Genomic DNA, 72,089 nt, shown 5'->3' with positions numbered 1-72,089 from the left:
CCAAAAATTCATAATGACCCTCATGAGTTCTAAATGCTATTTTCGGAATGTCTTCAATCTTCATTCTGATTTGATGATATCTTGAACGAAGATCCAACTTGGTGAAGTAAATTGATCCATGCAATTCATCCAGTAATTCATCAATGACAAGAATGGGAAACTTATCTTTAATAGTGAGCTTGCTGAGATCCCTATAATCCGGACACATGTGCCATGATCCATCCTTCTTGTGCACCAATACCACTGGAGCAGAGAAAGAACTTTGACTAGGTTGAATTATACCAGCCTCTAGCATTTCTGCAACCATACGTTCAATTTCACTCTTTTGGGCATAGGGATATCTGTACGGCCTGATGTTTGGAGGAACACTTCTTGGAATCAGATGAATAGCATGATCATGATCACGAATAGGTGAGAGACCTTTGGGAGTCTCAAATACCTTAGAATGATTGTCCAAGACTTTTTGGAGATCTGGAGAAATAGATGATTTTGATGTGGAAACATCTAGCGAACATAATTGTGCAATTACACCTCTTTGTTCCTTTTTTAGAAGATTTGTCATACTGTTAGAGTTGATTATATTTCTCGGTTTCCCTACAATACCCCTTAATTCAACTTCCTTTCCTTCCGCAGAAAATTTCATGAAAAGTTCTTGAAAATTAAAAGCTATTGTACCCAAGGATTGTAGCCATTGGACTCGTAGTACAACATCAACACCTCCCTATCACCCAGGGGAGGAAGCAATGACTTTTGGCCTTAAACCCCAAAACTCATAGAACAGAGGAATTTGCGAGGGAGACGAAGGTCCAGGAACAATGGTTTCGCTGAAGCTTCAGAAGCTGCTAGCGGCGAGCGTTCTGAAATGCGGGAAGGGAAAAGTTTGGCTCGACCCCAATAAAGTCAACGAGATTTCCATGGCCAATTCCAGGCAAAACATTCGGAAGTTGGTCAAAGATGGATTTGTTATTCGGAAGCCAATGAAAATTCACTCTCGTGCTCGTCGTGCTTTGAAAGCAAAAAGAAAGGGTCGTCATTCTGGATATGGTAAGCGCAAAGGTACTAGAGAGGCTAGGTTGCCTACAAAGATTTTATGGATGAGACGGATGAGGGTTTTGCGTCGATTGTTACGTGAGTACAGAGAATCTAAGAAAATTGACAAACACATGTATCATGATATGTACATGAAAGTCAAGGGTAATGTGTTCAAAAATAAGCGTGTCTTGATGGAAAGTATTCGCAAATCCAAGGCTGAGAAAGCCAGAGAGAAGACCTTATCTGATCAATTTGAGGCAAAACGTGCAAAGAACTATTCCTTTTGGCTTGCAATTAAATGAAATCTTTTATTAATCAAATAAATTCGCATGCCCAGAAAAAAGACCGATGCCTTCTGCTTAAATAGATTTTCATTGATTCGAGTTTGTATATTATTAGTTATCATTTTAATTAAGGATTGATTTGTTTTGATTCGAGTTTGTATATTATTAGGTACCATTTTTAACATATATATTTGTTGTGATTTGTTATGTATATATTTAGTTATAATTGGTTAATAATGGATTTGTTTTGATTTACATATTTAATCTATATTAATTATGATTCTATTAATTTATTAATATGATTAACTATATTAATATATTAATACATTAATATATTATGATTATATTAATATATTAATTATATTAATATATTAATACAATTGTATTAATTATATTAACCGTATTAATATATTATTATATTATGATTGTATTAATATATTAATAAATTAATAGGATTGTATTCTAGAAAAATTCTTATTTTTATTGTTTTTTTTTTTTTTTTAAAGAAAAAAGAGCTAACTTTAATTTAGTAATAGTTTTTTTATTAGGTTTTAACAAATAAAATTTTGTTGTTTTTCATTTAAAAATATAAAAAATATAAAAAAATTTCACTTAAATAATAAATTAAAAATCTATGTTTTTAATTTATTGTTTAATGAAACATCTAAAAAAATTATGTTATCATTTAAAAAAAATCTAAAAAATTTTCACAAAATTCACACAGATTCGAAAAATAGGATACTTGGAAATAAATTTTAAAAATCAATTGGAGGATTCAATTCTCGATAGCATCAAGATGGCATAAACTCATCACATGATTCTTGTATGCTTTACAGAACAGAATTGCGAAGCACATTCATGAGTTATCTGACAGGGAGTAGTATTTTACATGGTTATTTTGAAGAATGGATTGAAATTGATATCATGAATTGAGTTACATTCAACGCTTTGATTTTCTTTGATCTTTTTATTTGGTACGAAATTTTTGCGTAAGAATCATGAAGGATATGCGCAATTCTTCTTGAGCACACTTATGTTTTCTTTGTACCAAGTTTTTTACAGGTTACAGGATAATCAAAGTGATCATTCAGGAGATTACATTATGTGCACAATTGGTCTTCCAAAGACTAATTCATGAAAAAAAATCTCAAGACAAATCCATCTCCACAACCACTACCTTCCACCTCCCTTTCTGAAAAGATTTTGAATCACACCAATTGTACATCCATAAAGCATGACATTTCCATATCCATTTTTCATAGCAAGAGTTCTTATTCATCCACCATGCATTTTCTTTACATCCATCCATTTTCCTTGTCATTATCATTCCTCTTCATTTCCGCCAATAAAACCCTGCTTGAGTCTAAGTCCTAGAGTCTAAAGTGTCATTGAAAAACACCTAGAGGCTTGCATGCCCTAATGGCAAGTACTCTTGCCAATGAACAATGGGAGTACATTAATATCCCTTGTTCGTTGGATCTTGTAGGTGACTCGACTACGACAAATTTATTCGTACCTACAAAGATGTGTTAGGCATCCTGACTCCCATTGGAATCAATGGTGGGAGCTCTTGTGTTGGCTAGGGGCATTCATTAACGGCCACTAAGTCAACAACTTCTTGCTATGTTCGACATCGACACATTTAATCACATAGTAAGATTTGTGCCATCGAGCGTTGAAGACTTGAAGACCCATATTTTGTAGCAGATGAAGCCAATTTCCATTCATTTTATTTCCATTCATTGTATACATTGTATTTCACTTGAGGACAAGTGAATAAATAAGGCTGGGAGGAAAATGTAACTTCTATATTTTGTATACCTTCCAAGCCTTATATGTTTTCAACCATATTCAGCAAGACTCATCAGATTCATCATCCAGCAGCAGATACAACTTTCAGCCATGATCAGCAGACTCCTCAGATTTTTCATCTAGTAGCAGAGGATCCAACAGCTGATACGACAATACAAATCCATCTTTCATCCACAGCTTGAAGAAGCAGATTCAGAGCAGAATTGTGGCAGTTGCACATGCATGATTCATGCATGATTTTTCCAACCAAGTAAAGAAGACCATGAACAAAATTTCTTGCAGCCACACGTGCACAGCTCTCATCCATTTTGGAAGGGTAAGTTAAGGTATGATATTTTCTAACTTTTAACCATTAAATTCCTTGAAAAGTTAGAATAATAATTTTTGGAAAAACTTCACTTCCTTTTTCCTTGCTTTCCCCATTTCACATAATTTCCCAAATCATCCGTTTAAGGGGAAGGATACATCCACATTCATATATCACATTCATATAACATCCACATTCATATATCACATTCTTAACCCCACTTACCTTCAAGCTATATTCACTATTACATGAGCATACAAATAGCTTTGTCAAAAGTATTTAAAAGTTAATTGGATGCTAACAGAATCATGGTTGTTACACAAGAACGAACCATGGTGCATTCCAACAAAATGCCAACACAAGCATGGTTGTTACACAAGAACCAACCATGATGCATTCCAACAAAAATACTCTGCAATAAAAAGCACATTATCATTATGCAAAGGTCATACATTGAATGCAACAAACAAAATATGGTTGAAACACAAGAACCAACCAAGTTGTAATTCATCAAAAATGCTTTGCAAAAGTTAAGTAAATGATATCATGCAGAGTTCGAGCCAAAGCTCAAGTACCAAAACGTAATGTAATAGATTGCATGAGGACATGCAATATCTTGAGTTTGGGGGAGATGTTGGGCCTCAAAATAGTCCCTATTTTCACTCCATTATTCACCAATATTTTCACATTTTACCTTCATGTCACCTCCATTCCACCTCCATATCATTACATTTACCTCATTATTGGGTTCTAACAATACTTTTCCAAAGTTTATTAATTCTTAACATTTCTAAGTGAATTTATGGCTAAAACTTAGAAAATAATATGCTTAAACTTATACCTAACAATTAGCATGAGTTTGTTGACATGTGTAGGCACAAAGGAAGCTTCCAAGACACCTTTATGTGGCCTTGAATGATCAAATTCGAATTTTATAAGATAAACCTCATGGAAAAGATCATGGAGAAGATCATGGACCTCATGGAGGAAATCATGGAGGATAGGGTTATGTGTCTAGATGGTTGAGAAATGTATGGAACTAAAGAGAGATTAGTGGATCATCATTATGAGTTTGTTATCTCCTCTCATTGTATAAATAGGAGTACCTCCTCCATTCCAAAGAGAGGACTCTTAGAGCATTGTATCCAATTGATGATGGAATAGAATAAGGCTTCATTTTTCATATATTTCCATTATGTAGATAGGAATTTATGTAGTTTTTAGATATGTTTTCTTAATGTAGTATATGGAATAATTTGTCTTGTTCTTAGGAGAATTGAGCTCACTCTAAAAGGATGAGAGAAACATGTTATTTCATATTAGATCTTATTTCATTTAGTTGCTTAGATGTTTGAGAATTTGTTTGTAGTTGATGAATGAGTTTTAAATTAGAATCTAATCAGCATATGAGAGGACAACTAAGGGTCTAAGTTAGGCTCTCTCTCTCCATTTGATTTGCATGATAATTAAAATTCATTCTTTTGCTTTTATGTTTCAAGTATCATATGAGGAGATACCAAGAGTCTAAGTTAGGCTCTCTCTCCAATGATTTATATGGTAATTGAAATTCATTCTTTTGCGCTTTTATTTCATTTCTTCTGCTTATGAATGAATCTTAGTTTAGTTTGGATTAGTGCATGAGAGGACAATCAAGAGACTAAGTTAGTCTCTCTCTCTACTTGAATCTAAACAATAATTAAGTTCATTCTTTTGTCTTCATTTTAAGTTTTTAGTTTCATGTAATTAATGATTTCTCTATGATATTGTAGGGAAGGACAACCAGGACCTCCTTAGTTAGGAGCCTCTTCCCTTGCATATTGTATTGAATCTTAAATAATCTAGTTAAACATAGAGTTAGTTGCCTACTCCTGCATATATTGTGCTAGCATCATCACAAGCTTACGAGTTTCCCTGGTCGATAATTTATGCAGCAATTTAAGTCCAATAAATTGCCCAACATTGTGTATGAGTCAAGGGCTCGCGTTGTCATTATTTCTTTCTGTAATTCATTATACAAGATACCAGAGGTAGCCCCACCTACTGCCAGCTCTTTTATCACTACTAAGAAAGGCAACAAGCTCATCTCCCAGACTAGGAAATTCATTTTCTGTCTGGTTCGCTTCGAAAGTAAGGGGAAGATCATAGCCACATCCATGACCCCTACGAAGGGTTCCTCCACGCAACAACAATAGCCGAGGGATACGGTCATGATAGAACACAGGAATAACTTCTCCTCACCCACAGGGGTATCACACAAGCTTTAGGTGGGCAACAAAATCTGGTTGCATATGTAGAAAGAACGCCTTACAAGAGCCCATCAGAAGCTCCAACCACATCGACATGGTCCTTAAACCATTACCAAGGTTGTGGGAAATAATGCTTTGGAGCACAACATCCCTCCATTCCTTCGCTTGCACCGAGTGTTCAATGTCGACCGTCGCCGACCATGCTTCCCACCATTACTGGACACATCAGAGATTGTAGAACAGCTCACCAAAGACCCAGCTCAGTAGAAGCTTCCTCATCTCAGGGAGAAACTCAACGCAATGGGGACCATTGATTCCTAAGGGGGTTGGAATGATCCACATGGATGTTGGTGGCCACCCACCTATCCCACTTGAACCCCCACAAATGTCTCTTTCAGTTTTTCAATTCCGTAATTGTAGCAAAATTTACTATTTTTAGTAGTTTTTCATGTCCTGAACTTGCGGAGCCGTTTTGAGGCCCTAAACGACGTTTTTTGGGAAATCTCGGGGCAACATGGGTCCAATGATCAATTTTTCACTTCCCAAAGTTATAGTTCTTGTATAGATTTTTCTAACGAGCTATTGTACGCATCAAATGGAGATCAGGTGCCAAAGTTACAACCCCGGAAATTGATGTACCAATTTACCCAAACGGGGCCCACCATTTGGTGTTTCATCTTCTAGGGTTAGGTTTTGGGATGTTAAGGGTTTTCCATTGTTTCTCAACAATAAATAGGCCTTCGAGCCTCATTGTAATACAATTCAGAGGCATGTAGCCGCCACATCTCTTCTCAGAGATAAGGTACCATCACCCTAGCTGATTTATTTCCATTTCTGTTTGTAAGCATATTTCAGTATTTTACAGTAATGAAACGAAGTATTATTTCCACTGCATCTCTTTATTTATGGTTATCCCTGTAATTTGTTGTGTTCCTGTTTAAATCTGAATCAGTGACACAAGGAGGCAATTCTCAAAGCGTGCGTCCAGCATTGGATTGACTAGGCCTTCACCATCACGGAAGACATCGAAGGCAAGCTCGCGAATATACAGGGGATGCACACATTAATGTAGAGAAGCACCCTAGACATAGAGGTCTCGGAACAACGTATGCAGCAGATCCAGCAAGCAACAACTTAGTGAGTTGCTAATCTCTGTACAGTTCAAGAACAATTGGAGGGACTCCGTGAAAAGATCATCGTGCCGACCGAGTGACTCGAGGGTGAGTCATGATGTTTGTGTTGGGGGCCTGTTGGGCATGGAATCCCCCAAAGGCATGTTTTTGGGCTCAAAGCCCAAGTTTTGACTGAATTGTGTTTTAAAGCTCTGCGAATTGCGGGCACGAAAGTAGGATAGAGTCACAGGGTTGTCCGACCTAGTTTTGTAATGTAATGTCGGCCTACCCATGGTCCGCGGACCATGGGATTGTATAAATAGAGCGAGGCTCTAAGTGTAAAAGATGGAGAAGAAAAAGTAGAGAAGCAAGAGTCTAAGTGACTAAGTGTAAGGTGTGTCTTTGAGTCGTAGGGTAGGAGAAGGCCCTGCAGTTGAGTGTGCAGGGGCCTAGTAGTCCGCAACTGAGTGCACAGGGCGGAGTCAAGTTTGTAATCTAGGAAGGGATTAATAAAGATAAGTTTTATCATAATTCTGTGTATTTGTTCTTGGGTTAATGCATGTTTGATATAATTTGGAAATATACTATTTATTCACTGCGCGCACATGTATGAATGGTTTAAATTGTTAAGTATAACTTAAAGCATGCAAGTAGGCTAAGATAATGAACTAACATTGGAATATCAGTAAATTCTTGCGTAATAATGCAGAAGCGCAACATTCAACCCTTGATTAGAGCTGTGTGAAGGCAGTACCTTAGGCTGCGAGGGACAGGAAAGTGCGTGAAGAGACTTGCGTGCAGGGTTGAACCATGGACCACTTGAACTCATCAAACATCTCCAGGGTGCGGAAACTTGGTTCTAGCACCCTCCCATACTACTTTGGGTGAGACCTCAGTTCGCGGTCCATGAACTGTTACCGAAATGGCCAGTAGTACTGGGATTTGTTTGGCTAAATCAGCTTTGAACTTGGGTTAGGCCCCAACAAGCCAACAAATAAAAATTGTAATATTCTTGTTGCCACATTTCAACAACCTTCTCGATTGCCCTTTCTGCAGCCATAACCTGATATTTGGTACCTAGCATACACCAACCTCAGTCAACTTTTTGAGCTTACTTAAGAGTGTTATTCTTTGAAAGAGGGAAATCTCGGGAATCTAGTGGAGTGGGTCACTCAAAGTCGCGTCGGGAAAAAAATTGGGACTGTTGGAAAATTGGGGGCTTACAAGTGAATGGTACCACTGTGACCAACTCATCATCCTGAAGCTTATGGGATAACTCTCTTGCAAGTGTCTCCATATGGCCATTGACTTTTACTTTTATGTATATATTCGAAAGGATTTTTACTCCCAGCTGATCAATATTGCAGTGGTAAAATTCCAGAAATATTGATACTGCCAAATATCTTGCGAAAATTAGGCCTAAACTATAGTAACAAAAACGCCAAGGCCTTGGTTATGCAAAAAATTTTGCGACAATCTGATCCAGATTTAAACAGGAATGCAACAAAATACAGAGATAACTATATACACAAAGATGCAGTGGAAATAATACTTCATTTAATTAATGTAAATACTGAAATATGCTTATAAACAGAAATGGAAATAAACCAGCTAAGGCGATTTATTTGAAAGCTATAACTTTGGGAAGAGCAACATGGGTATTTCCCAAAAAACGTCGTTTATGGCCTCAAAACGGCTCCGGAAGTTCAGGACCCAAAAACTGCTAAAAATAGTAAATTTTTCTACAATTACGGAAACTGAAAAACTGAAAGGGATAGTTGTGGGAGTCCAAGTGGGATAGGTGGGTGGCCAACAACATCCACCTAGATCATTCCTCCCCCCTTAGGAAGCAATGGTCCCCATTGCGTTGAGTTCCTCCCTGAGATGAGGAAGATTCTGCTGAGCTGGGTCTCTGCTGAGTTGTTCTGAAAACTCTGATGTGTCCAGAAATGGTGGGAAGTATGGTCAACGACGGTCCACATTGAACACTCGGTGCAAATGAAGGAATGGAAGAATTTTGTGCTCCAAAGCATTGTTTTCCGTAGCCTTGGTAATGCTATAAGGACCATGTTGGAGTGGTCGGAGCTTCCGGTGGGCTCTTGTAAGGCGTTCTTTCTGCAGATGCAACCAGACTTTCTTGCCCACCTGAAGCTTGTGTGGTAGCCCTGTGGGTGAGGAGAAGTTGTTCCTATGTTATATCATGACCGTATCCCTTTATTGCTGCTACTGCATGAAGGAACCCTTCGCGGGGGTCATGGATTTGGTGACGATTTTCCCCTTACTTTGGGAGTGAACTAGACATAAAATGGATTTCCTAGTCTGGGAGATGAGCTTCCTACCTTTCTTGGCAGTGATCGAAGAGGTGGCAGCAGGTGGGGCTACCTCTAGTATCCTGTATAATGAATTACAAAAAGAAATAATGACAGCACGAGGCCTTGACTCATACACAACATGTCGCCTCCACAAGTATGGATAGCCTAATAATACATCACAAACATCCAGAGGTGTAACATCACACAATACCTCATTGGTGAAGGGCTTGATGCTGTAGGGAAGGCAAAACTACTGGCGAACTTTGAGATCTCGTCCTTCATGAAGCCACCCGATACTATATGATTGCGGGTGTGGTGTAGTCGGTAGGCCCAACCGCTTCATGATTTCTACTGAAATGAGGTTCTTTTGGCTGCCACTGTCGATAATGAATTGCAGTGGTGAACCCTTCACCCACATCTGTGAGTGGAAAAGACACTCCCCTTCCTCTGGGTCTTCGGGCTCCTTCTTCTGGATCTTGGTGGTGGCAACAGTGACGTTGGGCTCATCTTTCTTTTCATTCACCATGGGAGGCCATCGGGATTTTCGAGGCTGGTCTTGCCAAGGTTCAACCAATTTAAGCCCTAACTCCTTATATCCCGACCTCGTTGGGGACATGCAAAGAAAAACAGAGAAAAAAACAGACCGCTCTGATACCACTGATCCAAATTTAAATAGGAACGCAACAAAATATAGAGATAACCATATACATAAAGATGCAGCATAAAAAATACTTCATTTCATTAATGTAAAATACTGAAATATGCTTATAAATAGAAATGGAAATAAACCAGCTAGGACGATGGTAGCTTATCTCTGAGAAGAGATGTGGTGGCTACATGCCTCTGAACTGTGTTACAACGAGGCTCAAAGGCCTATTTATTGTTGAGAAACAATGGAAAAACCTTAACATCCCAAAACCTAACCCTAGAAGATGAAACGCCAAATTGTGGGCCCTGTTTGGGTAAATTGGTACATCAATTTCTTGGGGTCGTAACTTTGGCACCCAATCTCCATTTGACACGTACAATAGCTCGTTAGAAAGATCTATTTGAGAAATATAACCTTGGGAAGAGAAATTTCGGTCCATGGACCCATGTTGCTCCCAAATTTCCCAAAAAACTTTGTTTATGGCCTCAAAACGGCTTCGGAAGTTCAGGACCCAAAAAACTGTTAAAAATAGTAAATTGTGCTACAATTACGGAAAATGAAAAACTAAAAGGGATAGTTGTGGGGGTCCAAGTGGGATAGGTGGGTGGCCACCAACATCCACCTGGATCACAATCTGATCTAGACTATGGCAACCAAAACCCTCACTGCACAAAGAGTCTAATCTGTGTTGTGAAAATCGTAACTATTGAATCTAATCTATACGACAAAGGTAGAACCCCAACTGTTGGATCTAATCTAGATGGCAGTAGTCGAACCCCAATAACTAGATTTGATCTGGAAGAGAAGGTAAAGGGAGATATTTAGATAACTGAGGGAACTATGGTCACAAAGGAGTGCTAGGTGCTAAAAATCGCAATATACAGAGGGGTCCAACAATAGTACTCATCCCAATATTTCAGGGTGCTATCTAAGGAGGATCAGCCATACCCTTAGTCGTACTACCCAACTACCCTATTGTACATGTGAGTAATCTCCCCGAGTGTTGTTATTAGTGTACTGTAGTAGCAAGATGAATGACAAATTATTTAAGGTTAGGTTTTAGGTTATTCTAGGGGGCTTCTAATATGCCCAAGGATACATGGAAGTGCAGTATGTGTGCGGTCTAATGCACTACTACTTGAAGGGGTACCCACATGGGTTACAAGGGAGTCCAACAAGAGTGACCACCTCATGTAGTTCCTACGTGCATGCCTCCCCAAATTCGTAGGTTTATGCACTCAATGACAGATCCCATGGTTTAAAGATGTTGGAACATGTCTCTAGCCTAAAAATCATTGTGTGAAAATTGGAGGTACAATTGGCTTGGAAAGTGCTCTAATACCACTTGTTATACTCTTGATCTACAAGAAATCTATAATATCGAAAATATGAAGACTTATAGCCCAAAACACTAAATTATCATATGAAATGAGACAAACTGCAATAAATTTTATTAATCATAAGAAGATCACAATGTCCACTTGCTTCTTTGAGGGGGAAACCTCCAACAGAGTAGAGCTTAATTACAATAAGACTTGATGATCTTACCCTTACTAGCTAAGACTAATTTTAGCTTAATGACATCCAAAACCCTAAATACTAGTGGTCCCTTTCATAACATGGGTTATCCACTTTAGTTATTAACTGTGGCCCACTTAAAACTAATTATGGTTCATTTTATATAATGTGGGTCAACCACTTACAATTATTATTAATGTGGGTTTTATTGACTCTTTAACTAACTATGACTGTAACTCGACCCCTTGGGCTTATTACATAAATGAAGGGGTTAGGGTTGGATCCTAACAAATATCTTTCTCATACTACGTGGGCTAGTCGTGGAAAGAATATAACACAACCCAACATTCTCCCACTTGTTGTTTTCTTTCCATAGGTGGCCACAAGAGAGCTTAGTCATTTATCCAACCCTGTAATGCCCATTATTTCTCTACACCAAGAGAACTTCTCAGAGAGTTCGGATTTTATGAGGTCTGAGACTGCTCTGCGTCGGCTGCAGGCGATACCCTTCCTGCGTCCGTCTGGTCGCGTCCCCCAGGCTCTGCCTGGCAGATTCCGGCTTGCTGCCTCCCTCCTGCGCGCTGCGCTCTTTACCTCGGGCCTCCTGCCCGGCTCCACGCTGGGGCCCATCCCTGATCTCGCCCTCTTGAAGCTGGCTTCTCAGTCTTGAATGGCTGGGAATGCCCCCCCCCCCCCCCCCCCCCCTGACCCTGAGAACCATGCAGAGCTCTTCGCCTCCCTGATCCCCGATTCTGCCTCTGCAAAGCCTCGTCCCTCTGTCTCTAAATTTATCAAGAAACTGGATGAAATCCCCGAGGTATCTCTTCCTCCCTCTTTTCCAAGGAAATCTGCAATCGCCCTAGCTGAAAGAGGCCTTGTAGGTCAGTTCACTGGCCTCTGGCCTTCCCCAAGATCTGTCCAAAAATGGGTGGAGCGCAACTGGGCTGCAATGACACAAGGGAAAATAGCTATCAGGTTTTGCGGAAGGGGATATTATACATTCATCTTCGAAACAAAAGAGGACAGGAACCTCATATTCAGAAACGGCCCCTACTTCATGGACTCCAGAGGCCTCTATCTGAACAGATGGACTCCAGACTTTGATCCGGAGATGGACATCCCAAACGCAGTCCCGGTCTGGGTCCGCCTACCTCACCTGCCGCTCCACTGTTGGGGAGATGAATCAGTAAAGGCAATAGGGAACGCGGTCGGCAAATACATTGACAGATCTGAGCCAAGGGAGAACATGCATGCGTGCGCCAGGATCTGTGTAGAAGTAGATCTCGGGAAAGGCCTGCCAGAAGCAATCAAGATCAAGGTCGACCAATGGACGCACATCCAACAGCTGGACTACGAGCAACTGCCCTTCAAATGCAAGGTATGTCACGAATACGGACACTTTGCAAATAGATGTAGCAAATCAAAATCAAATGAACCCATTGAAAGCGAAGAACCTTCGGATGGCCAATGGGAACAAGTTAAAAAAAAAAAAATCCTCTGCCTCTCAAGGGCCTAGCTCTAAGCCCCCCCTGGAAATTCCCCCCCCCCCCTCCCCCCCCTCCCCCTCCCATCTCAGCTCCTTCTTTCCCCTCTTCCTCCAACCCCTTTGAATCCTTGGAAGTTGAAGACCCCTCCTCTCCTCCTCCTTCCCCTCGCACCATCTCTCTTGCTGTCATCTCATCACCTTCAATCCCTCTGCCCTCCCCTCCCCCAACAATAGAGAGAATACTCACCAGAAATAAACTGAAAGAATCCAGCCTCCCCTTAGATCCCCCAAAAAAGGCAGGAAGAAAGTCAAACAAGGAACTTAGGGACGAGGCGGCAGCAAAAGAAATGGCTACTGGAGCACAACAACCAATGGACTCCTATCTAGACAAGCAAAAAGGGAGTGGAGATAAAGCCAAGGAAAGAAACGGGACTCACCCAAAAAATGGTAAATGATGAATCTGGTCTCTTGGAATTGTAGGGGGATGGGCTCCTCCTTAAAAATAAATTCAGTCCGGGACTTAATAAACCAGGAGCAGCCAGACATTGTCCTCATCCAAGAGACCAAAATCTCAGAGCCAAATTTCCAAAAGCAAGTAAAAAGATTCAAAAATTTTGAAGGTCACTCAATAGGATCAGAAGGAGCATCAGGAGGTATAGGAACACTCTGGAACAAGAATAAATGGACGCACACCAACCTTCAAGCCTGCAATTGGTGGATTAAAACAGATCTCAGAAACAAAGCCTCCCAAGAAGTCTACAGCATATACAACATCTATGCTCCAAACCATTACAGGGACAAATCAACGTGCTGGGATTCTCTATCTTCAGAATTACAGTCCTCCCACGACAGCAACATAATTCTGGGAGGAGATCTGAATCTCATTAGAAATGTGGATGAAAAGCTAGGAGGGAATTTTCATCCGGACCCCTCAAGAGAAGCGCTGGAGGCGATAATCCAGTCTCATAATCTGCTTGATATACCTCCCTTCAACGGGAAATACACATGGAGTAACAAAAGGACAGGCTGCCACAACATCAAGGAAAGGTTAGACAGATTTCTGGTGCAGGAAAGAATCGCAGCAAGCTTCTCTACCATCAAGAGCAAAATCATTCAAGTCTCGGCCTCTGATCACAAACCGGTGGTGATGAGTATGGAGAAAGGGAGAAATCTGGGGCCCCTCCCCTTCAAATACAACAAAGTTTGGGATTACAAAGAAGAATTTCGCTCTCTCGTTCAAAGTCAGTGGGCAAAGGAAGTGTGGGGATCGCCTCACTACGTTTGGGAAACCAAATTAAAATCTCTGAGATCAGTCATTAAACAATGGGCCAAGGAATATGCAACAAAGGAGAAGAGGAACAAAATGGATTTGCAACATCAAATGGAACAGTGGAACAAAGACAAGGAGAACAGCCAATCCACAAACGAAGATATAATACATGAAAATCAAATGTACAGGGAGCTATATAGACAAAACCGAGTCGAGGAAGAAGAACAAAGGCAAAAATCAAGGTGCCTATGGCTGAGGGCGGGCGATAAAAATACCTCTTTCTTCCACAACAGCATTAAGCTTAGGCGGGCAGGGAATCAGATAGATAAAATTGAGGCAGAAGGGCAGGTTTACAGTGACCAAGAAGAAATTAAGGAGGCGGCTTTCAACCACTTTAAATCTCTTCTAGCAGCAGCCCCGCAGCAGTCGGACAGCTCTGACTTTCTGAGCGCAGTCGAGAGCAAAGTCTCAGACCATCAAAACAGAGAGCTAGATCAGGAGGTCACAGAAGAGGAAATTAGGGAGGCAGTATTTAGTATGCAACAGGACAAGGCTCCGGGCCCTGATGGTTTCACGGTGGCTTTTTACCGAAATCACTGGGACTCCATCAAAAAAGACTTTGTGCGGATGGTCAAAAATATCTTCAAAAATCACAAGATGGGAGACAACACAAAATCCTCTCACTTAGCTCTCATCCCTAAGGAAGTCAACCCTCGCTCTTTCGATCGCTTCCGGCCCATATCCCTCTGCAATGTCTCCTATAAGATAGTAACCAAAATTCTAGCCAATAGGCTCAAAAAGCTCCTCCCCTATTTAATATCAGAGAACCAAGGGGGATTTGTCCCACAAAGGCAAATCACAGATAATGTCATACTCATCCAAGAGGCAATTCACAGCAGCATCAGCAGGAAGGAACGAGGAATGATAATCAAACTTGATATGGCAAACGCTTTCAACAGAGTCGACCACCACTTCTTAACTGCAGTTCTCAAAAAGTTCGGGATCTCAAACAACTTCATAAGCACTATCTTCGATTGCATCTCCAACCCTTGGACTGCCCCTCTGATCAATGGTCGACCAAGCAGGTATTTTAGAAGCACTAGGGGATTGAGGCAAGGTTTCCCTCTCTCCCCTTTCCTATACATCATAATAGCTGAAACTCTGAGTATACACTTAGAAAAACTCCGCAAACAAAAAGAGATCACTGGAATTGGTATAGGAAGAGGAACTAAAGAGATCAATCATTCGCTTTTCGCGGATGATACCCTCCTCATTGGGGGAGCTTCAAGCCTCATGGCAAAAAGATTCAAGAAAGTTTTGGATGCCTTCCTAGCTGCCTCTGGAGGGATGCTGAACAATAAAAAATGCAAGATCTATACCTGGAATGTCCCTGAACAAATAAGGCAAAGAATCTCTCTGATCCTGGATATTCCAATGCAGAGGAACTGGAGTTATTTCTCTTACCTTGGTCTGCCTTTAGCCAAAGAAACAGTTAAGGCTGAGATATGGGCAAAACACATAGAAAAGATGAGAGGTCTTCTCCAAAGTTGGGGAGTTTCTTGGCTAAATCTGGCTGGCAGATCGACCCTTATAAAGGCTGTTCTCTCTGCTCTCCCTATCTACCAATATGCGGTCACATTGGCTCCCGCCGGCATACATAAGCACATGGAATTATTAATGAGAAGCTTTCTCTGGCAGGGGGGAAAGCAAGAAACCAAGAAATTCAGCCTTGTCAAATGGGAACAAGTCATCCTTCCCTATGACAAAGGCGGGCTCGCCATCAAAATTCCGAGCTTAGCCAACAGGGCTATGGGCTTTAAACTAATTTGGAGAATTCTCACTGGCAAAGGCTCCTGGTGGGTGGAAGTTTTAAAGAGGAAATATTTGAACGGACCAAATTTTAACATTCTTTCCGAAACAATAGCTGAAAGACCTTGCACCCCTGTCTGGAAGCTAATTAAAAAAGTTCTTCCTCAGTTCAGAGAGAACATCTCCAAAGTGCCTGGAAGCGGCCAGGAGGTAAGCATCTGGAATGACAGAATCATGGGCACCAGACCAAGAATTCACATCCAAAATCTCAGGCCTCTGCACATATGGATGGAAGCTAAAAAATTAACCTCCTTGTATGACATTTCAACTTGGGACCGGAACACATGGCAAGGCTGGAAGGACCTGCAAATTCCCAATGAACTCAGAGAACAATGGCACAATCTCAAGGTCTCCCTCACAGGCGCAGCACCCACCATTAGAGGGGCTGAAGACAGGTATATATGGGACCCAAGTGGTGGGAAATTCACTGTCAGAGATGGTTACAAATTCCTCCAAGCATCCACTACGACAGCCAAATGGAACCTCTTCACAACAGTCTGGAAATCTGAATGCATCCCAAAGGTCAAACACTTTAATTGGACCCTACTCAAAGGAAAGGTGCTTACCGCTGAAAACCTAAGGAAAAGAGGGATCTTGGGGCCATCTATTTGCTGCCTTTGTCGCGCAGAGGAGGAGAGCAGCCATCATCTATTCTACCATTGCCCCATCGCTCAAAGTTGTTGGACTCAGATTGTCAGCCCAATGAAAATTGATGAGACCTTTGAACAGCTATCCTCCCTTCAAAAAAACTGGGCAAAGTGTTACCCCTATCCTAAGAAAGGCAAAAACATTATTACCCGTTTGTGGAAATGCATCCCAGCTACCCTCAGTTGGCAAATATGGTTAGCTAGGAACAACTGTATCTTTAACGACAAGAAGCCCAACCTTGTCCGCATATTGGCAAAAACAATAGCGCTCATATCTGAAACAGTAAGTGCAAATTGGGTAGCTCCTCCAGACCAATCAAGCTGGCACAAAGAAGAGGTGGAATGGTATAACAAATTCAGCATCAATCATAGCAACAACCAACCAGCACACCCCAAAGTTAGCAAGAGGAGTATAAACTGGAAGCTCAGAGGCACAAGGGAAGAAGTAAGTCAATGGATCCTTGATCAGAATCGCCCTACTTTGCACTTCGACGGGGCCTCCAAAAATAATCCGGGAGAAGCTGGAGCAGGGGGCATCATAAAGGACAGCCATGGCAAAACTCTGGTCTGCTACGAATGGGGTTTGGGCCAAATGTCCAATAACCTGGCCGAAGCTTACAGCCTCTACCTTGGCACCCTCATTCTGAACCGGCTGAGAATCAGGAACCCAATAATAGTGGGAGACTCAGCCATCGTCATTGCAGCCATGGTGGCGGGAACAAATTTTAAAAAAGAGGCACTAAATAACGTAAAGCTCAGGATCGAGGAAAATGTCAAAGAAATGGGAGACACGACTTTCAAACATGTATTAAGAGACAACAACACTGAAGCGGACCAATTCGCCACCAAGGCAGCCAACAGACAGATTGGCCAAGTCAAAGAAAATGATCACATTTATGAAAATCTCGTCCCGTGACTGGCTTAGCTGCCTCTCAAAATCTCCGATCAGTTGTCCCAGCATCCTTTCGACCTCCTGTCATATCACTTCCCACTCTCATTCTTGTGATCCCTGGCCTCAACCAGTCCCGCCGCACGCTGCTCGTCAGGCATGGAACTTCGATCCTCCCTCCCTTACTCCCACCACTCATTCTTCTTGGTCAGATCTCAGGATCTTGAATTCCCAGTTATCCCGTGACTATCACATGCAGTTTATAGGTAGAAGTCTTATCATGATCCCCTTAGACTGCTGCAAAGATCTCAAGCTGGTGGCTAATCCCAGCCAAACCACAGTGCCTATGTCGCACCCTCGGTTCGCTCAGCCTCCCTCCGCGCTATATATAATCACCTGCCCTCCTCCTTCCGGGCACATCAGAAACTTGTTTCTTTTTTCGCAGGAGAGTATTGGATCTTTACCAGGCAACCAGCTAAGGAAGGTTGGCATCAAGAGAGGCCGTCATCAGTGCAGATCGGCTGTAAGATCTCTCTCGAATGCCCCCAGGGACATCAGCAATCCTAAAGAACGGAACTACGCCTTCAGTTCAGCTGCTCCTTTCCTCCCCGACCGTCTGGTATCTCTCTGTGCCTGGCTCTTTGCTTTAACAGTGTTCTCCTCCCTGCTCTGTTTCTTCTTCATGGCTCTTTTCCTCAGGCGCGCTGGTCTCCTTCCTCTTCACCCCAGCCCCTTTTCCCTGTCCCCGCTCAGCACCCAAATCAGCTCCCTGGAAATGGCAGAGATCCCTGAAAACAGAGAACAAACTGAGGCCCAGGAAAACCGTGAGCTGCCCGAGAATCCCCTGGACAGAGTGCTGGGAAACGCCAACTGCACGTTGTGCAAAGCTCATTGCTTTATGATTGCAAGGTTTGTTAAACATTTTAATGAGCTCAAAGAGGACTTCCAGGCGGACAGCAGATCAAAGAGAAAGAAACTGGAAAAACACAAGGCTGAGATAGAAAGCCTAAAGGAGAAATGCAAACACATGGAGGAGGCAGTCGCCCACATCAAAGCCATCACTCAAAGTATGCAAGCCGAGACTTCAACCAGAGCAAGCATCAAGAAAGAACCCCAGATTGATGATTCTGTCAACCAGCTCTAGTTAACTTTCTAATGACTAGCAAATTTTGTCTTCTCGCAGGTCTGTTTGTAAGGCTATACAGCCGTTTTCTTTTCCAATCTGCACTACTCAAGTTTGTCTATAAGAAGTCAGGGTCTGCGAACCCATTTTGGACTTCTCCTCACCTATTTCCATCCACTTATGTAACTGGATTTGGCTCCAAGCTGTTTTATAATATATAAGTATCCGATCATGTTAAAAAAAAAAAAAAGAACTTCTCAGAGCTCACAGATTTTGTCAATGCATCTACAGTATTCTTCAAAGTGTCCACCTTTACCAGCAACACCTTTTTGCCTTCTATCATATCCCTCACAAAGTGATACTGAACATCAATTTGCTTTGTCTTTGAATGATAAGCAGGGTTCTTTGCCAAGAAAATTGCACTTTGGCTATCACAGTCTATCCTTATAGCTCCCTGTACTAACCCCATACTTGAACACAACCTCTACAACCAAACTGCTTCCTTGCTTGCATAAGTGTCTGCCATGTATTCTGCCTCTGTAGTTGATAGTGCCACTACAGATTGTTTCTTACTCATCCAACTGACTGCACTTTCAAATAGGTTAAACACATACCCACTTGTAGATATTCATTGATCCAGATCTCCAGCCCAGTTTGCATCAACAAAGCCATGAATATCCAACACTCTGTCCAATCCTAGCCTTCCTTGGTAGCATAAACCATAATCACTAGTGCCACGCAAATACCTGAAAACTGCTTCACTGCTGTCCAATGCTCCTTTCATGGTTTTGACATAAACCTTCTTAATGCTCCCACTGCATGTGCAATGTCTGGTCTAGTACAGACCATTGCATACATCAAGCTACCAACTACACTTGCATATGGAACATAGGACATGTCCTCTTCCTCTTCTTGTGTCTTGGGACACTATTCAGCAGATAAATTTACACCTACACGAATAGGAACCTTCACCGGTTTACTATCTTGCATATTAAATCTCTGCAATATTGTCTCGACATACTTCCTTTGGTTTAACTAGAGCTTCCTCTTTGCCCGATCTATTTTAATTTCCATGCCCAAAATATAGTTTGCAGCACCAAGATCTTTCATGTCGAATTTGGAGGACGATTGGGTCTTCAAATCCTAAATAATTTCTTTGTCATTTCAAACCAGCAACACATCATCCACATACAAGACCAAATAAATAACATTGTCACCAATTAATTTAAAATACACGCAGTGATCTGCTTTGCTTCTGGTGAAGCCAAGTCCCCGTATAAATGTATCAAATTTCTGATACCACATCCTTGGTGACTGTTTTAACCCATACAGAGACTTCTTTAACTTGCATACCAGTTCTTTCTTACCCTTCACCGCAAAGCCTTCAGGTTGCTTCATGTAGATTTCCTCTTCTAGATCCTCGTGAAGAAATGTTGTCTTCACATCCATCTGTTCTACCTCAAAATCAAAAGCAGCAGCAACAAATAAAAGTAATCTAATAGAAGTTACCTTGGCAACAAGAGAAAAGAATATCACCAAAATCAATTCCCAGCACCTGGGAATAACCTTTTGCTGCCAACCGAGCTTTGTATTTATCCACCTTTCCTTCTGAATTTGTCTTCTTCTTGAACACCCATTTGCTGCCAATGGGTTTTCTTCCAGCCGGCAACTCCACCAGATCCCAAGCCTCATTTTTGTGCAAATATGCCATTTCATCAACCATGGCTTCTTTCTAGAGTTTTCCATCCTCTGAATCTACTGCTTCCTTCACAGTTCTAGGATCATCATTAGTAATAGATAAAGAAAAATTTGAACAGAAAGTAGATGGACTATACCTTTCTGGCTGCCTTCTTTCTCGAACCGATCTTCTCACACCCGGAGTTTGTGGCTCTTCATCTTCTGATTCCTCCTCTAATGTAGAGTCTGATTCTTCCTCCTTTAGCTCAAACTCTATCTTCTCAGGTTCCTTTCGTTGGACTTCATGTTTAATAACATCTTTCACCTCTCTAAACACCACATCTTGGTTGTACACAACCTTCCTTGTTACTGGGTTCCAAATCTTATAACCCTTTAAACCATCCTTATACCCAATAAAGATGCACTTTTTCAGATTTACTATCCAACTTGGTTTGTTTCTCCTTTGGAACATGTACATATGCATCACATCTAAATACCCTTAGATGTGAAAGAGAGGGTTTCTTACCAGTCCATACCTCTTGTGGAGTTTTATCCTCCAACGCTGATGAAGGTGATCTGTTGACTAGGTAACATGTTGTCTCCACCGCCTCTGCCCAGAATTCCTGTCTTCACCCGACACCACTGAGCATGCTTCTTGCCTTTCCATCAACATCTTGTTCATTCTTTCTGCAACTCCATTTTGTTAAGGTGTATATGGAGTAGTCTTCTGCCATGATATACCACACTTCTTACAGAATTCTTCAAATTCCTTAGCACAAAACTCTCCACTGTTATCTGTTCTCAGCACCTTTATCTTCTTCTTTGTCTGATTTTCCACCAGAGCCTTGAATTCTTTAAACCTGTCAAAGACTTCAGATTTCTTCTTAAGGAAATATATCCATGTATTCCTTGAGAAATCATCGATAAATGATACATAGTACATAGACTTACCTAGTGATGGAACCTTCACAGTTCCAAACACATCACTATGCACAAGCTCTAGTATATGTTTCGCCCTCTTACCACCGGAGGGGACACTCACCTGATTTTGCTTCCCATATACACAATTTTCACAGAAATCAAAATCTAGAGAGCTATTACTCATACCTTCTACCATTCCTTTACCATGAAGTATTTGAAGGCCCTTCTCTCAAATATGTCCAAGCCTTTGATGCCACAGCATGGTCTTCTCTCCAGAGACCACTATATTTTCTGCTCCACTTTCAGGAACCACAGAACTATTGCACCCATCAACAACCATGCTACCTTGCAGCTTGTACAGAGTTCTGATCCGAACTCCATGCATCAATACCAGTGCTCCCCGAACCATCTTGCAGGTATCCTTCTCGAACACTATTTTTACACCTACATCGTCCAAATTGCTTACAGAAATCAGATTTCTGGCCAATGCAGGAATATGCAGAACACCTGGAAGTGTTATAACCCTTCCACCTTGCAACTTCAACTTTACTTTTCGGCGACCAACAATTCTTGCCTTCCTATCATCCCCTAAGAAGACATCACCACCATCATATTTCTCATACTCGCAGAACCACTCTCTATGGGGAGTGAAGTGAAAGGATGCACCTGAGTCAATCAACCATGCCTCATGATCTACATGTGTACTTGAAGAAGCCAAGTACACATCCCCACCTTCATCTGAGGTAGTTTTCGCCTCTGCAGAAGGAGCATCATCAGATCCCTTTCCTTTATCAGGAGATTTTGATTTACAATCCCTTTTGTAGTGCCCTTCCTTTCCGCATTTCCAGCACACCACCTTTACGGGTTTTCTTGGAGATTTAGATCTCCCTCTAGATTTAGATCTCCCACTCAATGACTTATTTTTGTTTCTGTTCTGGGACCGTCCTTGTATATACAAGGCATCACCATTCTGGCTCTCCATATTTTTCCGTCTCATCTCCTTCGTTAGCAAGGATGAGACTATTTCATCAAACTGCAAGGAAGTTGCATTGCTACCTATTGCAATAACTAGACTATCCCACGAATCTGGTAGAGAACACAACAAACTGATGCACTTATCTTCATCTGAAATTTTAATATCAACATATTCTAACTGACTTACCATAGTATTAAATGCGTTCAGATGCTCTGTCACTGAGTCTCCATCTTTCATCCTTAGGTTATACAGCTTTTTCTATAGGAACAGTTTATTCACCAGAGACTTAGAATGGTACAAAGTCCCTAACTTGTCCCACAAAGCCTTCACCGTAGCTTCCCTTGATACATTCAGCAATACTGAATCTGAGACACACAATCGTATTGTGCTCTTTTCCTTCCGATCCAACTTCTTCCATTCTTCATCGGACACTCTCGTTGGTTTAGTACCTGGATCTACCATGATCCACGAATATTTATCCACCAACAGATCCTCCATATTGAGTTTCCACAAATCAAAACTCTGACCATTAAATTTCTTGATCTCTATCTTTCCACTGCTTGCCATCTTCTTTCACCACCAGAATCAATCTCACAGATCTCCCACTGAACAGGGTCTACCACAGGCCTGAGCGAAACCCCTCAACAACAAAGGCATCCCTTGAAGCCAAAAATTGCTCTGATACCAAATGTAGGTTTTAACCCCATACAGAAATTACCTGCATACGAATTCTAAAACACATAAAATAAACAATGTGAGAGCATAACACATAAAACACATATACACAGAGATTTTCCCTTGGATCCCAAAACCGGGACTACCAGCTTGATTTTTTTGTTATGTTCCTTTCAATGTTATAATACATATTTAACATGCTGAAGCATCCAATACCATGGACCGAAAACCATCGCGTCCAAAACCATGGATTGAAAACCATCGCATCCAAAAACATATGCGAAAATCATGCACAAAACCATAGGTGGGTCTCCCCAACCTAACATAGGTTCCAAAACCAAAATTTTCTGGGGTGCTACCCCAGACCCCATAGAGTGGGGTTACTAGCACCCCTCAAACCCCTTGTGACCCCCCCGCTATGCAATCGACGCGACGAAAGGGGGGCTCCACCCCCCCTCTAACCCCCTGGTTAACTACATGGGCTAGTCGATGAAAGAATATAACACAACCCAACACAATTTAAACACTTATCTGTCACTTAGTGAACTCGCCTTTCGACATTTATTTCTTTGGTCATTAAGATTAGGAAAATTATAAACATTTCCTCCATCTGGGAGATGAGGACAATCAAGAATTTTAAGTTTGCATTTGTTTGAGATTTGAAACTCTGTTAATATAATACTTTGTTCCAGACTTAAGTTATAAATGCATTGGTGATTAGTTTAATTTGAGTTCATACACACCTTGCTCTCAATAGGAGGCCCCCCTGAAGATTCGTAAGACAACTTAGTTATTCAATTTCATTCCTTTTTAGAAGTCGTTTCCATTTGATTTGTAATTTTCCTGTTAATGTTTTGCTTTCAATCATTAGTTTACTTCTATTGGTTTGTTTGTACAAGTAGAGAGCTCACAATCAAAATTAAAAACACAAAAACATTTTGTTAATCAGGTTTATTGTCTTGTGAGGCTTATTCTCATATTTAAGATAATGTTCAGATTGACTCTAATCATAGCAAGTGCACATTAGTTATATACAAGATTTGAGTCATTGTTTTCAATTTAATTTCAATTCTGCTCTTTAGTTACATTTCTTCATTATATTCCTAGAATAGAGTTGATTCCAAAAGAACTTAGAATAATTTCACTTCCAGTCAAGAATAGAATAGATTTATTGCAAGTCAAGTAGCATAGAATTTTGATTTGGTTTACTAGAATTATTCTTCAATTCTTTCAATTAAATAACCTTTCAATTCAGTTCAGTAGCATAATCTTTTCATTCTGCAAGATAGAAAAGATTTACAATTCTTGTTCCTAGATTAAAATTTTAGTTCATTTCCTTTTGATTTAAACAAGTATTATATAAAGAACATGTGCATATAATTGATGAGGGGGAAATATTCAATGTATCATATTTACAGTTTGCATTTGAATTTGATAGATAAGAATTTAATTTCTTGATAAAAAATAAACCTCCTATCATATATTGTGCACATACATTTCCCAAGAATATGAACCCTAAGTTTAACAATTTAATGACATAATTTAACTATCAATTAAATTACTGATCATTTCTAGTGTCGTTGTTGGGGAAGTGTATATAGGATTTTATTTTTTATTTACATATCATACTAGATGAATTAATTTTCTATATGCATAATTAAAATCATTTAGGATGCACGTAAAGAGAACGGGATCCTAGGGATAGATTTGTAAGTAGAGTTAGGGGATGCAGTTCAATACCAACATCACCAACCACCCTCGTTAGACCACATAGTGCCACACCATCCATCGTAATTCCCATTCCATCCATATCATGTAGGCATAGACTCCCAGAAGTACATAGGTCTGAAATTTAGCCTTGGGACTCACCAACCTCGTCCACATAATTTGCAGGTGAAGAACCTATATCCCCTACTGAAGGAGTCATATTTATCTCTTCAATAAGTGAACAAATCTTAAGGAAGGAGTTAGAAGTACCTAGTGAAGAAGAGGAGGAAATTTTATCTGACATACCATTAGTAGAAGAAATAGAGGAAGAAGTAGACAACCCTATTGTTGAATGTTGGGTCCCTATAATACTAGTTATTACCTCATTACTAATGTAGTTGTACCCCTTATTAATATTGTTGTGCCCCTATTATCCCCACATTGTTATTACTGTGCCCCATAGAATCCCTCTATTGTTATTTTTGTGGCTTTATATTATTATTGTTAGGTCGGCTGGGTTATATTGTGACTCCTTAGACTCCTATATATAGAAAGGAGGTTTTGTCATTTGAATCATCCAAGAATTGTTCATTTATGTAATGTAAAGGAGGTTGCCCCCTTGAAGAGGCTGAATTCTAAGGCGTTGATCAATCTTTTCTATCTTTTTCTTGAGCTGGTTTCATAACATTTGGTATCAGAGCTTCGGATTCTAGGGTTTTGCTACTCCAAACAGGTCATCGTGGCATTTTCGCTCTAACTTTTTTCTGCGAAGTTTCAGAAGTTGCAAGAAAAACAGATTTGAGAAGAAATTGCACTGAACCTCGGGTCCGAATTTCAGAGCTTTTCGCGCTATATTTGCGGAGATATGATCTGAGGAAGTTGGTCTTTTTGCAAACACCTGAATTACATTCCAAACAGGTGAGCTGGGGAAAATAGTCATAACTTTTTCTCTGGGGATCGGATTGAAATTTCATAAGAAGGTATAGAAAGAGGATGGACTGTAGTTTCTTGTATGCATTTTTTAGATCCAAAGGTCGAAACAGTGACTTGTGGCACGTCATACAATTTTGCTCTACTGAAATAGTCTATAATCAAGTCACTGTGGGAGATTTCGCATAACTCTTCCTTTGAAAATCCAATTTGGGTCAGACTTGTGGCATTGGAAAGAGGACACAAATGGCTACTTCATGTCACAAATTTAGAACTAGATGATCAGAAAGTACAAAGATACATCAAAGGCAATATCGAGCTCCTACAAAGTGAAAAAAGGTGTGTAGATTTTCTTAACTTTTTGCTTAAGCTTGGTTTGAAAATTTATTTTGAAGGAATTCAAAGGGCATATTAGAGCATTATTATCAGTAAATGATGCCCCGAGGAAAGAAAATGCAAACACCTAGTAAGGAACCTGAAAGCTCTAGCATGACTCATGAAGAAGAGGAAGAAATGCAACATGATATATCAAAATTACAAGACCAAGTGCAACAACTGTCCCTTGCACAAAAAGGAATAGAATCTAAGATGGATGGTTTAAAGAAACGTAGAAGCTAAGATGGATTGTTTAAAGAAAGGTGTAGAAGCTAAGATGAATGACGTGGATGCTAAGATGGATGATTTGAAGATAGATTTGAAGACAGACATGGAAGAATTGAAGATAAATATGAATAAGTTGCTACAAGAAAGGGTCACTAATGGTGAAAGGGTAGTAAAGGAAACTCATGATGAGAACAAAAGAATGTTAATCATGATTCCATAGACTCTAATGTTGGATCAAAGACCCACAATATTCCAAAGATCGATATGAGGAAGTTTGATGGCAAGGATCCCGCAACATGGATATTACAGATGGAGCAATTTTTCGATCTCAATAATGTGCAAAACACACAAAAGGTACGTATTGCAACTTTATATTTGGAACCAAATCAGTTTGTATGGTATCAATGGATTTGCTCTCATAAACAATTTATCACTTGGGCATTTTTTACGGAAGAATCGATAGCACATTATGAGGATACAAAAAGCAACACTTTTTTTAGCCAATTGATAAGTCTCAAACAAAAGGGTTCAATAATGGAGCACATTGAGGAGTTCCAAAAATTGAACATAAGGGTAAAAGATATTCCAGAGGAGCATAGGATTGATGTGTTCATAGGGTCTTTAAAGGATAATATCCAACATGATGTTTGCCTTTGGGAACCTGATTCATTAGAGAAGGCATTCAGGTTAGCAAGAAAAATGGAAAGCAAAATTATGGCAACTAGGAAGCATACCACTCACAACTATAAAGACGGAAGTGTTGCTGTCGCTAGTCTTCCACAACCTATAAGGTTGACGCCACAACAATTGCAAGAAAAAAGAGCAAAAGGGCTTTGTTATAGTTGTGATAGAAAATACACTAAAGGTCATAAGTGTGCTGAGAAGAAATTATTCTACATAGATTGTGAAGAGGAAGAAGAAAAGGAGCAAGAAAGGTCAAAAGAAGAGGATATACTCCAGGAACAAAGCCTAGATAAAGAAGAAATGAATCCGACCATATCTTGTAATGCATTGGCGGGAATTACCACTCCTCAAACCATCAAGATAGAAGGACAAATCAAGAAGAAAAAGGTAATAGTGTTGATTGATTCAGGAAGTACCCACAATTTTATTCATTTTAAGGTAGCAAGAGAATTGAATTGCTTCTTATATCCAGCACCAGAGTGTCAAGTGATGGTTGCAAATGGAGGAATAATAAATTTCTCGGGAAAGTGCCATAATATCAAGCTATCCATGGGAGAATATGTATTGACTAGCCCAATGCTTTCCATTCCAATGGGAGGTGCTGATGTTGTACTAGGATTCCAATGGCTACCGTCCTTGGGTACAATAGCTTTTAATTTTCAAGAACTTTTCATGAAATTTTTTGTGGAAGGAAAGGAAGTTGAATTAAGGGGTATTGCAGGGAAGCCGGGAAAGATAATCAGCTCTAACGGTATGACAAAGCTTCTAAAAAAGGAACAAAGAGGTGTAATTGCACAATTATGTTCGCTAGATGTGTCCACGGTGGAATCATCTATTTCTCCATATCTCCAAAAAGTCTTGGACAATCATTCCGAGGTATTTGAGACTCCCAAAGGTCTCCCAACTATTTTTGATCATGATCATGCTATTCATCTGATTCCAGGAAGTGTTCCTCCAAACATCAAGCCGTACAAATATCCCTATGCCCAAAAGAGTGAAATTGAATGTATGGTTGCAGAAATGCTAGAGGCTGGTATAATTCAACCAAGTCAAAGTTCTTTCTCTGCTCCAGTGGTATTGGTGCACAAGAAGGATGGATCATGGCGCATGTGTCCAGATTATAGGGAGCTCAACAAGCTCACTATTAAAGATAAGTTTCCCATTCCTGTCATTGATGAATTACTGGATGAATTGCATGGATCAATTTACTTCACCAAGTTGGATCTTCGTTCAGGATATCATCAAATCAGAATGAAGAATGAAGACATTCCAAAAACAACATTTAGAACTCATGAGGGTCATTATGAATTTTTGGTCATGCCTTTTGGCCTTACCAATGCACCTTCAAAATTTCAAGGTTTAATGAATTCAATTTTCAAACCATTCCTTAGAAAATTTGTGTTAGTATTTTTTGATGATATACTAATCTACAGCAAGTCTTGGAAGGACATGTTGAACATGTTGACAGGGTGCTACAACTATTGGAGGAGAAACAATTATATGCAAAAAGATCCAAATATTTCTTTGGAGTACAAGAGGTGGAATATCTGGGTCATATTGTATCTCATGAAGGAGTTAAGGTAGACCCTAGCAAAATTAAATCCATTAAGGAATGGAAAATTCCCACATCCATAAAGCATCTGCGAGGATTTCTCGGGTTGACAGGGTATTATCGCAATTTTGTTAAGAATTATGGGAGAATAGCAGCACCTCTAACAACATTATTGAAGAAAGATGCATTTTCATGGACTCCAGAAGCAACAAAGGCATTTGAACATCTTAAAGAGGCAATGTGCCAAGCACTGGTCTTAGCTACACCAGACTTCACAAAATCCTTTATTGTGGAATGTGATGCTTCAGGAAATGGAATTGGTGCAGTTTTAATGCAAGATGAAAGACCCATTACTTTTGAAAGTCGTCCAATCAAGGGAAAGTTTTTACACAAAGCTATTTATGAGAAGGAAATGTTGGCAATACTCCATGCACTTAAGAAATGGCGACCCTACCTAATGGGAAGACACTTCAAGGTAAAAACGGATCATGATAGCCTTAAATATTTTTTAGAACAAAGATTATCCTTTAAAGAGCAACAAAAGTGGGTCACAAAGATGTTGGGTTATGACTTTGAAATCATCTACAAAAAAGGGAAGCAAAATGTGGTGGCAGATGCACTCTCAAGAAAGGATGAGGATGTGGAAGCATTGTTGTGTGCCATTTCTATTATCCAACCAGGTTGGATAAACAAAGCAAGGGAGGAATGGAAGAATGACGAAGAAGTGTGGGCACTTATTCAAAAGTTACAACAAGATTCTAGTATGTCTGATACATTTAGCTGGAAAAATGATTCGTTATGGTACAAAGATCGCTTATGCCTCTGTAAGAATTCCCAGCTAAAACAAAAGATTCTTATGGAATTGCACACTTCCCCTTAGGAGGGCACTCAGGATTTTTAAAAACTTACCACAGGGTTAAGAAGGAATTTTTTTGGGATGGCCTTAAATCAGATATTCAAAAGTTTGTGGCGGAATGTTTGGTTTGCCAACAAAATAAAGTTGAAACAATTAAGACACCGGGTCTATTACAACCTTTATCCATTCCAAGCCAACATTGGGAGGAGGTTTCAATGGATTTTATCACAGGTTTACCCAAGTCTGAGGGAAAGAGTTTCATCATGGTGGTAGTTGATAGACTTACCAAGTATGCACACTTTTGTGCATTATCACATCCATTTAAAGCCAGTAGAGTTTCTACTGCATTTATGGAAACAATTCAAAAGCTACATGGAAACCCAAAGATTATTGTAAGTGATAGAGATCCCATTTTCACTGGAAATTTTTGGACAGGATTATTTTCTTGTCTTGGTACCCAGTTAGCTCATAGCTCATCTTATCATCCTCAATCTGATGGGAAAACTGAGATAGTAAACAAATGTTTGGAAGGATATCTTCGTTGCTTTGTATCTGATAAACAGACACAATGGGTCAAATGGTTGCCTCTGGCTGAATGGTGGTAGAACACTTCCTTCCATACAGCAACAAAAATGACCCCATTTATGGCACTTTATGGGTATCAGCCACCATCCATCACATCATATTTAAGAGAAAATTCTAAGGTTCAAGCAGTGGAACATCACATTGAACATCAACTAACAAGTCCTCCAACTCTTAAAGGATAACCTCGTGTTGGCACAGAATAGAATGAAACAACAGGCAGATCAACATCGTAGTGAAAGAAGTTTTGATGTAGGTGATTGGGTATTCCTACGGCTACAAACATATAAGAAAATGTCCCTCAAGCAAGCTAAGAAGGATAATAAATTATCACCAAAGTATTATGGTCCATACAAGGTGTTGCAAAAGATTAGTACTATGGCGTACAAATTGGAGCTTCCTGCAGCTTCTCGATTGCACCCAGTTTTCCATGTTTCATGTTTAAAGAAGGTTATAGGCGACAAACTCCCAGTTCAAACAATATTGCGAGAACTTGACGAGGAAGGAAAAATTATATTGGAACCGGAAGCAGTCACAGAAACAAGAACTCGACAGCTACGAAATCGATCAATTTCGAAGTATCTTATCAAGTGGAAGAACTTATCGCTGAAGATTCCACATGGGAGGATGAGAATTTTATACAGAAGCATCCAGAACTTCTCAAGCATTGAGGACAACACTTTTTTGAAGGAGAGGGGCATGTTGGGTCCCTATAATACTAGTGATTACCCCATTACTATTGTAGTTGTACCCCTTATTAATATTGTTGTGCCCCTATTATCCCCATATTGTTATTACTGTGCCCCATAGAATCCCTCTATTGTTATTTTTGTGGCTTTATATTATTATTGTTAGGTCGGCTGGGCTATATTGTGACTCCTTAGACTCCTATATATAGAAAGGAGGTTTTGTCATTTGAATCATCCAAGAATTGTTCATTTATGTAATGTAAAGGTGGTTGCCCCCTCGAAGAGGCTGAATTCTAAGGCGTTGATCAATCTTTTCTATCTTTTTCTTGAGCTGGTTTCATAACATTGAACCTTATATAATCTCTGAGGAATCTATAATGGTAGGATAAGGGGAAGGAGAAGTAAAAAATGGAGATGATGGACTAAGGATTGGTGGAAGAAGAGGTTGAATAGAAAATAGAGGAGCTCGAGGGGGTAGAGGTGGAAGGGGAGATGATGGATACCTTCAGGAAGAAGATCCTTATGGGTTTCCAATCTTATATACAGATACTGCTGCTACCATGAAAAATATATCACCTTCTATCCTTGCTAATTGTAGGTTTTAAACTTGTACAAAAATTACCTACGCACGAATTCTAAAAACAAAAAACAACCAATGGCGAGAAAATAAAACATAAAATAGATATACACATAGATTTTCCCCTGGATCCCAAAACTAGGACTACCAGATTTATTTTTCATTATGTTCCTTTCATTGTTACTATACATATATATACATGCCAAAGAGTTCATAAACCCCAATACGTTAACCCTGGATTAGAACATAATTGTAGTTCCCTTGGACAGATCTACAAAAAACCATGGGCAGAAAAACATCATGCCCAAAACCATGTATGAAATCCATGCACAAAACCATAGGTGGGTCCACCCACCTAATATGGGGTCCAAAAAAAATTTCCCAGGGCATTGCCCCATACCCCGTACAGGGGGTCTACCGCCACTCTAAACCCCCCAACATTCTCCCACTTGTTGTTTTCTTTTCGACATAGGGGGTCACAAGAGAGCTTAGTCATTGGTCCAACCCTGCAACACCCATTGTTTCTCTACACCAAGAAAACTTCTCAATGCTCACAGACTTCGTCAATGCATCTACAACATTTTTCAAAATGTCCACCTTTACCAACAAAACATTTTTTTCCTCGACCATATCCCTCACAAAGTTGTCACAATCTATCCTTATAGCTCATTGTACTAACCCCATACTTGAACACAATCTCTGTAACCAAATTGCTTCCTTTCTTGCATGAGTGGATTCCATTTATTCTATGTCTATAGTTGAAAGTGCCAATATAGACAATTTCTTGCTCATCCAATTTATTTCACCTCCAAATAGGTTAAACACATGCCCATTTGTAGATCTTCTTTGATCCAGATCTCAAGCCTAGTCTGCATAAACAAAGCCACATATGTCCAAAAATCTATCTAATCATGGTCTTCCTTGGTAGCACATATCATAGTCACTAGTGCCAAAAAAATCCCTGAAAACCCACTTCATTGTTTTCTAATGCTCCTTCACTAGTTTTAACATAAACCTTCTCAATACTCCCACTGCATGTGCAATGTCTGGTTTAGTACAGACCATTGCATACATCAGGCTACTGACTGCACTTGCGTATGGAACACGAGACATGTCCTCCTCCTCTTCTTGTGCCTTGGGACATTGTTCAACAGATAGCTTTACACCTACAGGAATAGGAACCTTAACTAGTCATTTCCAATCAACAACATATCATCCACATATAAGACCAGATAAATAACATGGTTATCAATTAATTTAAAATAAACATAGTGGTCTACTTTGCTTCTAGTGAAGCCAAGTCCTCGTATAAATGTATCAAATTTCTTATACCACATCCTTGGTGACTATTTTAACCTACACAGAGACTTTTTTAACTCGCATACCAGTTATTTCTTTCCCTTCATTGTAAAGCCTTCAAGTTGCTTCATGTAGATATCTTCTTCTAGATCCCCGTAAAGAAATGTTGTCTTCACATTCATCTGTTATACCTAAAAAATAAAAACAAAAAAAATAGATAAAAGTAATATAATAGAAGATACCTTGGCAACAAGAGAAAATATCACCAAAATCAATTCTCGACACTTGGGAATAACCTTTTGCTACGAACTGAGCTTTGTATTTCTCCACCTTTCCTTCTGCATTCATCTTCTTCATATACAACCATTTTATTGCAATGGGTTTCCTTCCAGCCGACAACTTGATCCAGGTGGATATTGGTAGCCACCCGGCAATTCCACTTGGACCCCTACCATTGCTTCTTTCACTTTTTCAATTTCCTTAATTGTAGCACAATTTACTATTTTTAGCAGTTTTTCGGGTCCTAAACTTCCATCGCCGTTTTAAGGCTGTAAACGAAGTTTTTTTGGTAGGACGACGTTTTTTTGGAAATCTACTGCCACCGATTTTCTGTCTAAAATCATATTTTCCATCATATTCCTCAGAGAGATCTTTCCAATGGGTTATCATGCATGTCAAATGGAGATAATATGAACAAGTCGCGGCCATGAGAAGTTGGCTGTCCAACTCACCCCAACGGGGCCCATAAACTCTTAGTGCTACATCTCCTCGGGTTATGGTTTTGGTTGTTTAGGGTTTACTCTTATTGTTCAATAGTAGAAAGGCCCTTGAGCCTCATTGTAAGGTAGCTCAAAGGCATGTAGTTGCCACATCTCTTCTTAGAGATAACCTACCATCGTCCTAGCTGATTTATTTCCATTTCTGTTTGTAAGCATATTTCAGTATTTTACATTAATGAAATGAAGTATTATTTCCACTACATCTCTATGTTTATGGTTATCTGTGTAATTTGTTGCATTCTTGTTTAAATCCAGATTAGTGGTATCAGAGCGGTCTGTTTTTTTTTCTCTATTTTTCTTTTCATGTCCCCAGTGAGGTCTGGATATAAAGAGTAGGGATTGAACTGGTCGAACTTTTGCAAGACCAGCCTCGCAAATCCCAATGGCCTCCCATGGCGGATGAAAAGAAAGACGAGGGGGTAGGAGACCCTATCAAAATCTTGCTCGAAGAAGCCCTCGAGTGACAAAGGAACGTGAAGATGGATAACTTTGCCCAGATCCTTCAGCGGCTACCCAGCGGCGACGCATCGGCTTCCAACAACCACTCTGGAAATGCCACACCGTTTAAGGTACAAGTTAATTTTGAAATCCCCATATTCAAGGGTCAGATAGACGCAGATGTCATCGATAAATGGTTAAATCTTTTAGAGGGTTATTTTTCTGTTCATAATTTTTCCAGTTAGGAAAAGATTATTTTTGCTCTTCTCAAAGTAACCCCCCACGTCAAGGACTTATGGGAAACCTACTGCGAGAAAAAGGATGAAAGTAAAGGCTCACTATTTTTAGCCACACCCACTTGGAATTCGTTCCAGGATGCCATCAAGGAGCAATACTACCGTGTTAGAAGCTATGAGGATCAATACATAAAGTGGACCACGCTGCGGCAGGGAAGGGACCAAGACATGTCGTAGTTTACCAATATTTTCCATACCCTTCGCACAAAGTTGGGTATCGAGGATTCGGAGCAACATTTGGTACTCAAATACCGTGGCTACCTGCACAAGTACATCCATGAAGAAATAGAATTCCTGAACATCTCCTCGCTTGGCATGACATACTGATATGCCGTCAAGGTTGAGTAAAGGTTTAAACAAAAGAAGCGAGACTTTGGATCTGCGAATCTGTAGCAAGGGAAAGGTGCCCCCAAATCGCAAAACAAAGGACAAATCCAAGGTGGGGTGGCCCAATAAAACCTACCAAAGCTGTAAGCAAAGAACAGTGTCGTGAAGTAGAAAAAGGACATGGGAAAGTGGTGTGAGTTCCATAAGAACTCCATTCACAACACAAGTGAGTTTCAGGCCAAGCAGTCACTGGTGGCCAAGCTAAAGGTTTCAGGATCAGATGCATGTTCTGACTCTGAGTCAGAACCTGGCAAGGGGAATGACAAAGGGAAGCATATTATCGATATGGATCCCAATGCCACCATTTCCACCACAAATATCAAGAAGGAGGAACCCAAAGATCCAGACGAGGAGGAGCATCTCTTCCGCTCCTAGATGTGGGTAAAGGGCTCCCCGCCACAGTTCATTGTCAACAATGGGAGCCAAAAGAACCTGATTTTGGCAGAGATCATGAAGAGGATGGGCTTACTGACCATAACACATCCACAATTGTACACCATTAGGTGGCTTCACCAAGGATGGGATCTTCACATGAGCCAGTAGTGTTGCATTCCATACAACATCAAGCCCTTCACGGATGAGGTATTGTGTGACATTGCTCCCCTTGAAGTTTTTGATGTATTATTAGGACAACCATACTTGTGGAAGTGACATGCTGTGTATGAATCAAGGCCCCATGTTGTTATTGTTACTTTGGGAAATAAGTTGTACAGGATACCAGAGGTAGCACCGCCTACTGCCATCTCTTTGGTTACTGCAAAACAATGTAGTAAGCTCATTTCCAAAACCGGGAAATTTGTTTTCCTGATGATATGCCCTCAAGGAAAGAAGAAGATGGTGGCCATGACCTCCAGACAGGTCCCCTCCGCACGACAACTACAGACGGACAAGGTTGTGGAGGAGTACAGGGACATCTTCACCTCCCCCGTAGGAGTTCCTCTACACTGTCAGGTCAAGCACTCCATCGATATGACCCCAGGTGTGTCGCTGCCCAATGGACCAATCTATCAGTGCTCTGTTCTAGAGAATGATGAAATCAAGAGGCAGATTCAGGAGCTTCTGCAGAAAGGCCACATTCGTCTGAGTTCATCGCCCCGTGGGAGCCCGATCGTGTTGGTACAGAAGAAGGATGGGACTTGGAGACTCTATATTGACTATCGGGCACTGAACAAGATCATTGTTCGTAATAGGTACCCGATCCCATGGATTGATGACCACTTAGACCACCTAAAGGGGGGAAAATATTTTAGCAAGATTGATTTAAAGTCAGGATATCACCAGGTATCAATCGAACCCTCCGATGTGTGGAAGACTACCTTCAAAACTAAGGAGGGCCTTTTCGAATGGTTGGTTATGCCTTTCGGATTGACGAATGCTCCTGCAACCTTCATGAGGCTAATGGATGACATCTTGCGGCCATTCACCAACTCATTTGTAGTGGTATACTTGGATGACATCCTGATATTCAGCCAGTGTTGGGAAGAGCACCTCCACCACATCCGACAAGTTCTCCAAACACTGTGGCAACACAAATTATGTGCTAATTTGGAGAAATGCACTTTTGGCATGACCTAGGTTCAGTATCTGGGATACATTATTGATGAACAGGGGGTGCATGTGGATCCAACCAAGATCCAAGTCATTAGGGATTGGCCATCTCCAACCACTCTGACAGAGCTTTGAAACTTTCTAGGTCTTGCCAACTTCTACCACAGGTTCATGTTGGGATTTTCTCATATCACTTGGCCCTTGAGTCAAGCCACCAAGGGAGGAGAAAAAGAAAAATTCTTTTGGTCTGAATTTCAACAGAAGGCATTCAAAGAGTTGAAATATCACCTCTGCTCAGCACCAGTGCTCGCATTACCAGACTTGCAACAACCATTTGAGGTTGAGACAGATGCCTCTGACTACGCTATTGGGACAGTCCTTACTCAACATGGGAATCCAATGGCATATCACAACGAGACACTTTTAGACATAGTTCAGAAGTATCCCACTTATGACAAAGAGATTTATTCCATTGTGTAGGCCCGTCGATAATGGAAGCATTACATTTTGGGGAAGGAAACCGTCATCCACACAGACAACTGACCCCTGCAGTTCATACAGACCCAAGGGAAATTGCAGAACGATCACCATTAGAAGTGGTCCACATACCTGCAATAGTTCCATTTGAATATCAAATATAAGAAGGGTAGCACCAATAATGTTGTAGATTGCCTCAGTCGACCACCGATCATGGCATTAACCACCATGCTCAACTCTTGTTGGCATGAGACTTCTGATTGGCCACTTCTTGTTAAGTTATGGTATGTTCTATGCTTATAAAAGTTTACTTCTTTTTCTTATTATATTCCACAGATTAGAAATCACATGTACATAAAGTAAAGTGCAGATAGAACATTAAACGATTGACAGAAAACAAGCCAAGACAAGAGACACAAGATGTGGCAACTAGCCAGGGACAAACCCCACAATGTGTGGGGAAAGCCTTTGATCAAATCTTATTTTATCTTCAATAATTCAGTAGTGAGAAATAGTACAATAAAATGATTCATATCAGCAGTAGCAAACCCTATATCAGTAGCATCAGCATTAGCGGCTTCATTATCAAACTAGGGCAGACGATATCTCACAAATCAACCTTCGGATTGACTTCATTCCACCACGAAAAGTTGCGGCTTCTAGAGGAGGTTCAGATGAACCTACAGTGCAGTTTAGATGAGGATATATTCTAGGCCACGTAGGTCAATCTTTACTTCTGCAGTTGCAGCTTCAGTTTCAGCAGTTTCCGGCTTCAAACTAGGGCAGTCGATATCTTGCAAATTGTTCATCAGATTGACTTCATTCCACCACCAAAAGTTGTGGCTTTAAGAGGAGGTTCAGATGAACCTACAACGCAGTTCCAAAGAGGAGATATTCTAGGCCATGCAGGTCAATCTTTGGATCTTTAGTTGCAGCTTCAGGTTCAACAGCGTCCGGCTTCACATGTGTGAGAGAGAGACCCATTTCTGCGCATTAGAGAAGAGACTCATTTATGCGCAGTAGAGAGATAGATGTGATGAGAAGAGTGAGTGAAAATGAGGAAAATTTTTCTTATATTTATACACAACGTTGGTGTTTGAATAGATGCAACTGTTGGGCTTCTGAGCCTACATGAGTTGTAGGTCGGCTTGATAATAATTCCATAATCAAAATAAATTCATATCTCCATGAATACTTATCGGAATCGGATGATCTTTATATCAATCCTACACCTCTCGACAAGAGGAATCTAATAAAAATATTATTAGCCATGAATAAGATGACCCACATGAAGTTTTTCCCTGGTTTCCAATTTTAACACTCCCTCTCAACCAGGGAGAACTTCATCTGCAATCTGTCTATCGGTCGTTACTATTCATCCATCAAATGCACTGCCCTATACATCTTGACCCTTGCCCTGCTCTGCTCTATTATACCTGTTCTGATTTGTCTTGTTCTGCCCTATACTGATCGATACTATTTTGCTCTGTTCTGCTCTGCTCTTGCATTGTTCTGTTCTGCTCTGCTTTTGTCTGAATTATGAAGAAGAAGAAATGATCGAGGATGTATCATACTAACTCAAAGTTAGTCTCGGAGTATGTACCACTGGTCCCAGACCAGTCTCAACCAACCCAAAGTCAACGTCATAGTGAGTACAACTCCACTAGTCCTAGACCAGTATCACCCTCCACTGACTCAAAGTCAGTCTCAGAGTGCATACCACTGGTCTCAGACCAGTCTCAGCCAACCCGAAGTTAGCTTCATAGTAAGTACCACTCCTACCACTGGTCCTAGACCAGTATCGCAGTCTCAGAGAGTGTACCACTGGTCCTAGACCAGTCTCAACCGACCCGAAGTCAGCGTCACAGTATGTACCACTCTCACTGGTCCCAGACCAGTATTGCACTGACACGAAGTCAGTCTCGGAGTATGTACCACTAGTCCCAGACCAGTCTCAACCGACCCAAAGTCAGTGTCATAGTATGGTACAACTCTCCTACCACTGGTCCTAGACCAGTATCGCAGTCTCAGAGAGTGTACCACTAGTCCCAGACCAGTCTCAACCGACCCGAAGTCAGCGTCATAGTATGTACCACTCTCACTGGTCCCAAACCAGTACTCCACTAACACGAAGTCAGTCTCAGAGTATGTACCACTGGTCCCAGACTAGTCTCAACCAACCTGAAGTCAGCGTCATAGTATGGTACAACTCCTACCACTGGTTCCAGACCAGTATCATTGATCTCAGATCAATGGAGGTCATCCTAGCATAGGGAGTACGGTAGATACAACGATGCGTCCATCGGTACTACTATGGTCCTTAACTTCATTTCCCTGCTCATTGATCAGATGAGAGGTACTTCCCATGAGTCCCAAACTGCATGGGTAGGATGCCTCAACAGGAGAACTAATCAATCCTATCCTCACAAGAGAACACATCAATCCTGCTACAATCTCCATGGAGAACACATCAATCTAGGCCGCCATGGAGAACACATAAATCCAGGCCTCACAGGAGAACTAATCATCCTGCTACATAGGAGAGCGAATCATCCTGTTCCACAAGAGAGCGAATCATCTTGTCCCACAAGAGAGTGAATCATCTCGTTCCAGTGTGCACCACCAGGGGAGGGTGAGTCACCATGTGGTCTTATGTTGTTCTAGTAAGAACCGCAAGCCCTCAGAGCTCCTAGAGCTCAATGTATGCAACATGCAGGACCCTTGTACAAGGGTTTCTTGACGACTCCAAGTCGTTTGGGAAAATCATAGATTAGATCTTTCCTCAGGGCTTTGACAAGGTGTATCGACCTGTACATCATCTCAATGTGATGGAGCCTCCTTGCTCATCGACTTACCATATCCCAGATGATGTCTATCTACTGGAGCAATTGACGAATACGAGATTCCTCAATAATCGAACCCCACCTCTAGTTGTTACAGAGAATCATAGTGGTATCCAATGTAAATCCAAACAGCTCACTGAAGAGCTTTCGCAACCAGACTGCCTCACATGAGGTCATGCTAACAAAAATATATTCTACTTCGGCGGTGCTCAAAGCCACCGACTTCTGCTTCCTGCTCATCCAGGATATCGAAGCAGATCCCAAGGTGAAACAGCACCCGAAAGTGCTCTTATGGTCCACCACACTACCTGCCCAATCAACATCAGTATATCCAAGTAGTCTCACATCTCCGGCAGTGTATCTTAACCCATTGTACCACGAAGATATCTCAGAAGATTCTTGGCATCAATCCAGTGAGGCTCAACCAAATATGAGCTCACAATGCTAACTGCAAAACATATGTTCGGATGGAGGTTCACCAAGAACATCAATGCGAATGAGTTTATGAAACTCAGAGGCATTTCCCAAATCTGGTCCGACATCACTACCATATAACTTCTAAAAGTTAAGATCCTCGAGGTAGTCACTGGCTTACAGTTCATCATACCGAATCTTTCCAATATATTTACCACATATTTTTCTTTGAGATAGGAAAATTCCCCTTGGCTTCTGCCATACTTCAAGTCCTTGGTCCTTCATTTCAAATTCAGAAGCCAACTCCCTCTTACATTTGTGAATGAGAGGGTTTGCACTTGTTAGAAAGAGGTCATCCACATGCAGCACCAGTATGAGAGGCTTGTCATCTTCAACCTTAAAGTAAAGGTTAGGATCGACTTCACTCCTAGTGAATCCCAGCTTCATCAAGTAGCTATTGATCCTCTCATACCATGCTCGGGGAGCTTGCTTCAGCCTATAGAGAGCCTTCTTCAACCTGCATACATGAGATTTTCGATCATAAATCTCAAATCCTTCGGGTTGCTCCACGTAGACCTCTTCTTTGATAGAACTGTGCAAGAACGTGGTCTTGACATCCATCTGATGTGGGTTCCATCCTTGTGAAGTTGCAAGGGCTATGATCGAGCAGATGGTCGTATATCTGGCAACAGGTGCAAATATCACATCATAGTCTATACCTTCCTTCTGGGAGAAACCACGAGCAACAAAACAAGCCTTATACTTTTCCGTACTTCCATCTGCTGCATTCTTTATCTTGTAAAGCCATTTGGAAGTAACAATTGTCTTGTCCTGGGGTCTGGGAAATACTTCCTAGACATCATTCTTCATGATAGACTCATATTCTTCGGTCATAGCATCCTTCCATACTTGATGCTTGACGACATCTGAGAATGATGGAGCCTCATTTTGTATGATCGTGCTCATGATGGTCAGGTATCCCTGATACCTGTTAGGTTTCTTACTTTCACGGAAGGTTCCTCGGGGTGCAGCATATCCTTCAGCATCATCAAGTAGCCCCCTAAGCCATGAAGGCCTCTTCCTAGAAGAGGAAGGCCCATGTGGAGGAGGACCAATCAGATCCATGGGTTGTTCTACATCACGCATTGATTCATCATCCTTTTCTTTCGGTTCCCTGGTGTCAGCTTCTTGAGAGCTCCTCAAACTCGGAAGATTGTTCACCTTGCTAAGAGCCATATCTTCGTCAAAGGTGACATCATGACTAATTACTACTTCCCTTTGACTGGCTACATAGATTCTATAGACTTTAGTATTTTCACCATAGCCCACGAAAATTCCCTTCTTTCCAGATGCACCCAATTTATTGCTTTTCTCTTTCGGCACATGAAAATATATAGGGTCTCCAAAAATTCTAAAATGAGAAACATCATGTTTCTTACCAGTGAAATTTTCTTCAGGAGTCTTGGAACCCAATGCTTGATGAGGGCATCGATTTTGTACATATATGGCAGTGTTTGTAGTTTCAGCCCATAGAAACTTCAGAAGTCTTTGATCATGTAGCATGGCCCGGACAACTTCCACAATCGTGCGGTTCTTCCTTCCTGCCACACCATTCTGCTCAGGAGTATGTGGTGTAGTAGTCTCCCTCTTAATGCCAACCTCAGGTATGCCTGAGTGAACCAACTGTAATATATCGGAGGTCTTGCTTTGGCTTGAGGGGAATGGTCCCCTTTTGAGCTTTCCTTTGGCACGTCTCGGACATATACCTTCTTTCTCTACTTGGAATTTGGGCATCCCTGTTACCATCTGTCTTACATCGGGTAGAGCTTTGTAATGAAGGTGGGCAAACCTCCGATGCCAAAGTTTGGACTGAAGAGTTGTGTCACAAGACATGACACCTAGCGGACTTCCATCGACCTGATATAACACTAAACCCAAGAGTAAAGGCATATTTAACATTATTTTTCCATATACATACCTTGCCATCACTGAAGGTTACCTTGTAGCCTTTGTCTTCCATTGTCGAGATGGACACTAGGTTCTTTTTGAGGTCAGGTGCATTTAATATATCCTGGAATTTCTAGCCTTCTTGAATGGTTGTCCTCCTCCTCGATTACTAGCTCTCCTCTTACCTTTGTTATTGAATTTGTCATTCCTTTGATTGCCATCAGAGGGATTTTGATCATCATCCCGGTGTGAGTCCTTTCTATCAGGGCACTCCCTTGCATAGTGACCTGCTTTATCGCAGATGTAACATCGTCATTTTCTTCCATCCTTAGGTCCAACCTTTCCTTTTGATTTAGTCTCGGAATTATTTCTTTTCTTAGCATGATAAGAAAAGGCAATAGGAGGACCTTTAGGCATGGGCATTTCTTGCTCTTCTTCCCTTATTTCTTCTTGAATGCATCTAGCCATTAATTCCTCGAAACTAGGAATTACATTATAGTTCAGAAGAGTAGTCATGAACACGTACCATTCAGATGGTAATCCTCCAAGAGTCGTGAGTGCCATTTCCCAGTCTATCATAGATTTCCTTGGAGGTGTCCAGTTCAGAGATGTAGGCCACCAAGTGCTTGTCGATAGAGTCCCGGATGATCTTCTATTTTGACTTCTTCGGTTTTCCATTTGTTCCATGTAGCAGCGGATGCATTTGATGGAGGCTCAACAATATTGCCTCTTACATGGTCCAGCACTCCTGGATCTTCTAGGGTTAGATCAATAGATATCTTGCATGCATGATAGTCATCTTTCTCACGGAGCTTGTCTTCGGCAGGAAAGAGTGTTGAGGACCCCATAGTTCTTTTAGGATAGCCTTGCCAATCTTCTTTTCGATGATTTCTCTTGCTCTTGCTCAGGCTTTGTCTTCACCTCAACTTTGATACCATGTTAAGTTATGGTATGTTCTATGCTTATAATAGTTTACTTATTTTTCTTATTATATTCCACAGATTAGCCATCACATTTACATAAAGTAAAGTGCAGATAGAACATTAAATGATCGACAGAAAACAAGCCAAGACAAGAGACACAAGATGTGGTAGCTAGCCAGGGACAAACCGCACAATGTGTGGGGAAACCCTTTGATCAAATCTTCTGTTATCTTCAATAATTCAGCAGAGAGAAATAGTACAATAAATCTGATTCATATTAGCAGTAGCAAACCCTAGATCAGCAGCATCAGCATTAGCGGCTTCATTATCAAACTAGGGCAGACAATATCTCACAAACCTACCATCGAATTGACTTCATTCCACCACCAAAAGTTTCGGCTTCCAGATGAGGTTCAGATGAACCTACAACGCAGTTTAGATGAGGAGATCTTCTAGGCCACGCAGGTCAATCTTTACTTCTGCAGTTGCATCTTCAGTTTCAGCAGTTTCCGGCTTCAAACTAGGGCAGTCGATATCTTGCAAACCATTCGTCAGATTGACTTCATTCCACTACCAAAAGTTGTGGCTTTCAGAGATGGTTCAGATGAACCTACAGCATAGTTCCAAAGAGGAGATCTTCTAGGCCACGCAGGTCAATCTTTGGATCTGCAGTTGCAGCTTCAGGTTCAACAGCTTCCGACTTCACATGTGTGAGAGAGAGACTCATTTCTGCGCAGTAGAGAAGAGACTCATTTCTGCACAGTAGAGAGAGAGAGAGAGAGATGTGATGAGAAGAGTGAGTGCAAATGAGGAAAAGTCCTCTTATATTTATACACAACGTTGGTGTTTGAATAGATGTGACTATTGGGTTTCTGAGCCTACATGAGTTGTAGGTCGGCTTGATAACAATTCCATAATCAAAATAAATTCATATCTCCATGAATACTTATCAGAATCGGATGATATTTATATCAATCCTACACCTCTCGACGAGAGGAATGTAATAAAAATATTCTCAGCCATGAATAAGATGACCCACATGAATTTTTGCCCTGGTTGCCAATTTTAACACTTCTCTACAAAAGCAACCCAGAATTTGGTCACACATACCAGACACTCTTGGAGGGTCAGCATGTTCCAGATTTTCACCTCCAGGATGCCCTGTTATGCCACTTGGGTCACCTTTGTGTTGCTTCAAGTGAGCGTGCCAAGATGATTTTGGAAGCACATTACAGTCGGGATGCTGGGCATTTTGTGGTTGAGAAAATGGTGGCAGTACTGCAGAAGTATTTCTATTGGCTGAATCTTCAAGAGGATGTCAGGAAGTACATCAGATCATGCACTGACTACGCCATTGCCAAACTGACCATAAAGAAGTAAGGCCTCTATACCCTGTTGCCTACCCCTAGTCGACTTTGGGAATCCATCTTCATGGATTACATGTCAAGCCTTCCTTCCACTAAGCAAGGAAACAACTATGTTTTTGTGGTCGTCGATAGGTTCTCGAAGATGGCCATTATGGCGGTCTGCAAGAAGAATATCACAGCAAAAGCCACTGCTAAACTCTTCTTTGAACGAGTGTGGGTACACTTTGGGATCCCACAATCTATCATCTCATATCGGGACAATAGGTTCCTCAGTACATTTTGGTCCAGTCTTTGGTCGATTTTGGACACCAAACTCACTAAGTCCACAGCCTTCCATCCTCAAACTCATGGTCAGACAGAGGTTGTCAACAAGATGATCGTACACATTCTGCGCATGTGGAACTCAAAGCATCCACGCACATGGGACAAGAGCCTCTCCTATGTTCAGCACAGCTACAACCAGGCTCTCCACAGCTCGACTAACCACAACTCTTTTCAGGTGGGCTTGATGTGGCCATGCCATTTTCAGCTACTCATGCAGATTTGAATCATGTCCAGTCTGAAACAGATAAGGCAAATAGATTCATTAATCACATCCAACATATTCGCCAGCAGGTCCATGACATTCTGGAGAAATCAAATGCCAAGTACAAGCAACGACATGATCAACATTGGGTGCCACACAAGTTTCAGGTGGGCGACAAAGTTTGGTTGCATTTGCAAAGGAATGCCTTACCGGAGCCTATCAGAAACTCAAACCACTCCGATGTGGTCCTTACACCATTAACAAGGCTATGGGAGATAATGCATTTGAGCTTAGCATTCCCCCATTCATTGGCCTGCACCTAGTGTTCAATGTGGACCGCTTTCCACCATACTTTCCACCATTACTAGACACATCTGACATTGCAGAACGACTCACACCCACAAATTTAAATCCAGATTGCATGGAATAATTTGTAACTGATCAGATTATGAACACACCGATCAAGCACACTTTCCAGTAGAATATCCAACTATATTTAGTTATCAAAGCAGGCCAACTCCTTCACTAGGGTAAGTGGCTCACCAGGGACCAAGTCCAACAGAAGTTTCCTCATCTCATGGAGGAACTCAACGCAATGGGGACCATTGCTTCCTAAGGGGGGAGGAATGATCCAGGTGGATATTGGTGGCCACCCACCAATTCCACTTGGACCCCCATCATTGTTTCTTTTAGTTTTTCAGTTTCCTTAATTGTAGCACAGTTTACTATTTTTAGTAGTTTTTTGGGTCCTAAACTTCCAGAGCTGTTTTGAGGCCCTAAACAAATTTTTTTTGCAAATCTACCTCTAATGATTTTTTTTCCAAAATCATATTTTCCGTCGTATTCCTCAGAGAGATCTTTCTAATGATTTATCATGCACGTCAAACGGAGATAATATGACCAAGTTGCGACCCTGGGAAGTTGCTATCCAACTCACCCCAACAGGGCCCATAAACTCTTGGTGTTACATCTCCTCGGGTTAGGGTTTTGGTTGTTTATGGTTTTCTCTTATTGTTCAATAATAAAAAGGCCCTTGAGCCTCATTGTAAGGTAGTTCAGAGGCATGTAGATGCCACATCTCTTCTCAGAGATAAGCTACCATTGCCCTAGCTAGTTTATTTCCATTTATGTTTGTAAGCATATTTCAGTATTTTACATTAACGAAATGAAGTATTATTTCCGCTGCATCTTTGTGTTTATGGTTATCTATGTAATTTGTTGCATTCCTGTTTAAATCTGGATCACAACTCCAATAGATCCCAAGCCTCATTCTTGTCCAAAGATGTAATTTCATCAACCATGGCCTCTTTCCAGAGTTTACCATCCTATGAATCTACTTCCTCGTTGATAGTTCTAGGATCATCATCAGTAATAGATAAAGAAAAACTTGAATAAAAAGTAGATGGACTATAACTTTCTAGTTTCCTTCTTTCTCGAAATGATCTTCTCACGACTAGCGTTTGTGGCTCTTCATCTTCTGATTCATGTTCTGTTGTAGATTCTGATTCTTCCTCCTTTAGCTCAAACTCTATCTTCTCAGGTTCCTTTGGTAGGACTTCATGTTTAATAACATCTTTCACCTCTCTAAAAACCACATCTCGGTTGTACACAACCTTCCTTGTTTCTGGGTTCCAAATTTTATAACCTTTTAAACCATCCTTATACCTAATAAAGATGCACCTTTCATATTTACTATCCAACTTGGTTCTTTTCTCCTTTGGAACATGTACATATGCATCACAACCAAATACCCTCAGATGTGAAAGAGAGGGTTTCTTACCAGTCCATACCTCATGTGGAGACTTATCCTCCAACACTGATGAAGGTGATCTATTAACCAAGTAACATGTAGTCTCCATCACCTCTTCCCAGAATTCTTGTCCTAACCCAACACCACTGAGCATGCTTCTTGCCTTTTCCATCAATGTCTTGTTCATTCTTTCTGTAACTCTGTTTTGTTGAGGTGTGTATGGAGTAGTCTTCTATCGTGCTATACCACACTTCTTATAGAACTCTTCAAATTCCTTCTTGCAGAACTCTCCACCATTATCTATCCTCAACACCTTTATCTTCTTCTTTGTCTAGTTTTCCACCAAATCCTTAAATTCTTTAAACCTGCCAAAGACTTCAGATTTATTCCTGATGAAATATATCTATGTATTCCTTGAGAAGAAATATATACATGACACATAGTACACATACTTACCCAATGATGGAACCAGCACATGCCCAAACACATCACTGTGCACAAGCTCTAATATCCCTTTCACCCTCTTAGCACTAGAGGGGAAACTCACCTGATTTTGCTTCCCATATAGACAATGTTCATAGAAATCAAAATGCAAAGAGAAATTAGGCATACCTTCTACCATAACATTACCATGAAGTATTTTAAGGCTCTTCTCTCCAATATGTACAAGCCTTTGATGCGATAACATGGTCTTTTCTCCAAAGACCACTAGATTTTCTGCTCCACTTTCAGGAACCACAACACTATTGCACCCATCAATAACAATACTACATAGAAGCTTTTAAAGGGTTCCAATCCAAACTCCCCGCATCAATATTAGTGCTCCCCGAACCATCTTGTAGGTATCTTTCTCGAACACTATTTTTAAACCTACATCAACCATTTTTCTTACAAAAATTAGATTTCTGGCCAATGCAGGAATATGCAGAACACCCATAAGTGTTCTAATCCTTCCACCTTGAAACTTTAGCTTGAATTTTCCGTGTCTGAAGATTCTATACTTCTTGTCATTCCCTAAGAAGAGATAACCACCATCATACTTCTCATACTCACAGAACCACTCCCTTTGGGGAGTGAAGTGAAAGGATGCACCCGAGTCAATTAACCATGCCTCCATCCTTCATCCTCAGGTTATACAAATTTTTCCATAGGAACAGTTTGTTCACCAAAGAATTAGATTCTTACAAAGTCCCTAACTTGTACCACAAAGCCTTTGTCGTAGCTTCCCCTGATACATTCACCAATACTGAATCTAAGATACACACCTGTATTGTGCTCTCTTATTTCTAATCCAACTTTTCCCTGTCTTTAGCTAACATTGTCATTGGTTTAGTACCCCTATCTACCATGATCCACTGATATTTATCCACCAGTAGATCCTCCATATTGATTTTCCACAACACAAAACTCTGACCATTAAATTTCTGGATCTCTATCTTTCCACTACTCGCTATCTTCTTTCACTGCAAGAATAGATCTCGCAGATCTCCCACTAAATAGGGTCTACCAAAACCCCAAGAAAAAACCCTAAGCAACAAAGGCATCCCCTTGAATTTGAAACAACTCTATTACCAAATGTAGGTTTTAACCCTGTATAGAAATTACTTGCATATGAATTCTAAAAACAGAAATAACCAACAGTGAGAATATAAAACATGAAACAGATATACACAAAGATTTTCCCCTCGATCCAAAAACAAGGACTACGAGATTGATTTTTCAATATGTCCCTTTCAATTTTACAATACATATATATACATGTTGAAGAATTCATAAACCCCAATCCATTAACCTTGGATTAGAACATAATTGTAGTTCCCTTGACCAGATCTATAAAATACCATGGGAAGGAAACCATCATGCCCAAAACCATGTGCGAAACCCATGCACGAAACCATAGGTAGGTCCCCTCACCTAACATGGTGTCCAAAAAAATTCCTAGGGTGCTGCCCCACCCCCCTGTGACCCCCCCACGTGTGTGACTAATTTTCATGGTTTAAGAACCAAGGATCTTGAAACTTTTATTTTTGAATAGTTTGAAGTATTATCTAGATGATATGATTATCTACTTGATACTCAAAAATTTAAATTGTTTCCTACCACTCTAAAATATGGAGCTCTTAAATGGTTTATGGGCCTAGGAACACATTCTATCAGAAAATGAGATGCTATGAAAATAATATTCCGAGAAAAATACAAATATTATTGTATGCACCATAACCTTAAGGATGAAGTCTTTAAGATGGTTAAAAAAAGAATGAAAACCTTGAATATACGGTGGAAATATTTCCCTACAATATCAAAAAAGATAAAATGCACAATTTAGATGAGGAGACACTAAAAACTCTTTTGCTAAAAGCCATAAGGGATGAGTGGCTTGATCTTCTCAATTTAATGAGCAAAGGAGATGTTTCTCAATTGTCATTTGATGAAAGTTGTGAGTTGTTCAAACACATTGCAAGAGGTAGGGAAAAATATGGTAAGAACCCAAGGGATCCAACCATGTCAAGGGTAAGAAAATATGCGTTTGGAATAGTAAGTAGAGAAAAATTAGGACATTTTCTTGACAACTTCAAAACAAATATCATTGGAAATCCTAGTGAGCAAATGGATACCTTAAGGCTACAAAAAAAAAAAAAAAAAAATCCGAAAATGTTACATTATCTATTTTTTGTCCTAGGTGTAGTAAAAATCATGCTTTATGCTAATTTAATCTTGATAGTGTTGAAATATTTGTTATATGTGCATTAAATCATGATACAAAAGAATGTCCCTCAATACCTGGGCTTAAGGCCGTTTTCCAAGATAAAGCTAGAACAAGTCAAGTTGAATCACTTTGCTTTGTTGCTCCTAAGAGGCCTTGGTAGCCTAGACAAATAGGTATAGTACAAGATCCAAATGCACAATATCAATCACATGCACAACCACAAAGCAATTGGAATGCACCTATTCCTTGGAAAACTTGGACACATCAACCCCTGTTGGCTTGTTGAGGCCTGAAACAAGTTCGAAGTTAATTAGACAAACAAATCCCTGTACTATTGGCCTTTCCGGCAACAGTCCACGGAGCGTGGATTAAGGTCTCACCCGAAGCAGTATGGAGGGATACTAAGAACCAGGTTTCCGCACCCTTGAGATGTTTGAGGGGTTGATTTAGTCCAACTGTGAATACCTTCGTGTAGGTTACTTCACGCACTTCCCTGACCTGCGGGGCCTTCGTGCCCTATTATATTCGCCTTCATGCAGCCCTAACTAGGGGTTGTGGGGATTTCACACTGCTGATCTGCTCTATTTCCCCAAGTCACACCATGAATCTTACTTATCTTCTTATAACAGTTAGTTATCTTCGCATAAATAGATACCTTATATCATATTCATGTACTCAGCACATTTATATAAGCTCGCGCAGTAAATAAACAGTAAACTTGCAATTCATACCCAATATACTTCAATGCATAAAACAGGAAAAGATACACAGAAATATGGTAAAACTTCTCTTTATTAATGCTTCCAATGGTTATAGACTCAACTTGCCCTACGCACTTAGCTACAGGGGTCCGCGTACTCAGCTGTGGATTACTAGGCCTCTATGCACTCAGCTGCAGAGCCTTCTCCTACTCTACGACCCAAAGACACAACTCTACACTTTGACTCAAAGCTTCATGGATTGATTTGCTTCTATCTTTTTCCAGATGTCTCTTTACACTTAGAGTGTCACTCTATTTATACAATCCCATGGTCTGGGGACCATGGGTATATCTCTCAAACCAACACTATGTTTACAAAAGTAAGGGTGGACAACCCTATGACTCTATTACAACTTCACACTCCGCACCCAGAAATCGTGGAGTATTTACAATGGACTTAGTTAAAACTTGGGCTTTAAGCCCCAAAACTTGCCTTGGGGGGATCCCACGCCCAATAACCCCAAAACTCCTCTTGGTCAGAGGATTGGAAATATTCTTATGTAGGAATCCTCAATATCCTCAATTCCAACATCCATAACCTCAATACCAACCTCATTATTATCCCCTTCAATATTTCAACCTATGCAACCACAATTCTAACCCCAATTGACTACAAGTTAACCACTTCCCTTGCCATCCATTCCATTTCCTCAAAATTCCAGTCAACTACTTGCTGAACCACTTCTGAATCCAAATAATAAATATCCTTAAAAACCCATCTATAATGTTGATGGTAAAAACTTTCAAGCTTGTATGATATCCCCTCTAGGTTTAAATGATGTCCAACTTAGATCTGGTAGGGTTTTGCAAAATAAGTCACCACCAGTTTTCATCCAAGAATTTAAGGATGATAAAATTCTGGAAAAAGAGGTATCTCTTGATCAAGAAAAGGCTCCTCCAAAGGAAAATGTTCCTACACAATTAGGAGACAACCAAATCAAATCAACTCCTAAAATTCCTCTAGTAGAGCAACATTTTGTTTCCCTACAAAGACCCCCTTTTCCTAAAAGACTTCAAATTGATAAGGTGTTAGAGTAGGTTAATTTATTAGTCGACAGTTTTTGAAATACTAGTTTGTTGTCTTGGATGGGGTCAAATTCATAAACATTATCACTGTTGTAAGTTTGATGTAGTACTATCTGTTATCCTCCACAATGTCCCAGGATGAGAGGATATTGACGAAGGTAACCACAGACCAAGCTTTCAGTTTGGTAGCTAGCCTAGAAAACTAGAGAGGGCTCTCTCTGTGATCACAACCAATGAATTGATTGGAAAAGAAATAGATTTAGGCTAGGTATGCTAGGATCAGGTAGGGTTTGAAAGTTTTATGGTTTTGATCCTGGATAAGGGAGAAAAATGAGGTAGCTACGTCAAAGGATCAAAGGGTTACAACGACAAAGAATTTGAGGAGCAAGGTAGCAATAATTCTGTGATGGATTTAGGGTTTGTTGGTGTAGTGTAGTGTTTGGAATATGAAAAAGGGTATTAATGAGCATGAGCACATGAATTCATTAAACAGGAAGGAAATTAACACATAATGATATTCCCATAAAAACAGAGCTTTATGCAAAGAATTTTTTTTATAAACTTTAAGGAAAACCACTGAAGAACTGATGAATGGAAAGAGAAGATGAATATATTTCATATAAAGCTATAACAGAGAAAAACAACATCACAAACTTACTGCACATGAATTCCTAGATAATAGCTACAAACTGTATCCTTTGATTTCCAGAAAATGTTCAAGTACAAGCTACAATAGTTCTCTCCTTTGATGTCCAACCTGTTCTATGACTGAGAAAATGATACATAAAGACCAAAAAAACATCTCCCTGCTCTTAGGGGTTGAATCCATGAGTCTAGGAACTGATCCATGAGGTGTTCCAACAAAAGCCCTAAAGGCTAGGGAGGTTAAAACAACTCCAATTAACTTTGACTCCAACCACTCTCATAAATGAGGCTAAATTTACATAAAAACAACTTTAACAAGACTAATTACTCACTATTACAATAGGATTAATGAATTACACCATAGAAATTCGAATTGAACTGACCAAACTGTAGAAAAACTGCCACAGGAAAAACGCAATGAATTTCTGAGAAAGCGCAGCGAATTTATGAGAAAATGCAGTGGAACTAGAGAAAATGTAGTGAATTTAGTAAAACTAGTTTTTGAGGGCCTTCCGGAAGTCCAAATTATGATATTGATGACTCATTGGAAAGTTGAGGATGTCTGCTACGAGGTGGACTCTTCAAAAGCTCAAAAAGGTTACTCCTAGCCGCTCAAAAATGCATTCTCCCACAGGTACTCGGGGAAACGCAGCGCGACCTTCAGCAGGGTGGCAGAAAGGTGGTTTTTTGATGGTTTTTGGAATTTTTCACCTGTCAAATATTGTTGATAGTATGTTCCCCTCAAGGAAAAAATGATGTATGAACCATGACATTTCTAGAAATGTAAACAAGGGACAATTTCAAGGTCTCCCCAAAAAGTGCAGCGTGGAGCATGTTGTGTTTTCTTCTCCATCACTATGCTAAAATATGTAAAAATTCTCAAAAACCAAAAATTCCTCCAAAAATATTCAAAATTGGTATGTGATGTCATCAAGTGCTATGCGATGTTATGAGGGAGGCATCATCAAGCAAATCTAACTTTACCTTCCCTTTTTTCTTCATTAGGGTTTCATTGAGTTTCTTCTTTAACTGTTTGACCTTAACCCTAACAATCTAGTTCCTTGTGTAATAATGGGAATCCATGTGTCTTTGAAACCTATTGTCTTTGTTATCCCTCTTGAGAAGCTTCTCCAAGTGACAGTTCACCTTGTCAGGCAAAAATTCTCTATCTTCATTGATATCTATTGCAATTAGGTCAGTAGAAGTCATCTGCTCTCTTTATTGTTGAAGTGCTCTTTTGAGGCCTCTAGTCCTTGGCATTTCCCTTGCTACTTGTTCCTGATGTTCATTTGAAACCTATGCATCCATCATTTCCTTTCCCTTTATATCCTCTTTGCCAATATAAACCTCATGCCTTTAAGTTTCTTTACCTTCAACTGTTGATTCTCCTACTCTAGGAATGAAATCATGAAGTTTGCCTTTGATAAACTATCCTTGAGCCTTTCTATCTCAGAATATTTCTCAATGAGGACCTGCTCCATTTTCTCATGCTGCTTACTAGCCTTCAAACCAACCATGTCAGTGTCAATATGAAATTTTTCCTCATGTTGTGATTGTGATCCCTGCTTTGCTGATGTTGCTGATGTAAGCTTGGCCCCTTCGACAAGATGTGGAGTAAACACAAGACTCCTTCCTTTTTTATATGTTTGAGTTACTTCAGGTCTCATTATCCTCTCAACTGCAAGTCTGCTAGATGAGCTATATTTCACATGCTTAGGTGGTACTAATGATGTACTAGGGCTTACATATTTACTAGTAGAACACAACAGAACATCTGACTGAATGAAAGTTTCCCAAGTGATATTCTTCTGAGTTAGATGATGCAATACAATAACCTTGATGAGGGCATGGTGGAAAAGGCTATTTTCATGGTCACTTAGTCAATGTTGCACCTTGTCTGCCATCTTAGATAGAATTTTGTAGAGGTAGTAAGCTAGGTTTAGGGGCTTTACCCTCGTGAAATGCATGAGAAATCTGACATGGTATTTGTACAATCTCAAGAATCTGTCTTCACATGTAAAGTATTTGGAGCAAATTTGTTAAGGAGTGTGCAAAAGGGAAAACCTTCTTAATCGTATGTCTGTAGTGGCCTTTGATGAAAGGTTGATAGTTTTGTAGGTCTAAGTCTTGATTCTTAAACCATTTTTCTCCATTGTTGGGTATCCCTGTGGCTGCTACTATGATTTCAGCTAAAATAGTGAAAGTAATACCTGCAATAGTGACCTTATCCCTCCTCAAATGAGTGGAAAACAAGCTAGTCAATTTTTCATGGTATTTGACCCTTTGAACCAATTCACAAAACCCTAAACACTCTGCATTCTTAAAGCACTGCTTGGACAATGGGGACGACATCAACTCCTCAGTGTTTAATGGTTCATATCTCAAGATTTGGCCTCCTTTATTACAAGATTTCTTCTCTCCCTCCATTTTGACTGTGAGCAAGTGAAAACCCTAACTAGGAAAACATGGGATTGGAATGATGGGATGGGATGGAGGGTTTAGGGAAGGGGAAAAGGGGTAGGAAAATTTAGGGAGGTGGGCAGGGGTGTTAGGGATATTTAGGAAGTGGAATGAGGGAAAATGAGTGAAGGGTCTGGTCAAGAGAATTAAAACACAATCCACTAGAAAAAACAATGAAAACACATTGAAGGGAGTGATTGAGGGTTTTGCACCATTAAATCAAATAAAATAGACTTAAGGAGAGGTGGAGGGTGTTAAACTTACTTGCGGGAGGTCGTTGGAGACTTGCACTACTATAAAACCTTTTATAACAGGAGTTTAGGTCCGGAACCAAGAAAACACAGGGAAGTCTAACAAAACACAGCAAAAGTGGTAAAACACATAGAGTGATTGATAAAAGCAGCGAAATCTTGGAAAGCGCAATGAAATGCAGAGAAAACGCAATGAATCTACCTAGATCACTTTTTGGAGTGTTTTTGCATCTGAAAAAACTGAGGAAATTTCTTGTTGGGGAAAGAGAGATCTTTAGCACTGAATATAAGAGAGAGAAGTGGAATGCAATAGTCTTTATAGCTTGTGGAACTCAATTTATAATGGTAGGGTGGCCCACCATACATTTTTCAATTTGCTTTGGAAAAACTATGTAACTTGGAACTTTCAAATGCTTCTTTTAGAACATAACTTATTACATCACTTTGAAATGAATTACACTTAGAAACAAAATTTTTTGAGCAAACCCTATCACTACTCCTTCATTTCCTAGTTTTATGAATGGCATGACAATTTTTTATGATTCTAACCCTAATGACCTAATGGTGACATTGAGATGAATGAAGACCATGGTGACATGACTGAGATGGGGATGATGATTTGTTCAATAATGGTACATCCAACTAAGTGATGGCAGTGATAAGAACATGAAAACTTTGAAGGAGTAGCAATAGACCTAGACACACTAGCTAGTGACCAAAATGTATTTTGAAAACCTAATGAGATGATAAAATTTGACTTTGAGACCCCTAACAAACCTTGTAAGAGAATATTTGATCACTGGTGATAGGAAGAACTAACTGACACTAAAATTGGCTCTAGTTGGGGATGGCAACTGCTTGGAGGTGTCAAGAACACCATAGACCAGGTAGCCTTATTCATTGGGCATGGAGTGAAAATACAAAGACCGAACTCAAATTGAAAACTGACTGACAAACTGACTTCGACAAACAATAAATAAAAGAAATTGAATCCTTCAAACAAACAGCTGATCAAAGAAACCTTATTGCCTTCTCCTTGGGCTTCAAACTCCCATGATATCCACTTCACACTCTGACATGAGAAGTAAACTGGTATATACAATGATAATGAAAATTTGCAGAAATTTATTCAAGTAAGGTAGTGCTTGAGAAGCCTACCATTTATCAATCCTCTTGAATAAATTTTCCATTCATTTCTTCCAACAGATAAGCATTCTTTCCTCTAAAAGCTGAGATTCTGTATGGTCCTTTCCACAAATTTTCAAACTTACCATGCTTTCCCTTTTCTTCATTCTGTGCATCCCAACAAAGAACTACATCACCCATGTTGAAGTTATCTTCTTTAGTCTTCTGGTCATAAATATTTTTAATCCTTTCTTGAAGCTTAGAAGTGTTTTGAAATACTTCTTCCCTGGTTTGTTGTAAATGGATCATCTGACTTGTCCTTCACTGCACATCATTCAGTTCACTGCCCATTTCCTGCATAATCCTGATGACTAGGACAACAAGGGATGAGGAAAGACAGTATCAACCCCATTCACCAACTGAAAAGGAGACATGCTTATGGATTTCTTGTTACTTTATCCAACCATAAAGCTTTAATGAGCTTTTCATGCCAGTTGTTCTTATTGACCTCCAACACTTTCTTGATTATGTTGATCAAAGATTTATTGGAAGATTCAGCCAGCCCATTCCCTTGCAGATAATAAGTGGTTGAATGCCCCAATGTGATATGATACTTCTCACAAAACTCCACCATATTTTTTGACTTAAAAGCAACAACATTATCAGTGATTATCTTATGCAGGAAACCAAATCTAGACAAGATATTAGATTCAATAAACTGAATGACAAAAAAATCAATAGCTTTCCTAGTTGGGATCACTTCAATCCATTTCATAAAGTAATTCGTGGCTGTCAGGATCCATTTTTGTTGTCCTGACGATGAGGGATGGATCTCCCCAACAAAATCAAGACCCCATTGCTGGAATGGAGCCGAGACTTAAACAGGATGCAATGGCAATGGTAAAAGTTTTTGTTCCCCTTGAAAAATATGGCATTCATGACAGCTCATCACTTCTTTATACACATCAGCAAAAAGAGTAGGCCAATAAAAACCAGCCCTCAAAATTGTTTCGGCTGTAGTTTTCCAGAAGAGGTGGCCACCACAATCTCCCTTGTGGAAATCACTCATCACATCTTTTGCTTCATTTTCAACAAGACAATTCAACAACACACCACTCGGAGCTTTCCACAACAAAACACCATCAAGAATCCAATATTTGGAAGCTTTCAACTTTAATGATCTACTTTTACCTTTGGGCACTTCAGGCAGAGGATTTAAATGCTGTAATACATAGATTATGTCAGAGTACCATAGAGATGAAGTGAAAACATTTGATACTTGTATCTGTGAATCTTTCGCTTCTTCTTCAGAGAGGGCAACAATCATATTGATATCTAATGCATGCAAATTAGATTCGGCCATAATATTTTCCAAACCTCGTCCCTTGATTAGATCTGTCAACTTAATCTCTAAATCATACTCTAACATCACTGCGATCCATTTCCCCACCTACCTTCCGGATCTCTTTGCATGAAAACTTCTTTCACTGTTGTTGTTGGAACATAAGCTACAATATGTGAGTGCATAATGTAAAATCGAAAGACATTAAGATATTTCACCAAGGCTAAAGCTTGCTTCTCAATAATGTTTTACTTTAGCACTTCATCTCTTCTAATCCAACTGAAAAAAGCTATGGGCTGTTCATTTTTCTAATCCCTCTTTTGAATTAGGACAACTGCTAAAGTAAGCTTGGAGGCAAAAGAAAAAATAATAAAATATGAAGTATAATCGAGACTGATCAAAGTAGGGGCAGTAGACAATGAAAATTTAACTACATTGAATGATTTCTTAGCATTTTCTGACCACCTTACCTCGCTGTCCTTCTTCAGCATATTGGTCATCTCCCTTAAATGTTCAGCAAGGTTGGGGATGAATCTCCTCAAAAAGTTGATTTTTCCATTAAATGATTGAATCTCTTTTTTGTTTCTTGGGAAATATAACTGTTGGATTGCTTCAACTCATGCAGGGTCAATGTGAATACCATCTTTGGAAATGATGTGCCCCAACAACTTGCCCTCGTCCATGGTGAATAATCTCTTCTTTGGATTCAGTGAAATGCTGAATTTTCTGCATCTCTGAAAAACAATTCTTAGATGATGCAAGTGCTCATCATCAAACTTGGAAAAAATTGTGAGATCATCCAAATAAATAATACATCCTTTTTGTTAGTGAAAGCAATGTCCATTGCTCGCTGAAAAGTGGTCCCTACATTCTTCAAACCAAATGGAAGTTTGGCGTACATAAATGTACCCCATGGTGTCATAAAAGATGTTTTCAACTGATGATCTGCATGCACCAAAATTTGGTTGTAGCTTGAGTACCCATCAAGAATTGACATCCTCCAAGACCCAACTACCCTCTGCAGAATATGGTCCATCTTCGGAAGAGGATAATTGTCATTTAAGGAAACTTTGTTCATGTTTCTAAAATCAATACAAACACAAATCTCCCCCATATTCTTCCTCACCAATACAAGATTTGACGTCCATTCAGAAAAACGAACAGGATCTATAATACCAGATTTGTAAAGTCCATTTACCTCTTTCTCAATGGACAAAAAAAGTTTTGGATTAATCCTCCTAAGCTTCTATCGGAATGATTTATGATCAGGCTTGACTAGTATAGTATGCTAGATGATGCTCTTGTCATACACTTTAAGATCTAAATAATCCCAAGAAAATACATCTGAAAATTATGTAATCAATGCAATGTACTTACTTTTCACCTCAGGGGATAAATACTTCGACACTTTGACCATCTTGGGCTTGTTCATTGTACCAATGTTTATATTTTCAACACATTTTTCCGTGGGGACCATGGCGGGCTTTTTGGCAACATCATCACGATCAAATAACTCTTCCATAGGTACAAGAACTCAAGGGACATTTCAACTTGAGTAGTGTCAGGGACATCTAGGTGGTGCTTAACATGAATTGAATACTTCTTATTTGAGTGAATAGGAATCTTAACCATACTTGCTGCAGTAGCGAGGGAATCATCCATAATATTCTGAGTTCTAGGAATCAAAGACAATATGTTCTCAAAAAAGTCTTAAGAATGTCAAGGACAACATTTCGATAAGCTCACTTCCTTGGATGCTTAGCCTAGTACTCCTCTTTTACTTGTTTAATTACCAACTCGGAGTCGCCATAAACTGAAATTTTCTTTGCTTCCAGTTTTTTCATAATTTTAAGGCTAACAATTAGTGATTCGTACTCCACCTCATTATTTGAACAATGAAAATCCAACATATATGAACTCAATCTTACATTGTGAGGAATTTTACATGAATGATGAAAGGGACCATGAATCCACATGCCAATCCCAACTCCTTCTTTCCCCAATGCACCATCAAACTCCATCTTCCAAAGACCATATTCTTCATCCAGAAACGGAACTTTGGATGGATGAACTGTCTGATTTTCTGGAGGATGATTCAATATCTCAATAATATGTGTTTCTGGCACTGATTCAACAATTTCTTTGGGTGAATTTTCCAGCTGCAAACAATCTGCATCATTTTTCTGTTTTTCTACAATCAAATCTTCCTGTACACTACTTATGACATCTGAAACTTTTGAAATTTCTACAATTTGACTATCATCATCAACTAGACTCAAATCACTATACAAAATGAAAGACTCTAGGTTAGTATGTACAACATGGATGGGGTGATTATTGGGTTTCTCTTTGCTACTAATCATGAATTTCATTTTCTTCTCCCAGTACAGTTTCCTAAGCTACCCAAATACAGGTATAGTAGCATATGAGAAATCAAGTTGCAAGGTTCCTTTCAGCTTTTCCCCCCAAGACCGTGAAAGCAACATGCCAAACTGTGGAGGTATATCAACAACCACTACATCCATCAACACATTTTTGGCTGGAATTTGGTCAAGGGACACTACTAAATATTTGATAAGACCAAGGAATTTCACTCTCCCTGAATCAAATTAATAGAGGTCGTGGTAAGGTCAGGTGATACCTAATCCCATCTTTTCCATAATAGCTTTTGGCATAAGGTTATGTGAGGCCCCAAAATCTAACATGGCATTATGGAGAATAAACTCATGGAGTTTCAAACTAAGATAGAAAGGTGGGACTTCATTATCTTCAACACTTCCCTCTATGACTAGACCAAACAGAATTGCAGGCTCATCATCGACAACATTTACCATGTCTGACATCTGATCTACTTTCAACATCTTAGCAATCTGGGATTTGTATTTGTCATTCTTAACTAGTTCAGTTAGAGGAATTGAAACTTTCAATTTTGATATTTCATTCTCTAAACTAAACAGATTGGATTGCTTGTCTACCTCTTTCGCAGGGATGTCCTTCTTTTCAGGCTACCCTTTGGGATGAGACTCCTTCCTCTGACCTTCAGTTTGAGCCTCTCTATCCTTCCTTACATTGTTGGTGGAAGCTTCATTGTTTTTGTCCTGACTTAGAATGATGATCTCCTTTTCTCTGTTTTGATCTACAGAAGTTTTTTATTTGTCTTATGCATCCGTCTGAGCATTTTGCCTTTTCTGATGCAATGTGACAGGCACATTCCTTCTCCTCAAATTGTATTGTTTCTACAAATGACTAAGAGCATTATGATATCCCCATTGGTACTCTTCAGTCTGCACTTCCCATGAATCATCATTTGCAAGGACAAGCTGTTGATCACTTGGTGTAAGAGATTCCTGAGAAAATTGATCTTCCTCAGTCAGAAAATTAGGTAGTTCATCTTCCTCAAAGAAATGATTAGCTTCAGTAATGTCTTCTTCATCTTCTTCTAGACCTTGAGTGTATTTTTGATGAAAAGGAGTTCTGACCTATCCCTAAGGATCCTGAGTTTTCTGCCCTTTTTGCTTCTGAATTTGTCGTTGTAATTTGGATTCCTTATTGAAGGCTCCGCTTGTTGATTAGCAACAGTGATTCTATCCATCATTATTTACATGGTCTTTATGAGAGTGTCTAGTTTACCATTAGTGGAAGAGGAAGACTTCTCCTTAATGATTACTTTCTTCTCCGGTTTCTTTGGTTTTATTTTAGACTTCTTGATTAGTAAATTGGATTCTCCATTTACAACATTGCGGTGTATTTCTTCTAAATTTGCAGGATCTGTCTCCCTAAGATCATATGCCATGTTTGGGTCAAAGGCATCAGGGTAGTGGAGGAGGGCTAAACCAGGGGGAGGTTTCATGTCATTAGGAATGGAGTTGTACACCATATTGAACCTTGTTGTAAATTCCTGCACTGTCTAATTCAGAGTTCCTTTCATGGAATTATACTTTGCCAAAATATGTAATGGATTCTTCTTCTCTTGCCACTGGGCTAAGAAAAACTCCATCAGCCACTGAGAGCTATTGATGGAATTATCTTCCAAACTACAAAACCACTTTTTCACGTCCCTAGAAAATATCTATGCTATTATTCTCATTTTGGCATCTTCGTCATCAACCTCTTCTAGATTGATGAAATCCACCAATTTGTCAACATGCTATTGCGCTGTGATTTTGGGACTTCCATCAAACAGAGGAAGTCTTTGGCCATAGTTTTGAGGTAGAGTTGCAAGTTGACCGGACAATATTAAAGGAGAAAAACTTGCCATGACTGCTGGAGGAAGTTGTATGAGAACTACAATGGGTTGTGTTGATTGAGATGATGATGTCAAAGGAGATAGTGGTGGATTGACAATAACAGATGTGGTGGTTGATGTACTTGGATTTATGGTAGAGGATGTAGCAGCAGACAAAATTTCAAGCTGATATTGGATGTAGGCATTTTTTGTGGTGATTTGAAGTTGGTCTGCAAGGCTTTGGAGCTTATCAAAGTTGGACCAAACGTCATGATCAAGTTTTGAAAATAGAGATTTAGCAGAAGGACTAGAAAACAAAGATTGAGAAGTAAGCAAGTAGGAATCAAACTTTATAGGGTCAAAAACTACTTCTGTAAGAAAAGACTCAAACTTTGATAGAAAAAGGGATAGATTGAATTGAATATCAAAAGAAAGATCTTCAGCAGTAAATAGTTCATTAGGTAGAGAGGTGGTTCTTACCAATTTTTGAGTTCCACTTTTAGGAAGAGGGGGTTTTAGCTCTCTCAATAGTTTCTCTGGATCATCAACAATTGGAGGTGGATTTAGGTCAAGATTTGACCTCGTGTGTTTTTAGGAGCCAGAGTTTCTACACCTTGAATTGATGTAATTTTTAAATCAACCTTCTTTGAATACTGGAATCTGTCAGCCATAAAACTAGTCTTGAATGCACTCTTAAAACCAATCCCAGGAATAATATAATTGTCATTTCCCTGGAAATGATGCCAAAATGTTATCCTCCACAATGTCCCTGTAGGAATTTACAGGGTAAGTTCCTCAGAAAGAATACCAAAAGGACACCGCTCACAACCAGATCTCAAATCAATACACCAGTATTTTTGACGTGGTTAAAACCCTCAAAGTGCAAGGAGGGAAACAGTCCACGGCCTGTCCCAACGTGGGTACTACAGGCAATTTATTAATCAAAGAATGAAAATTTACATAAGCTTCTCTCATGCACGGATTACCCGAACAATGACCCTCCATGCGCTTTTAATAGAACTCATGGACCAATTGGGTGTCAAGCCACGGATCAAGTGTCGGTAATACCGAGGTGAGAGTGAACCGTCGGATCACTACATATCGTGACCGTCGGATTGTAAGTTACAAAATGTACAACGGTAAAGAAACACACTTTACCTAACTCTATACTAGACCAAGTTGAACTTAACTATATCCTATGTGTCGGAATATCCTAACATCCCCCCTTAAGAACAACTTGGGATAGGATTGAAGGATTTACAAATATGACACAATAGGAGAAGGAAGGAGGCACTAGAGCCTATCCCCCCTTAGTGACAACTTCCTGAACTCCAAGCATATATCGAAGTTTAGTGAACTTCGCCTCTGTGAGAGCCTTTATGAAGATGTCTGCAACCTGATCATCTGTTGGACAATATTGCACTTCAAGAACATGGTCATGAATGAGCTTTCTGATGAAGTGCATGTGTAGTTCAATGTGTTTGTTGCGCTGATGCTGGACTGGATCTTTGCATAGCTGAATGGCACTTTGATTATCACACCAAAGTGTGGTTGGATGCTGCTGCTCAAAGCCAAACTCTGATAGGATCTGACGAAGCCACAAGGCTTCCTTACTAGCTTCCACGGCACCACGATACTCTGCTTCTGCTGACGAAAGAGAAATGGCAGCCTGTTTCTTACAAGCCCATGTAATAGGTCCTGAACCAAGAGTGAAGACATAACCGGCAGTAGACTTCCGATCATCAGGGTCACCAGCCCAATCAGAATCAGTGAAACCAACTAACAAAGGAGCTGCTTTGGCACTGTAATGAATCCCAAACTGTACTGTACCTCGAACATAACGAAGTATTCTTTTAGCTGCTTTCCAATGACTTTCACGGGGGTTTTGCATAAAACGAGCAACAAGGCCAACAGCAAAGGAAAGATCAGGACGAGTATGGGTTAAATACAAGAGTTTTCCGACAAGGTGACGGTATAAGGTAGCATCAACTTCAGGAGAAGTACAAGAGACTGAAAGTTTGACTCCAGACTGAAAGGGAGAAGGGGCTGGCTTACAGTCTTCCATGTGAAAATGACGAAGAATATCACAAGCATACTTGGACTGGGAAAGGAAAATACCCTCTTGGGATTGCAAGACTTGAAGACCAAGAAAATAGTGTAAGTGTCCTAAGTCTGTCATTTCAAATTTCTTTTTAAGGCTGGACTTCACATGGTTTATAAGGTTGGGATCACTACCAGTAAGAATAAGATCATCAACATAAAGAACAAGGATGATAAGAGAGTTGCCCACTTTCTTGGTGTAGACAGTATTGTCAGAATGACACCTAGAAAAGCCAGATTCTAAAAGAAAGCTATCCATTTTGGCATACCAAGCCCGAGGAGCTTGCTTGAGGCCATAAAGGGATTTCTTAAGTCGACAAACAAGGCTGGAGTCTGTTTGTATGAAGCCAATGGGTTGTTCCATATAGATTTCTTCCTGCAAGTCCCCATGCAAGAAGGCAGATTTAACATCCATCTGATGGACTTCCCATTTTAAAGAGGCAGCAAGGGAAAGAACAAGGCGGATAGAGTTCATTTTGGCAACAGGGGAGAAGGTTTCAGTGTAGTCAATGCCTTCAACCTGTGAAAATCCCTTAGCAACGAGACGAGCTTTATGTTTATCAACTTTCCCATCTGGTCCATACTTGGTTCTGTAAACCCATTTACATCTAACAAGTTTGCGTCCCTTTGGTAGAGGAACAAGATCCCATGTATCATTTGTCATCAATGAATGATATTCTTCATTCATAGCTACTTCCCAATGTGGATGGCCTGAAGCTTCTGCAAAAGTGTAAGGATCATGATTTACTGGAGCTTGAGCCAGTAAAGAAGAGGCTCTTTCAAACTGAGAACGTGTACGTCGCTGATCTGTAGGATCACTGGCAAGATCACCTGCTGCATCCCGAGTAGCACGGACCCATCTTGGAAGTTGAGGATCCTGAGAAGGTGGGGGAGGATTATCATCCTCGCTTTCATCATCTGAAGAAGAAATGTTTTCAAAAGTAGAAGAGATAGGAAGAGGTGGCACATCCGCCGGACTAGGCTCGCAGGCCGATTTAGTTTCATCAAATTTTACATCTCTTCTAATGATAACATTTTTGGACTTAAATGGAATAAGTCTATAACCTTTTACATCTTCAGAATATCCAACAAAAGTACATTTCTCACTCCTAGGTTCTAAAGCTTTATGCTTTTCATCTGGAATATGGGCCCATGCTTCACTTCCAAACACACGAAAGTGACTTACATCTGGTTTAATGGAACTCCAAGCTTCTTCTGGAGTGATATTCTCTAGAACCTTAGTAGGAGTGCGATTGATTATATAATTTGCACAATTAATTGCTTCGGCCCAAAAACTAAGACTGAGTCCTTTAGATTGCAGCATACAATTAGCCATTTCCTTTAAGGTGCGATTTTTCCTTTCAGCTACACCATTTTGTTGTGGAGTGTATGGAACAGTATGTTGCATTTGAATTCCATTTTCGGTGCAAAAGTTGATGAATGTGTTTTTAACATATTCTCCACCATTATCAGTTCTTAGCTTAAGAATTTGATGTCCAGATTGTTTTTCAACAAAGGCTTTGAAGGCCAAAAAAGTGTTAAATACTTCACTCTTAAGTTTTAAGAAGTATACCCAAGTGCGTCTGGAGAAATCATCAATGAAAGTTAAGAAGTACTTGCAGCCAGAGAATGAAGCAACAGGAAGAGGACCACATAAATCACTGTGCACAAGCTGTAAAGGGGCTGAGGCGTGCCAAGAGGCACGTTTGTCAAAACTGTCCCGATGATGTTTTCCGAGTACACATCCGGAACAAACACCATCTCTGCAAGATACCATAGGAAGACCTGTCACCATATTTTCTTTACATAGATGCTGAAGGGAGCGATAGTTTAAGTGACCAAATCGCTCATGCCAAAGTTTTCTCACTTCATCATTATGAGCAACAAATACTGAGGGAAGATTTGATGACCCAAAGTTGTGAAACTTATACAACCTTTTGGAATCATCAGCAAGACCAGTAGCTAGAATCTGTTTAGGATCTTTTAGATCCTTGATTACAACATCATGAGGTGAAAATTCAACAATTTTACCTTCACCTGAATGAGTTATCTGATAGACAGATAGAAGGTTGCAGGATAAGGTTGGAACACATAATACATCATTAAACTGACCATTGTCTAGATGAACAGTTCCAGTCCCTACAACATTAAGAGATCTATCATCACCAATATATATATTTTTGGTGTTACAATCATTTAAAGAAGAAAACATGGCTTGATTTTTGGCCATGTGACAAGAGGCTCCAGAATCAATGAGCCACTCATGAGAATGAGAAGAAGAAGAAGATACATTTAATGCATAACCAGACTGAGATGATTGATAATGACATGCAGAAAGTGCCATTCTGGAAGTTGAAGTTGAAGTAGGCTCCACATGGATGTTATGTTTCTTCATTGCGGCTTCCAAGGCTTCCATCTTCTTAAAGCATTTAGATTCTAAGTGGCCATCTCGATTACAAAAGTTACAATGTCTATCAGACTTCTTCCATTTGTTTTTATTGGTCTTATCATTTTGCTGAAATGATCTTTCATTTTGAGGCTGAGATGGTTTAGGACCATTCTTTTGAGGATATGACTTCTTAGGATTCTTTGAATTTGGTTGCTGCTGGGTGGCTAACGCTTTCGTGGAAGAGTTTCCAAGATTAAGAAGACCAAGGTGTAAGAGTTTTTCTTGTTCTCTTATTAAGGAATCACAAAAGGAGTCAAAGGAAGGGGCCTTGTATTCTTGTCCTTGACAAATGAAAGCTTCCCTTGTAGAATGGAAAGTGGAAACAAATACAGAGTAGGCTGGTCCCAACTTAGTAAGGATGGAATAAATAAGGTTACCATCTTCTTTCTTAACTTTAACACCTTCCAAGAGATATCTAAGGGTCTTGAATTTGGACAAGAAATCTGCAATGCAAGAAAAATTGTTAGGATCCAAAGTAAGCAGCTCATTTTCAAGTTGATGGGCTCTAATTTCATTTTTAATTCCAAAAACTTTAGCAAGTTTTTCTAATGCTTCATGAGGAGTCTCAAGTTCTGCAATGTGGAATCTAAGATCAGGAGAAACAGACATCCCTATCAAACCACGTGCTTGATCTTGCCTATTTTCCCATTTTGCCGCCTTGTCTTCATCTTTTGGTTTCTTCTCTTGGTCTGTGGCTATTCTGTAGAGACCTTTACTTCTAAGTAAATCTCCCATGTAGGCTACCCATTGGAAGTAGTTAGTGCTGTCAAGAATGACTTGGCATGGACTTCCCATTTTGTTTTTAAAAACTGAAGCTGAAGATGCTGAAAGTAAGTGTTCCAATGGATAGATCTCGAAAAAATAGGCGGTTTAAAAAAAAACGGCTCTGAAAAAGGCTTCCGGATGAAGAAGTTATGGCTTTTTGAAAAAAAATTGTTGACGTTGCCGGCAAAGTGCGCGAATGTGCGAGAATGAAAAAATCCGCCCCCACAAAATGGAGACTTGAACCCAAGACCTCTACTCTCTTAAAATAGCTTTGAACCAATTGATCTATACAAAAAATTTGAGAGAGAGAGAGAGAGAGCAGAGAGAAAATAACAGTAAACTGCAAAAAAAAAAACATTGTATACCTCCCGATCTGAAAAATGACGCAGCTAGGGCTACCGGAAACCTTTTCGCGTGAAACGAAAGGGGTTCCTCACTGGAACAGATGCTCCGAACGCAACAGAGTAGTCCTCTCGGCCCGAAAGCAGTCAGAAACAGAAGATCTAGGAGACGACAGCCGCATGCAGTTCTACCGGCTTCAGATTTGGATCACCAACGGACGCGGCCCTCAAATAGCTCCGATACCATGTAGGAATTTACAGGGTAAGTTCCTCAGAAAGAATACCAAAAGGACACCGCTCACAACCAGATCTCAAATCAATACACCAGTATTTTTGACGTGGTTAAAACCCTCAAAGTGCAAGGAGGGAAACAGTCCACGGCTTGTCCCAACGTGGGTACTACAGGCAATTTATTAATCAAAGAATGAAAATTTACATAAGCTTCTCTCATGCACGGATTACCCGAACAATGACCCTCCATGCGCTTTAAATAGAACTCATGGACCAATTGGGTGTCAAGCCACGGATCAAGTGTCGGTAATACCGAGGTGAGAGTGAACCGTCGGATCACTACATATCGTGACCGTCGGATTGTAAGTTACAAAATGTACAATGGTAAAGAAACACACTTTACCTAACTCTAACCTAACTCTATACTAGACCAAGTTGAACTTAACTATATCCTATGTGTCGGAATATCCTAACAGTCCCAGGCTGAGAGGAGATCGGTGAAGGTAACCACAAACCAAGCTTTCAGTTTGGTAGCTAGCCCTACCAAATCGGAGAGGGCCCTCTCTATGCTCACAACAAATCAATTGACTGGAAAAGGATTAGATTTTAGGCTAGGTATGCTAGGCTTAGGTAGGGTTTGAAAGTTTTAGGGTTTTGATGCTGGATAAGGGAGAAAAACTAGGTAGCTAGGTCAAAGGATCAAAGGATCAAAGGGTTACATCGACAAAGATATGGAGAAGCAAGGTAGCAATAATTTTGTGATGGATTTAGGGTTTATCAGTGTAGTGCAGTGTTTGGAAGATGCAAAATGGTCTTAATGAGCATGAGCACATGAGTTCTTTAAACATGAAGGAAATTAACACATAATGATATTCCCATAAAAACAGAGCTTTATGCAAAGAATTATGTTTATAAACTTTAAGGAAAACCACTAAAGAACTGATGAATGGAAATAGAAGATGAATATATTTCAATAAAGGTATGACAGAGAAAAAACAACATCACAAACTTACTACACATGAATTCCTAGATAATAGCTATAAAATGTATCCTTTGATTTCCAAAAAATATCCAAGTACAAGATACAATAGTTCTCTCCTTTAATGTCCAACCTATTCTATGACTGAGAAAATTATATATAAAGACCAAAACAACATCTCCCTACTCTCAAGGGTCGAATTCATGAGTCTAGGAACTACTCCATGAGGTTTTCCAATCAAAATCCTAAAGACTAGGGAGGTTAAAACAACTCCTCCAATTAAATTTGACTCCAACCACTCTCATAAATGAGGCTAAATTTACATTAAAAAAAAAAGGACTAATTAATCACTATTACAACATATTTACATTAGGATTAATCAATTACACCATATAAATCCGAATCCAACTGAACAAACTATAGAAAAACTGCCACAGGCAAAAATGCAGCGAAACTGGAGAAAACACAGTGAATTTGGCAAAATTGGTTTTTGAAGGCCTTCCTGAAGTCCAAATTCTAATATTGATGAATCATTGGAAATTCGAGGATGTCTGCTACAATATGGACTCTTCAGGATCTCAAAAAGGTTACTCCTAGCCTCGAAAAAATTCATTCTCCCACAGGTACTCTGGAAAAAGCAGCATAGCCTTCAATAGGGTGGCAAAAAGGTGGGTTTTTGATGTTTTTTGGAATTTTTCACCTGTTGGCTTGTTGTGGCCTAACCCAGGTTCAGAGTTAATTAGCCAAACAAATCCCTATACTACTGGCCCTTTCGAAAACAGTCTGTGGAGCGTGAATTGTGGTCTCACCCGAAGTAGTATGGCAGGGTGCTAGAACCAGGTTTCCACACCCTTGAGATGTCTGAGAGGTACGACTAGTTCTCTATTTGTTCCCATGTGTAGGTTTCTTCTCACACTTTCCATTCCTCACGGCCTGATACACTACCTTCGTGCAACCCTAACCAAGGGTTGTGCCATGCTCTACGCTATTACCCGAGATCTTACTTATCTTCTAGTGTTAATTAATTGCCTTCGCCTACTTGAATGTCTTAAGTTATAATTAGCAATACAAAACATTCATACATGATCACGCAGTAAATAAACAGTATTCTTGCAAATTATACCCATCCATGCATTAAACCAGGAAAATATACACAAAATTATAGCAAAACTTCTCTTTATTGATTCTCCCAATGGTTACAGACTCGAACTACCCTGTGCACTCAGCTGCAGGGGTCTGCGCACTCAACTACGGACTACTAGGCCTTTGTGCACTCAAGTGCAGAGCCTTCTCCTACTCTATGACCCACAAAAACACTTTACACTTTGACTCAATCACTTAGACTTCTCATACTTCCCTTTTAGTAGTTATCTTTTACACTTAGAGCCTCGCTCTATTTATACAATCCCATGGTCCGGTAGGTCTATCCAGCCGACATTACATTAAAAAAACTAAGGTGGATAACCCTGTGACTCTATTATACTTTCGTGCCCCGTGCCTGCAATTTACAAAGCTTTTACAAAAAGATTCAGTCAAAACTTGGCCTTTAAGACCCAAAACATGCCTTGGGGGGATTCCATGCCCAACAGGCCCCCAACACAAACATCGTGACTTTCCCTCAAGTCACTCTGATGGCGCAGAGATCTTTGCATGGAGTCCCTCCAACTGTTCTCAAACTGCAGCAAGGTCAGCAGTGCACTAAGATGTTTCTTGCTAGATCTGTTGCATTCGTTGTTTTGAGACCTCTGTGTTCAGAAGTGCGTCTCTGCATCAGTGCAAGCACACCCTGCATGTGTGTGAGCTTGCCATCAATTTCTGTTGTGATGGTGAAGGCCTCATCAATCCAAGGCTAAACGCGTGCCTTAACGACTACTTCCTTGTGTCGTGCCACGTCCACCTGCTCTTTCAACGCTTTAGCCTGTTGCGTCTGCGCGAGCCTCTAAGTGAGGACCACCGTCTACGCAGTTCCTTTGATGTTGTCATACTATTGTTGGAGTTCTCGTGCCTTTGTCTCTAAGTACTAGATGTTGGGGTCCTTCTATATATTTGTGAGGACCTCAAATGATTCTTCCAAGATGTTGGTGCACTCTTGCACTGCACTGCCAATTTCGTCCAGTCCCGTTGTGATAGCACTAGAGCGTTGTTCTCTGACTTCCAGAGGGGTGGACGGTTGCGCCTTTAACTACATCTCGACAATCTGAAGGTTCAGCTCCAGCTGAACCTTTGTCATTTCCTCTTGTGCCTCATGCACCCATGCTGCTAACCTGTGGATGCGCACCTCTTCCGGTATGTCTGCTGGGATGGCGAGGTCTGGGACGCTTTGGTAAGCTTCATCTATTACCTGTACCAGCTGTTGATTCTGTGACACCACTTCATTGCGCTACAAGCTCAATTGTTCCATATTGATTTTCTACTCACTGAGGACTTGCAGTGCACAACTCTCCCTAGCTCGTAGCTCTGCAGTTATGCCATCCTGCAAAAAATAAAGGGTCTCTCATGAGAGTACAGCCATATTTATATTGAGACCCTTTAGCACACTAACCATAGGCCTGTCGGCCTCATTTTCTATCACTAATGCCCCTTCTGGCAGCACTATGGTATTCGTCATCCATGCGCACAACATTTGTTCTACTGTCATTGTTCTAACTGCGAGGCTGGTCGAAAGGGTACCAGGCTGAGGACGGTGCACCTGTAATTCCTGCAACTGCGCTCTGAGGGCCCCGAACAAAATCTGGTTCTTCTGCATGAAATTTTGGAGGACCTCAAAGGTGACATCGCGCATTGTCTCGCCGATTTCTTACAGATCACGCTCGGTTAGGGTGATCGGGTCAATAGACAACTTCGATGCCTTGACCTCCTTACGCGACCATGTCCGCTCGGTTGGGTGCTAGCGCTTTAAAAGTGTTGATGCGGTTTGTGGGTCCGTGCCTCCCTCTTCTTTCTCTGCTTCCTGCCCATGTGAAGGCGACATTTGGCCCTCGCGCGCCTTCGCGACTGCCTCATGTGTTGATGCTACTATGACCTTTTCCTGCTTAGTTACCGTCTGTGCAGCGTCCCGCGCCGTTCACACTTCTGCTGCCACTGCCTCCTTCCTTCTCTTTTCTGCCAACTGTGTGATGTGCAACTTGGCCTCATGTTTCTTCCTTTATGCCATTGACTTATCTATCTCTGCAATGTCTGGAGCGTGCCACTCCGGCGGCCATGTCTCCAGGATCTTAAAGATGACATCATCTATGGCTACAAAGGGTAGCTTCCTCCATTGTTTGGTTGGGTCCTTGCATGCTCTAATGTAAATGCTATGGATGTCCACTTTAAATTTCACAAAAATATGAAGGCTATTACAGACAATGGGTGGCAACTGTGGCTTGCGGTTGATCCCCATTCTGAGGTTCATCTCCATGAACACCCAGAATATTTTGCTATCATGGATCCTAGTGGCATCCTTTGTGGCCCAAAGCGAAGCGTACTTCGTAGCCTCTAGCAGATCTCTGTCAATTGTGTGGAATTGAATATCCTTTGGTAATTCCCCTGCCATGAGCACTATGGACAGTAGAAGCCATGCATAGTGGAATGTTTTTCCCTATTCCTGAGCTTTATGGCAATTCTCTAAAAACTCTTTGCAGAGGAACTCAGACCAATTAAACTAGAACTCCTCCATACACTGCTCATCCAATGCTACCACCGGCGTGGGTACGTTGTCTGCACAACACTTGCACATAACTTTACTGGCCAATATTTGGGTTGCCACTTTCACTACTTTATCACTGATGTTGGATATGGCATAGCCCCTTTTCTTCTTCGCCAGCTTGTATTTTTTCTTCATGGCCTCTGCGATGGCCAAGTCACATCTCTTCCCCTCCGAGATGTTTGCAGGGTCCTCTCCTTTGCATGGAAGCTGGGAAATGCAGTGAATCAAGTCTGCCGTGATAGGGATGGGCTCCTCCAGCCACAAACACCCATCATGCACCAGGCAGAGAAACTGCCTGATGACGAAAATAGTTATTGGGGTGTAGTGGAAATGTGGCACCCAGAGTAGGTTCAGTAGCCCATTCTTTTCCACTTCACGCAACCACTTTCGTGGCTCTAATTCTGTAATCCCCACCACGGTGTTCTTCTTGGGCTTCATGAGGTGCGAGTTCTCAAGGTGAGGGAACTTATTATGGTTAGCGAGGTCCCAATCTTCAAATTTTATGCTCAGAACCCGTCTTAGGTGCATGCCCTAAAAAATAATGTTGTCTGGGAGGAGCAAGGTCTGGAGCGAGCTCTTTGTCTTGTCAAGGTCCTTGGGCACTCTAGCCTTTCCTTTCCATGGCGGGACATAGGTGGGCAGCTTTGTTGGGGGGTGCGCAAGCTCAGTGTCCTCCTCCATGTCTTCGTCCTCGTCTTATGTGATGATTAGGTCCTCCAAGTCTTCCTCTTCTTCGTTGGTCTCTATGGTGACGACTTCCCCTTATCCTCTATTGACAACTTGGTGTGTAGCGGGTTCTGCGGGGACACGTGTATGGGAACCATCGCTTGTTTGTCCTTCTTGGGTCTTGGCGTGCACAGCGATTTTAGGATTTCTGCCACAATCCTGACACCTTCCAGAGCATCCCCATCAGTCAGGGCCTACATAGCTTATTCGGTGGCCAGTTTTGTTATCTCCATAATGTCCTCAGCTGTTGTCATCGTGTCTGTCCAGAAACCTAACACTTACGAACTCAA

General features: G+C 40.4%; 1 protein-coding gene and 1 pseudogene across 1 annotated transcript; one reads left to right on the top strand and one right to left on the bottom strand.

Annotated features, from left to right (window-relative positions):
* The first annotated feature begins 760 nt into the window (after positions 1-760).
* Positions 761-1,334, top strand: LOC149243349 (large ribosomal subunit protein eL19z pseudogene; annotated as a pseudogene).
* Positions 1,335-55,830: 54,496 nt separating this feature from the next.
* LOC149243348 (uncharacterized) lies at positions 55,831-56,382 on the bottom strand. Its single transcript, XM_089371191.1, has one exon. The coding sequence runs from the start codon at positions 56,380-56,382 to the stop codon at positions 55,831-55,833; it is 552 nt and encodes a 183-aa protein (XP_089227317.1).
* Between the last annotated feature and the right edge of the window lie 15,707 nt (positions 56,383-72,089).

Source organism: Pinus tabuliformis, chromosome 8, assembly GCF_031772625.1.
Source record: "Pinus tabuliformis cultivar Carrire ecotype Pingquan chromosome 8, CPIR1, whole genome shotgun sequence".
Taxonomy (NCBI): Eukaryota; Viridiplantae; Streptophyta; class Pinopsida; order Pinales; family Pinaceae; genus Pinus; species Pinus tabuliformis.
The sequence above is the reverse complement of the archived record's forward strand: the minus strand, read 5'-3'. Positions and strand labels throughout refer to the sequence as shown.

What these genes read in the sequence shown, in the direction of transcription:
- LOC149243348 (XM_089371191.1), bottom strand. Translation starts at nt 56,382, where the DNA reads ATGTTAGAGTATGATTTAGAGATTAAGTTGACAGATCTAATCAAGGGA.